The following is a 72,089-nucleotide window of genomic DNA, read 5'->3' as shown; positions in this document are numbered from 1 at the left end:
GTCTCACGCCGCATCCGCTTGTCTGTTTTGGCAGCCTCTCGCCGGCGCGTTGAAATGTTGCGGGTGATATCAGAAGGAGATTCTAATCACAGGGGTGTTGTGTTAGCACCGGCATTGAAAAAAAAAGCAAGAACAAGAGTTCCCGCCTGTCAGCCCTGGTGCACGCCAGCCTCTGTCAGCCGGCAATACGCCTCCAGACACGTCTGCCGCCGCACGGCAAAGTGCGGCAAACTTAACAGCGGCCTGGGAACAAAGAGAATGAGCAAGTGACGGGGAAAATAAGATGGGATGCAATGTTTCCTAGAGTCAAATACAGTATGTTGAAGCAAAGCCTTGAGAGGAAGCCTTCAATGTGTGTCTGCGTGTTCGCGCGTGCACGTGAAGGTAAACACAACCATTAAGTTGCTAACTGGGAGGCATCACGCGGGGAATTTGTCCTTTTGTTTTTCGTCCCAGCACACCTTTTGTTTAGTTTTCCCGCTCGCGTGCCTGCCGCCGAAGTTACACATCCCTCAGCCGAGCGTTTAATTGGAGCGTCAGCTGACAAAATGCAGCCCAAAGCGCGTCAACATCAACCCACCAATCGCATCAAACGCCGTCGAGAGAACGTCAAATCGATGATTTTAATACTGTAACCAAAGTCAAATTGTTCCCTTGTTGAAATTCAACAATGGCTCGCGAGCCAGGTGTGGCTCTTTCGGTGATTACCTGTAGCTAAGAGAATAAAGTATATATTACGATAACTCTTCTAGGATGGGAAGGCAATACTTAGTCTCTACCGCTGTGTTGTTTTTCTACCTTATAGGACAGCAAGCAGATTTTTAAGTTTATAGAGTTTATCGGAGACTGAGGGTAAGGAAAGAAAACATCAATGAATTTTGGATTTGCAAGGAGAACAGGAGACGACCCAATCTTCATAAAATAAACACCACCGCAGTTCTAAAAGCACTTCCCTGAGCCCTTTATTTTTTTTATATCTACTAGGTTAAAAAAGCACATCCACCCGAAAGGATGTGGTAATCAGAAAACATCAACATCATTGGCAGATAGTGACAATGATGTAAACATTGCATAATAGTCAAAATAGCAAACAACAGTGAGATATAATAGTGATGATAATGAACTGGTATCCCATGCGATTTTCACTTGTCGATAATAATCGATAATTGGTTATGAATCAAGCCAAAACCTCAGCACCAGAGGAAATATTTTTTTTGTAATTAGTCATCTTATTATTAATACTAGAAAACAAATTAAACTTATCGGGGATACATTATTTAGATACAAAATGGCAAAGTGAAAGTTAGAGGGCTGAATGTGGCCCATGAGAAGTTTTTCAAAGGCCGCTGATATCCTAAAACATTGTTGTATCATACACCAGGAAACATTCCTGGTTTATAAATTTTTTTGCACTTTGTTGTACTTGTACGGAATCAGGACCCAATTGCGTAACGTTTGCCACAAGTTTTATTGAAAGAAAGAGGAAGGGCTGGATCCGGTGCTCGCTGGACGCAGGAAGAAAGTCGCTCTCGCAATTTGGATTGTGATCCGAAAACGGAAGTGGATCTTCCGTAGCGGGCGATGGCGGTGTCAGGGACGGAAAAACAGGTTGAGGGCCAGAACAGGAGAGCAAAAACGTGGTCGGGTTCAGAAACGGGTCGTAAGCCAGGACGGGAGAGCAGACGTGGTCGGGATCAAAAAACAGGTCATAGAGACAGACGGGGAGATCAGGAACGGACAGGAGGAAAAACGGGAGCAAATACGAGACAGGCGGGAGTCCGGGTTCGAAAAAGCTTGCCTTGTATCAACAGAGGTTCGTAGACAGACTGACAACAGAAGAGTGACAGGACAAGGTTTTAATTGGGACAGGGAGCCAATCAGATGGCGCCAAATGAGCGGGCAAAGGTGATTCCAATCGGTAATCATGAAATTATTTCGATCCAATACCATTAAAAAAATCTTTCAGTTTGGCTGGATGATAAACATTTTTATGATTACTTCTTTGTTGCGGTAGATTTTGCCCAATTTTGCTAAAATAGAAACTTTTGGATATTGTGGGTGCCTGCATAATTCTGGATTTTTCATTTATCATTTTTAGTACCCTATTTTTATTACAGTGTGTATTTTATGTAGCACTATTACTATCTATCTATCTATCTATCTATCTATCTATCTATCTATCTATCTATCTATCTATCTATCTATCTATCTATCTATCTATCTATCTATCTATCTATCTATCTATCTATCTATCTATCTATCTATCTATCTATCTATCTATCTATCTATCTATCTATCTATCTATCTATCTATCTATCTATTGTTCATGTTATGGACATTTTTTACCAAGAATATATGTCTCTTTCGCCTTTCGAAAATGTAACCGAATCGGAATACAATTGTTGTTTTCGGTTGGTTCAATTATGTTTGCTTTAAATAGTTTTCTTACTTTACTGTATACAGTACTCTCATTTGAGTATGTTTAACTTATTTTGCAGTGATGTACAACACACATCATGATACCAAAGTTACATCCATCCATCCACCCATTATCTGCACCGCTTATCCTCAGTAGGGTCGCGGGGGTGCTGGAGCCCATCCCAGCCATTTTCGGGCAGTGGGCAGGGGACACCCTCAACCGGTTGCCAGCCAGTCGCAGGGCAGATAGAGACAGACTTGCTCATTCACACCTAGGGACAATTTGGACCGGCCAATTAACCTGACATGCATATTTTTGGAATGTGGGAGGAAACCGGAGTGCCCGGAGGAAACCCACGCAAGCATGGGGAGAACATGCAAACTCTGCACAGCAAGGTTGGTAGCTGGATTTGAACCCATCACCTCAGAACTGTGCCGCACACGCGCTAACCATCGCGCCGCCGTGCTGCCCTACCAAGGTTACACATGAAATTAATTATCAAAAGAGGAAAATAAGTAAAATATTCTTCCAACCGTCAATTTTCTTTTCGCATTCTATCTACATTTATACTTGGTTCTTTTCAGTTTTAAATAAATTCAGTGAGCTATTTAATCTTTAAGCAAAAAAAAAGGCAAGAAAAACATTTTTTTTTCTAAATGAAATTGAATCAGATCCATCAACATTAGAAGTCGGTTATGCCAACGTCCTTCATTTTCATCGTCGTAAAGACACTATCAGCAAAAGCTGAGGCGTGTCTGTGATAAATAAATCAGCGCGCAAATAAAACCAGTGGTGAGTGGATTAAAACCAAAGTCAGTCGCGTCCAATTAGACGGCGAAGAACCAATGTTCCTTCTAAAGTCAGATAATTCCAAAGTCCCTCATGTTCCCTCCCCCTTGCCCCTCACTCATCTCCACATGAAAAGAAATTGTCCCAAAGTAAGTTCTTAAAAGAGCTCGATATCATTAAGCGGGACTTTTCAAAGCCCTGCTGATGGAAAGCCAATGGGAAAGTCCTGCCGCTTTAATGTGTAGAAGAAGACGAATAAGAAGAAGAAGGAGAAGATGTGGGCCCTTTCACACCAAGTGAATATATTGAATGTTTGAAAGAATCACAGAGTGCTTGGCGTCTTTGGTCCTCGTGCCCACTGGGAGACCAGCGCATACCAGTCAAAGTTTCAACAGCATCCCTTCAAGCCAGAAAACCCACCCCCCGCCCGATCCTCGCACCTCCTCGCCAAAGCAACACCAATGGGCCCTCCAACCTAAGTTGATTTATTTAGCAGGTCCACTCGGCTCCCCAACGATGTGGTGGAGCCCTCCATACCCCCTCCCACTGGACCCCGACTCATTCCTTCATCCATTCTTCTCAATTGCATTACAGATGATCCACGCCACTGTTTCATAGGTCAGTGAGTTAAGAAACCTGATGCCGACTTATGAAAATTGTATACAAACTGCAAGAAAAAAAGACCTTGCCCCATTGGCAGAAAGTTTTGATCATTTTATATCACATATGTCAAAGTCAAGACCCCCGAGAAGATTTTCTTTGGCCCTTAAGATGATCCTGATTGATATTTGTATCGTACAACCAAGAATTGTTGTCTATTTGTTTTCACTGTACGTTACTTCTTTATTCTTTTGTGGTTTAGCGAATATAAATATATTAACCAAAAACACTTACTTCAAGAGGTGGTTCTTCATACAACAATGAATCAGGATCATCTTATGGACCTTATCAAACCTTCTTGAGGGCCACATCTATATATATTAGAGCAGATTTGAATTTCTTATTTAGGTGTTTGGTCCTTTCAATTTCTCCTTGCAAGCTCAAAATTCGTTGATGTCTTCTCCCGTTATGTTGAGTGTCTACTAAACCAAACTCTTATCAATACTGATAATATATTGCTATTATTTTCTTCTTGAAAGTCGTTAAGCACATTTTTGATAACACGTACAATACAGGCTATTTGCAATTGTTCCTGTTGAAAATGGCAGAGCCACAAGAAAATATTGCTCATGTATTTGTTAATTTTGTAATATATTTGATCGCTCTTTAGTAGCTTCAATTCGGTTACCTAGACTATATGCGTTATTTGAAAAATGTTCAACATTCAATCAGTTTATCAGAATTTTTAATGTAACCCTTCCATTTGTTTGACCTTGTATTCAATTGGATTGTCTTTGTCATTCACAAAAACTTAATGACCGTTGTTTGCAAATGAAACTTGAAACGGCACCCCAGGATTAACATGTAATGAATAAATAAAAGATTCAAAAAGAGATAAAAGAATGTCAGGATAAAAAGGCAAAAATATTTACAAGCTAGAGCTTGGAGACTGGCCCAAGTGGTAATAATAGAGCAAATAAAATGAAATGAAATGATCTCCATTTCTATAGTGCTTTTCAAGTCAATATATCCCAAAGCGCTTTACAGTGTGCTACACATTTCCCAATAGCGGCCGTGCAGCCATGTAAGGCGCTAACCTGCTTATTGGGGGTATTGGGGGTTCAGTGTCTTACCCAAGGACACTTCGACATGTAACACGGAGGAGCCGGGATTCGAACTAGGATCTCTTGATCCCAAGACGAGCGCTCTACTTCCCGAGCCAATGCCGCTCCCAAATGAAATGATCTGCATTTATATAGCGCTTTTCAAGTCAAGACTTCCCAAAGCGCTTTACAGTGTGCTTCACATTTCCCAATAGCGGCCATGCAGCCATGTAAGGCGCTAACCTGCTTATTGGGGGCATTAGGGGTTCAGTGTCTTACCCAAGAACACTTCGACATGTAACACAGAGGGGAATCGAACTGCAATCTCTTGATCCCAAGACGAGCACTCTATCTCCTGAGCTAGCCCTGCAAAGAAAAATAGTGCATATTAATTATAGTGCGATTAAAAATAGTGCAATAACCTTTAGCATTCACAAATATCCTAAAAATGTCACGGATCAGACAGACGAGGACCACATTAAGAAAGTTTATTTAAGGATGGGGGAAAAGGCGGAGAGTGTCCTGAAGTGGAGATATGGGACTACCTTTAAGGAAGATGGCTTGAAAGATGGAACAAAGAGGAATCTGAGCAACAAGGTTGGTGAGCGCAGACACACAGGTTCTGGGTGTAGGCTCTGCAGACGATCTGACAAAGGTAGGCTGCAAGGCAGGGCTTTAGATACACAGCTTGATTGGCAGGGAATTCAGAACCGCTGGTGGTAAACGAGAACAGACAGGTGGAACTGATCGGGGTGCAGTGACAGAGCAGGGAGATGAGAGATGATTGGTGCAGGTTACCGGTAGAGAGAGAGCTCATGACAAATAGATCCTTAAATAAGATATAAGTACGCTACCCGTTTTTCACTGCAACCGTTAAGATATATATTTAATACAGTTTTGCATGCTTGTTTACGTTGGTGATAGCGTTCAGGAAGAAAGTGTCCCGAGGTGTTAGTCATTGTTTTGAGGGAACTGGAGAGCACCTACCGGAGGGCAACGGCTCAAAGTTGTGGTAAAAAGAATAATTTATAATGTTGATGGCTCTGCTGCAGTACCGCAAGCTGGCAATGGCCTCTAGACTGGACAGAGAGCAGCTGCCGTGTGGATTACTCTTTTTATTTTTTTTCTGTCCGCTGCTGTGCTCCTAGCATGTCACACTGAAACCCTTTGCTAAAATGAAAGCTGTCTGCTAATTACTATGTATTTTTTTACTGTTATAAACAAATGATGACCAACATTTTTAGCTAATGACAATTTTTTCAGTTCGAGAAAAAATGTTTTTTAAATATCTTGGATAATTTGTGTGAAAAAAATGGTCGCTGTTATGGGAAAAGGGTATAATTTATAGACAGTATTTTAGGTTTTCCCATTATGGAATATTTGCAATGTAAATTGGTTCTGGCTCAGGCCCCGATTACGATTTTCACATTGGAGTAAAACACCATTGGGCTGGCTGACGTCCCAAGTCGAGTGTTTTCTTCATCCCCTTCAACGCCCCTTAAACTATTGGGACAAGGTTGGACCTTGCAGGCTGGTCCGGGTGGGCGGCATTGTCGGGTTCAAAGGTGAAAGGTACAGCCTCCAGGATGCGGCGGGTCCTGCTTGTCACCTCTGTAACCCTGACAGGCTGCCTTACACCTTCCAAGCTGCCGCAGGGTCAGGTAGGGGGGCATCGGTTGGGCGGGGGTCGGCAGGTCCCCGCTTGACAGCCGAGGACTCGTTGACCTTGCCACTGGCTGCCAGTGTCGCTAACAGAACCGTCAGTGGCGAACTGTCGTCACATTAGCGCTTCAAAGCGTGGCGTTAGCGCCACTTCAATGATGTTTGGACATTGTCCGTTCGGGTTAGTATCAAATATATACAAGAATCACATGCACGCTAACGTTTCTATGCTTAGCTAAATGAGAACTAAACTCCTCTGTCTCTTTTGTATTGGTAACAGAACGACTGATCTTCTGTCAGTTTTGACCATTTTTGGGCGCATTGCTTTAAAAAAGTAATTAGGTTGTCAATAGTTTCCCTAAATTAAGGAACGATCATGCATTTTTAGGAGAATGAAGTTTGTGTTTGGTTAATGGAGTCGGATAACTAATTCGAACAATTTGGTAAACGCTACATTTTTAATAGTTTTTCCCTAACAGCGCATATAAGCATACTCCCTGATTTCAGTATTAATTCTATCGTTGTAAACACAGCTTAGATGCAAAGATATTTGATAGGGACGATATCTACATGAGGATCAATTCAGTGTCCTCTTACTATGCTTAGGATGCTGCCACCATAACTGTAACTGAAATTTTTAGGGATAGATATATAAACACCTTAAATAGATTAAACTAAACAGATTAAGGGATGTATGTGACAATGTAAGTGAAGCAAGTGTAATTGACAATCACAGGACACATATATCATAATTATCTGCATTCATAGAGTAGAAGCATCTTGTAGTAATCTCCGAATAGGAACAACAGTAGTGTTACAAATTGTACTGACAAAAGTAATTGCATTACAGGTCCAGACACAGGTTTTGACGCCCGTAAAAATCGAGATCTCTTGTTTTTTTTGGAAGAGTGAAACATTTTTGGGGAAAAAAAAAAACTCTAAAAACCTGAGGCTGAAACCTGCAACCAATAAAGTCTCTGACATGATGCCAATTGGTGCACATGAGCCAATCGCCGAAAGGCCTGTGCCACATCAGATGCTGCTCTACCCGAGCATAGCTAATGGTGAAGAGGGCGTGAGCAGACTAGGGAGGAGGTGTGGGATCTTTGGAAAAGATCATTATTTTTCGGATTAAAAAGCGCAGGACACAACTAATTGGATAAATATTAAAGGATCTGTATGTAATTTAGAACATTTTTTTACTTGCTGCCGCCATCTCTTGGCTTTGATGCGCATGCAAGTATGTGCATTTCTGAGACGTGCTTGAATAAACTCTTGTTTTTTCATCTTCCTTAGAGTTGGGTGATTGGATTGTACTAAAAGAAGGCCTATTATTTTCACCACTTTCACGCTACACAAAAAATAGAACCCCCCAAAAACGCTGGGATGAAAATGACATAACTCTCCATGTCATTGAGATGTGTTTTTTTCACAGGCAAACTGTCATGATTACTGATGCGAGGAACCTGTGCCGGATCCTTTGACACCAACTGCCTCGGACTCTGATTGGCTCCCTGTCACTATTTAAACCCCTGTCTTTCTGTCACCTGTTGTCTGTCCGTCTGTGAACCTCAGTTTACGCCAGGCAAGCTTTTCGAGCCTGACTCACTCCTGCTTTGGCTCCCGTCTGTTTTCTGATGTTGACCACGTTTTTTGCGCTCCTGTCCCGGCTACTGACCTGTTTTTTCCTGCTCCCGATACCACCATCGCTCGCCACAGATGTACCACTTCCACGTCCAGAGCAACCTGCTCTCTGCGAGAAGCGATCACCAGGCCGTGTAGGCAATCCTTTCCCTTCTTCCCAATAAAACTTAGAGAAACGTAAGCAAGTGGGTCCTGTCTCTGTTCTGGTCCTGACACAAACAATGCCATACTTTTTATATTTTATTGAAAAATAAAATGTTAAACCGTTGAATCTAAAAGTATAAAAGAACTTTAGATAAAGAAAAAAGTATACAGACTCTTTGAATTATGCCAAACATTTTTGTTTAAAATATTTTCTTAGCCCTGTAAAAATAATATCACATAATCCTCTTTTATGGCGGGGTTACGTTTCAAAAAGAACCTGTGATAGGCGAAATCCTTGAAGTAGAAACCTTTATTATTTTACAATTATTATACAATTAAATACTCTGTTATGCACTGAAACCAAAGACCAAACCTTTTTACAGGCTCAAGCATTGTTAAACAAAAAAAAGTTTTTGTCTTTTTATGTACAAATAAGTACTATACCATCCCCCTCATTTGGCATCAACCGCTGCGGGCTCTGATTGGCTCCCTGTCCCTATTTAAACCCAGTCCTGGCAAGCCTTTTTGACCGTGACTCCTGCCTGTCCTGTTTTTGCTCCCTTTTTTCCACCTGTCCATTCCTGATCTCCCCGTCTGTCTCCGGCTACGACCTGTTTTTTGTTCCCGACCCGCTTTTGTTCCCAACCATGTCTGCTCTCCTATCCCGGGTATGTACCTGTTTTTTGTCCCTGAGACCGCCATCGCCCGCTACGCAAGATCCGATTGCGAGAGCGACTTGCTACCTGCGTCCAGCGAGCATCGGATTCCGGGCGCTGCTCTTCTTCTTCATATATCTCAATACAATTGTGAGAAAACGTTACACGATTGGGTCTACCCTATGTGCTGGTCGTGACATGGAGGCACTGTTTAGCCCATCACAGTGCAGAAAACAATGCTTGATGCAAATCCGTTAAGTAATGAAACTATGAAACATAAACTACGTTATAGTGAGGGATTACTGTTTAAGCAATTACATTATTTGCCAAAACACAAGAGCTCTACTGAATTCTGGCTGAAACCATCGTTGCATCTTCTTCTGTTGCACGTGCAAGTATGTGAAATTCTTAGACACGCTCAAAAATACTCTTCCTTTTTCATCTTTTTGAGGGTTTGGGATGGCATCTGGACTGTGTTACTTTCACCATTTAGATCATAGCTTAAAAGTAAATGCATGTGAAATCACTCTTCACCCAAGCCTCCTACCTCCTTTCCTCCAATGTAATGCGCTCCGTGGCCGGAAGACTGAGGGTAAAAGTAAGATACAAGCAAGATAATAGACACAGTGTAAATCAAATTCATAGGCTCTTTGAGTTTAGTTGGGCATTGTTACCTTATATAAAATATTCAATATTAAACTTTTAGGGGCGCTTCAAACGTCGCATCCCACCTCTAACAAGCACTAAAATAAACTTGACTGGATTAAATGTACATAAGATCCCAATCTCCCAAAAATCTATAGACGAGACGAGTGGAGGCATTCTTCTCGGAGGCTTCTTGTACTGAGTTCGTTTTTCAATGAGACGGAAAAAAAAGATGCTATCACGGTGCGGGCTGCCAGCTCATCCGTCATTTGTGGAAAAGGTCAAAATTTTGCAGGTGGAAGGCGGCCGTCGCCAGGATTTTTCCGCTGCCGTGAGCAGCTAAGAAGCACTGGCTTAAAACGCATCTGCCAGTAAACATTTGGGCCTGACTGCAGGTCATCTGCGGCCTGAGTATTCGGCCGAGCGGAAACGCGTACCTGCTGCGGAAAGAGAAAAAAAATACAGCTCGCCGACTTCCAACTTTCCCTTTTAGCCTCAGCGGCTTCTTGCTAAATGCTCGTCCACGCGGACACGACCGCTTTATTTCCCTCCGGAGTTTCCACTGACATTCCCAGTTAAGGGTGCCGGGATTAGGATGTGGTTTCACTATATAGTCAGATGACTTCCTGCCTTTCGTAGACCTTTACCATACGTAGCAATTACAATTGGGATATTGTTGAACATGTGCTTAAAGGATTTGACCATTACATGTCACTGTATGGTGTAGTAAAAAGGTTGGCATCCTATTTGAACCTGAGTGTTACTTTTTCTTTTTACTATTTAGCGCAAAGGCTGTATGTTCAAAGTTCAGGATTATGACTGAGTATTTGATTTTGTGAACAGGACAAAGTCATCCCTAAAACAAGCCTCTAAAAAAATGGCTGGTCACTGTTTTCATAAAAAAGGGGCGTAAAGTAATAGAGGACAAGAGAACTTAGTTAGGTTTGGACCTCGCTGGATTTTGCAGGTGGTATTATAAGATTACAGCAGATTTTTTAAAACACCACTTAGAAACATTGATGGGTAAGTACTAAATGAACGGACACACTGAGACAACAAATGAGTACAGAAAGTAGATACTTTATCTAACTATATGAGTAAATATATAGTGCAATTATAAGAACGCAAGTGAATAATGTGATTAGCAAAGTAATGATGCCATGATATAAAATTATACTTGGTCCGCCCATTAGAAGTCCACCTGCACTCCATCTATCATCCTGAATCAGATGCACCTATTTGAGGTTGTTAGCTGCATAAAGACACATGTCCACCTCCTACAATCAGTAAGATTTTAACCTGTAACATGGAAAGAGCTGTCCAAAGACACCAGAGATAAAATTGTACACATCCACAAGGCTGGAAAAGGCTACAGAGCAATTCCCAAGCATCTTGGTGAAAGAAGTCCACTGTTGGAGCAATCATTAGAAAATGGAAGAGGCTAATGATTGTCAATCTCAGTTGGAGTGGAGCCCCATGCAAGATATCACCTCGTGGGGTCTCAATGATGCTAAGAAAGGTGAGGAATCAGCCCAGAACAACACGACAGGAGTTGGTCAATGACCTGAAAAGAGCTGGGACCACCATTTTCAAGGTAGGTAATACACCAAGATGTCACGGTTTGAAAGTATGCATGGCACAAAAGGTTCCCCTGCTTAAACCAGCATATGTCAAGGCCAGTCTTAAGTCTGCATATGACCATTTGGATCATAAAGAAGAGTCATGGGAGAACATGTTGTGGTCAGATGATACCAAAATGGAACTTTTTGGTCATCATTACGCTAGGCATGTTTGGAGGAAGAAGAATGAAGAGTACAATCCGAAGAACACCATCCCTACTCTAAAGCATGGTGGTGGGTGCATCATGCTTTGGGGGTGTTTTTCTGCACATGGGAGAGGACAAGTGCACTGCATTAAAGATAGAATGACTGGGGTCATGTATTGTGAGATTTTACGGAACAACCTCCTTCGCTCAGTCAGAGCATTGAAGATGGGTCGTGGCTGGGTCTTCCAACATGACAACGACCCGAAGCACACAGCCAGGAAAACCAAGGAGTGACACGTAAGAAGCATACCAAGGTTCGAGCTTGGCCCAGCCAGTCTCCAGACCTGAACCCAATCGAAAATCTTTGGAGGAAGCCTAAACCCTGCGTTTCTCAGCGACAGCCCAGAAACCTGACTGATCTAGAACAAATATTAACATTCCTTTTCCCAGGTGTTCAAATACTTATTTGCAGCTGTATCACACAAAGTAATTGTTAAAAAATCATGCATTGTGATTTCAGGATGTTTCCTTTTAGTTTATTTCTCTCACAGTGAACATGCTCCTATGATGAACATCTCAGACCCTTCCATGATTTCTATGTGGGATATATAGCAAAATAGCAGGGTGTTGAAATACTTATTTCCTTCACTGTATATATTAATATAGCTGAACAAATCATGCAATCATGACTACATATTCAGTGACACATTTTACAATCCAACAAAAATTGTTTTTATCTCTAGGTTGCTGCAATATTAAAATTATTTTGTAATTTTTTTGTAATTATTAGAAGTAAAGTTAAAATAAGCAGTCATTCACCAAAACATTGTTTTAAAGATACAGTTAATGTCAATGATTTCTCATGCCAGCTCGAAATGACATATCCTAGAAAATTACTATGATCCGTGAGTTATTTTCAGAACCAGTCCGTGGGCTACTCAGGTGCTCTTAGGGGGATACCCGCTGTGCGCAGTTGCCACGTTAGAGACCCCTGGTGTTGAGCAACCAAAAACTAATGTTACAAAGCACAAAGAAGAACAACAACTCAAAAAGACTCGAAATAACCAAACCGCATCATCATTCTTCTATCTTTTTTTTTTTGCCCAACCTTTCACAAGGTTTTATATTTTTGGGGATACCTGTAGCAACATAATGGTAGCTCCCTCTTGCTGAGCTCCATGTTTTGCAAAACAAATACTAATTTTTTGACCTATGAGTATTCAAAAATACAAGTTTATATGCTAAACATAAATCAATGTTCTTTTTTAAAATGCATTAAGTTGTTTTAACACTAGGTGGCGCTAAAAAAGACACACTGTCCCTTTACATTGCTTAAATACTAAAAGCCCTTGTATCTGCGTTTATTTTCAAGATGAACAATTTCAGATTCAAAGTAAACTGACATAAAACGACCATAAAACTTGTGAATTAGTGTATAATATTTGAACACTAGATGGCGCTGTATTGTGTAGTTTTACCGAAATCGAGCATGACACAAGGAAAAGTACAAAATATGGAGGCTCAAAGTGACTAAACCGCACCGTGTTTTTTCCATTTTGCGGGACTTTTTGAGGTTTTTGGGTACCCATACTGACAGGGTGAAAGACAATTATGACTGCTCCTAATAAGTAAGGCTCTTATTAATGTAAAATAAAAGCATATTTTTGACCTATGAATATTTTAAAATTGAGGAACGGTGGTTAGCACGCAGCCCCACGGTGCAGAGGTTCAGGGTTGAAGTCCAGCTACTGCTGCCTCCCTGTGTGGAGTTTGCATGGTCTCCCCGTTCCTGCCTGGATTTCCTCCCATATTCCCAGAAAGCATGCATGTCACGTTAATTGGCCAGTCCAAATTGTCCCTAGGTGTGAATGAGCGAGTGTGTTGACTGTTTCTTTGTACCCTGCGACTGTCTAGCAACGAGCTTGGGGTGTTCCCTGACCACTGCCTGAAGATAGCTGGAATGGACTCGAGCACCCCGTTAGTAATGAGGATAAGGGGTGCAGATAATGAATGGATGGATACAAATATATGTTTATATGATTGTAATGATAATTTTGGACCTTTAATAAAAATATAATTCTGTTGTTCGAGAATGAACACAGAATCAATGGCATTTGGGATTTTTTTCAAATTGGATTAAATAAAAATAAAATAACTTCTTTATCATATTCAAAAGTATATATTTTGAGTTTTGAATTGTTTCTGTTTATATTATTTTACTGGAACAATGATTATTATTATTTTTTACATTATTCTATTGCATATTTAATGGCGGTATTGCAGTGCCCCTGAATTGTTAATGACAATTCTTTCAATGGGTAAACTCAATTTGTGCCAAGTGACAATGGGAAACAGATTGCATCTCCAAGTTGAGCTACAATTGTAGTCATGATTACAACCACGCCAATTACTGTAAACATATCCTTCCAAAAGGGGCGAAAGAACGGGCGGTGAATAATCCAGGACCTGCCAAAACATATTTAAGAAATGCAGAGAAAAGTTGCGAGTGGTGCAAATGTCATCCCAAATGACACGTCATTATCCAACTTGAGCAACATTTGGGAAAATGGAGAGGAACTGGGGCAGAGCAATCACTGCTGAAGCCTCGTGACGTGTGGCTAAGTGCCTCTTTACCTCCTTCAAGGCCACCTTATGCCATTATGGATGGATTGGGTAGGGGCGGGGAGCAGACGGGGGAGAAAAGTGTCACTCAAAAGTCAGAGAGCACTTTACGTGTTCCGGAGCAGGAACTCGCGTTGAGGAAGATCATTTCGATGAGGAGGAAGACATTTTCCCAAAGGAAGGAGGGGGAGGGCCTGGATTTGGATGATGGCAGGTGGGACAGATGTTGATGTCCCCTCCCTCTGTCCCCTCGGGGTGGCACACCCAAACATCTGGAGAATCCCCACTTGGGAAAGATCGGGTGCTTCCGAGTGATGAAAAATGAATCCTCCTGCCGAGATGTAAACAACAAATGACCTCAGCCAAACATACACAAATAGAGAACCAAAACAATGGCCTCCTTTAACAAAGGGGTGGGCAAACTTGCTGTGTCGCAGGCCACATTAAGTAAAGAAATGTTGGACGTGGGCCGGGCGAAAATGGGGAAAGGAAATGGCTGATTGAAGTGTTTGATTGTTTGTATATGCCGATACGGAATCTTGAATACGATGCCTCAGCAATATATAAGGGAAAAGGACAACATAAACCCATCCAATTTTTCTTGTTTACATTTATATGTGCGAATAATATTTTATGATAGACAGCACATGTGTCAAATTCATGGAAACATGATGGACGAATCTGGCCTGTCACATCTTATGTGGCCCGCGAAACAATGCTGAGAGATCAACGGGAGCACAATTAGCTTGCTTTGCGTCAAACAGTGGCTCGCAGTTTTAAATATGTCCACTGGATGTCCCCAAAGTGGGGCGCCAATCCCAAAGCACCCACTGTAGCTATTTTTGCTGGCTACCATTCATCAAACAGAGATCATTGAGGACACCCATCTAAATGTTATTTAACTTAAATAAAAGTCATGGGCGCACTGTTTATGTCACAGTTGCGCATGGCGCCCAATTGGCCCCGCCCGTTTGGTGCCAGCTGTGTATCGTTGACTGATTGGCTTCCCTCCCATTTATGCTCAGTGCTCTCACTCACCCTCTGTCCGTCTGACAACGAACCTCTGCACCCGCAAGACGTGGGTTTTGACTCTGTCCGGTTTCCTGTCTTTCCTGTCCGGTATCGTTCCCGCCTATTTTGCCCAGCTATTTTGTAATATCGATCCCCAGTTTTGTTTTCTGTTTGATATCGATCTCCAGTGTCTCGTCGTGTTCCCGTCTAGTTTGTCCTGTTTATTTTCGATTTCCAGTGTCTGGTATCGTTTCCGTCTATCTCGTCCTGCTTGTTATCCGACTCCAATCTCCAGTGCCTGATATCAAACCTGTTTGTCCCGTCCTGTCCGGTATCGACCCCATCTGTCCGATATCTGCTCGTCGATCTCTGGCTCCCTGTCATTCTTTCGCCCAATGATCGCCAAATCACTGGCATTTGGGTTATCGTGCATGACTGCCCCATTTCCTGTAAAATAAAGCTTGTGTGAGAAACTTCACGCACCTGGGTCCTCCTCCTGTTTCGGTTCTTGACAATTGAAAGCAATTAAAAAAATATAAACTTAAAAATATTCAGGTTAACTTTAAACAGATAATAAAACTACAAATTCAAAGCAGAAAGACTTTTGACTCATTAAACCAACCTTTTAAAGTAGTGTTTGTATGCTATTTTTGTCTCTTTTCAGTCTGTGTGTGTGTGCAATAAATAAATAAACTGTGGTGGAAATTAATTCAAGACTTCTGCTTTTTTTCCCTTCTAAATGCACAGTTGTTCAACACTACAACAGATCAAACCTTAGTGAAGTAAAATTATACTGAGGAAAAAGACACCTCAATATTAGTTTTATAATCAAATCTTACATACCTGAGTCATAATTTATTGTGAACCTCTGAAAAGACCCCCAGCCATCAAGCTAAGGCACAATTGTTAATTGCTGTTGTTACAATTATTTACTTATGTGAGAATGTTTTTTTCATACTCAAAACTTTTAAATGAATATGTTCGTTTAAAAATAAAAACTTTAATTACAAGTAATCAAAGCAAAGTAATATGACATCTCACTTTTTGAAGGAGCAATTTGATCATTAAAAAAGTTGAAGTTCACTAGTCTTCTTTATTGCATCATTTTAATAAATATCTTGATAAATAAAGTGAATATATGATTTATAAAATAGCAAAAAACAAACAAACCAACAAATAAACCAACTATTTGCATGTCTGCCATGAGCGTAATAAAAAATATAAATTCTAAGGGACAATGAGCATAGGAAAAGACAGCATAACAACAATTAAATTGTATTTGTACTTTTTTTAATTTTAGACATATATGTCAGCGTTATATTTTTACTGTTTTCATTTGGTGAGCCCAATTATAATGCCTGAATGGCCTTAGGTTGTCTTTGGGCCGTATTTTGCCCCCTCCTACTTTAACAGCTCTTAAAGGAAACATTTTTGAACCATAAACTTGGACATGTCTTGAAGCATTTTGTCGAAAATATTTTATTGTTATTCCGACAGGTTTTTTTATACAGACGCTGCCCTACTTATGATCGAGAGAGATTTTGTTCATAAGCTGCTTCAGTGCTATATTTTGTATGTTTGAGGTTTATTTAAGTATGTTTAAGGCTTGTATAGGTAACCTGTATTGTTTTATACTAAAAAAATAAACTTTTCATTAAATAAAATGCTTTATAAAGATAAATAAAGTTGAGTTCAAACTACTATCAGGAGGTCCTCCTATGTGTTAGAGAATGGCCGAAAAAAAGTGTTCCGACCATTTTCTCAATCGCATCAAGCTTTCTTATTCCACTTTTGTTTCAAAAGAAGTGGCTTGCCTCTTTTTTACACTTTACACCAACCATATTGAATGGATGCACGAGATATTAAACAATACAAATGTTAACATTTTTAGCGCGCTGGAGACACAATACATTATGTTTACACACAAAATAGGAAGAGGAAGCGGATTTCTTTTTCGGGGTGGATGCTGGGTGACCTCTCACAGTGCCACACGCAGGTAGCAGTGGAAACAAGCACTACAGTGTACTCGGAAAATGGTGAAAAAAATGTTCATATCTACCGTTTATCGTAAGTCGAATGGTCGTAGGTAGGGGAGCGTCTGTATCTTATTTTTTTTTCTTTAACATCTTTATTTCATGTTTACCGTGTCTAATCTTCTTGCATATAATGTTACTCCACGTTGATATCAATGACAATAACGGCAATTTTATTTTATTCCAAACAAACACATTTGCTACTAATTGAGTAATTTTCCTCACAAAGTTGTGAATCTTGGTTGGTTGTTTGGAACCATTAAACGATGGGGTTGTAGGGGCACTGTATCTTGTGGTGTGTTTTAGGCCAGTAGAGCCTGGTGGCACTCATCCCTCTCCGGGCCAACAAATGTTTCCACCCGGTCTCAAAACGAGGACCTTTCGCAGGCTACGCACGTGTGCTGACCACTGCACTACAAAAACACTCGATGGCTTAAAATTGTTTTATTTGTATCTTTATTACCGGTACATTAATCTTTATCACCAAGATGTTAAGTATTAATTGTTGTTTAGGAACATATTTTATCAATATTTTGGGTAAGCATTTATTTTACTATATGTGATGGAGGCTTATATGCAGGTATATACTGCACCTAAATCATCTGTCTTTTGGGGGGGTCCGCTTATATGTGATGTTGGTTTACACACGATTATATACAGCATTGGTTGGGAACCTTTGGCTCACCAGTTTTGATACTACAGTTTTAAGATTTCGCTGAAGCGGCGTTATTGTGTTGCCACGGCGATGCATTAAACATGACTGGCCGGGAAGGGCAGCAGACACTGTAAAAGCATAGGGCGGCGGTGAGGGAACCGATCTGCGGTTTGTTTGGAACGCTGTGATTTTCTATATTTTTTTTTCGAGATTGCCACCCCTGGGGGCCTTGCGGTGGGGGCAGCCTGAGGGCATCTGCTGTATACTATGAGCTTGCCATTATATCTTCAACTCCATTTAACATCAAATTTCAGGCTTAGCGACCACGCAAGCATGTTTACTAACTTAAGTGGAAAAGAAGGAGCAGATTTGGGAAATGTTTTTGGATGAAAATTTAGTAAATGCTCCCTCAAGAGACATAATTATACATCACTTTGCACTACTACATATGTGAGATCCTCTGCTCATGATCAGAAAAACTGCATTGATCAAGTAGCATTCCATCTGTTTAGCAAGAAAAAAAACATATATACATTTCATTATTTTTATGACACCAAAACAAATAAACATGACTTAAATTGACACTCATCACACAAAAATAACCATTCAGAAATCAGTAGATGGCTAAAAAAAATGAGAGACGACATTATTGAATTTGGAACTTGCAAAAAGAACAGGAAAGGACTTAACAATGATCCTCAAGATAATAACTTTCCAAGCTGTTCTGAAGGGCCTTCATCGATCCCTTTTTCGTAGAACTAAAATTGAATATTGTAAATAACAATACACTGTAAAAAAACAATAAACCACTATACTAGAACTGTTGATATTTTGGGGTATACAGTGGGACCTCGCTACTTCGCGGTTCCACGTTCGCGGGTTCAGTGCTTCGCGGGTCTAAAAAATAATAATAGAATAAAATAATAAGCATTTATGAAGGGGCGTCGCTACTTTGCGGATTTTCACTTTTCGCAGGTGGTTTTGGTCCCCATTACCCGGGTCTAAAAAATAATAATAAAACAAAATAAAAATTTTAAAAAAATACATATATATATTTATTTTTTCAAGCATTTTTGAAGGGGCGTCGCTACTTTGCAGATTTTTACTTTTCGCGGGTGGTTTTGGTCCCCATTAACCGTGATAACCGAGGGATTACTGTATGTCTATCCATCCATCCATTATCTGCACCGCTTATCCACAGTAGGGTCGCGGGGGTGCTGGAGCCCATCCCAGCTATCTTCTGGCAGTGGGCAGGGGACACCCTGAACTGGTTGCCATCCAGTCGAAGGCCACACAGAGACAGACAACTCACTTGCTCATTCACAACTAGGGACAATTTGGACGGGCCAATCAACACGACATGCATGTTTTTAGAGTGTGGGAGGAAACTGGAGTGCTTGGAGGAAACCCACGCAAGCACAGGGAGAACATGCAAACTCCACACAGGAGGTTAGACCTCATGACCTCAGAACGGTGCCGCACACGCTCTAACCACTGCGCCGCCGTGCTTCATATACATATATATATATATATATATATATATATATATATATATATATATATATATATATATATATATATATATATCTCATCTCATCAGCTGCACCGCTTATCCTCAGTAGGGTCGTGGGGATGCTGGAGCCCATCCCAGCAATCATCGGGCAGTGGGCAGGGGACACCCTGGACTGGTTGCCAGCCAATCGCAGGGCATATATATATATATATATATATATATATATATATATATATATATATATATATATATATATATATATATATATATATATATATATATATATATATATATATATATATATATATATATATATATATATATATATATATACAAAAAAACAATAACAACAAAAAAAATACTTTAAATCATAATATTCCCTTACAAGGGACACTGTCTAATTTTTAATGACTCAAAGTGATTAAAAAAAAAATCTTAATCGAGAAAGTGAAAAACCAAAACAATATGTATTTAAAAGATAAGCAAAAATACACAAATACAAATAAACATGCATTATCCGAAACACTCGTACGTTGAAAATGTTGTTTTTATTTGACATAAAATGAGCTTCAACAAATTTGCCGGCCATCCTGTACCCAAAATACCAAAAAGCTTGTGAAAGGCTTTGCAAATAAAATACGAGAAAAAATTGTGCAGTTTGTTTACTTCCAAACTCCATATTTTGTTATAGTTCCTTTTTAGCCAACTTTTCGGTTGTTCGACACAATACAGGGACATATAGTAGTGAATTCATTTATGCTTAATTTACTGCATTTTTAATGAAATCTAAACTCCTGACCCTCAGTTGCTTTGTCTCCAATAAAAATCAATATCCAATATTCACTGCTTTAGCAATGCTCATCATGTGGTCTTTTTCTTTTGTTGGAAATTTCGGCTATTAACTGGTATTGGCAAAACATTAACACTTTCGACAGTTAGGGAGTTTATTTGACCCTCTGTTATTTTTTTCTTAGCATTATTTTACCAAGTTAAAGGACTGTGACCCATTGAAAACGGCCCGCAACCCACCACTTGTCAAGCAGTGCCCTAAAACCCCTTGTCTGTGTGTCAGGCAAAAACCTCTTTAAGAGAATGCACAACAATGACAAAGGTTTTTCTCTGTAAATTGGGTAGTCCAACTGTATTTTTGGGTATTTTCATTTGATTTGGGATCATTTTCATCATTCACCATGTTCAAACGTTTTACTTCGAAAGTAATACAACTTTAAAAAATCCATTAAAACTAGAATTAAAAAAAATATTTACAATTGATTAAATCATATTAAATATTGCCATCTTACTTCGATGCAAATTTGAGGTTTTGACATAAATGAACCTCAATGACACTTAATATGTTCAAAAACTCTACCTTCCAAATCCTGCCAAGGAAGAAACAATAAATTTATAGAAATAAATTAAACAAAATGTGATCATTTATTTAAAAAAAATAAAAATTGACACCATAGTCTTGCATGGCTATGAGAATGGGAAAAATGTGAATTGCATTGTAAAGCGCTTTCAATGTTTTCAGTGAGTGTTTAAAGCGCTATATAAATGCAGTCCATTTACCAGCATAAGAAATTTAATTGGATGTCAGTATGTTATTTTGACTATTAATGCTTACTGGGTTTTTTTGTCTTTTTTTTTTTTTTTTACTATTACTTCAATGTCGCTATCGACCAATCATGTTTCTGTTCTTTGATTTCTACACCCTTTGGTGTGGATCTGCTTTTCTAACCAAGGATATGTCATAAAAAGAAAGAACTCATGTAAGGGAATGGAATTTTATATTTTAAGAATAATTTCCCCTGTCACTATTTGAACCCAGTCCTGTCAGTCCCCTGTTGTCAGTCCGTCTGCGAACATCTGTTTTTAAAAGGCAAACCCTTTTCGACCCTGACTCCCGTTTGTCTCCTGCTACAACCCGTTTTGATCTCGACCACGTCTGCTCTCCCGCCCTGACTTACGACCCGCTTCTGACCCCAACCACATTTTTGCTCTCCTGTCCCGGCTATCAATCTGTTTTTCCGTTCCTGACACCGCCATCCCCCGCGACGAAAGGTCCACTTCCGTATTCGGATCACAATCCGATTGCGAGAGCGACTGGCTTCCCGCGTCCAGCGAGCATCGGATCGCGCGCGTTGCTCTTCCTCTTTCTTTCAATAAAATTGGGAGAAAACGTTACGCCATTGGGTCTACCGTGCGTGCAGATTTTGAGTGTTTATAGTTTCAACTTATCACTGTGATACTGAATAATACCTCATTTGATTAAATTGGCATTGTGAATTCAAGATTGATTGTGGCCAAACTCCATTTGTATCTGTGGTAAACGGTCAGGCCACAAAAACACAATAAAAACCCCACCCTTTCCTGCCCTCTAGCCAGACCACCTCCCCTTCTTCCCAGAGGACTTCCTTATTATGTGTCATTAAATGTTTTTAAGTTTGCATAATTGATCGTCTCCAATCACTCCTCATTGATTAACGGAGGTCTGGCATGAAGAAGGATTAAAAATTCATAACCTTTTTTTCCGTGTGTCTTCACAATCCATTAGGCTCTCCGCTGCCGCCATTGATTGACCTTGCGCGTCTTCTGAACGTCCGACTTTGATTTATTTTTATTTTTTTGCTTGGACCGTCACCTCGACTCGCGCCCACTCACCAAGGGGACGGCGGATAAATAAATGAAGCGCGTCCCCGTAAACATCTTTCCGCTATTATTTAAGCTCGCAGGAGATGACAGCCTCAAAGACGAGCGTGTAAATTTTCTAAAAGGCTCTGAATGTTTCATGATCATTTCAGCCAATGAGGGCTAACCGAGCTCTTACTTGTAATATTTATACGCCGCACCCTCAATCATTCATGCGACAGAATGTCAAACCAGAGCTGTGGGATGTTGTCAACATCTTTGATGAAAAATATTTGTTTGTGCTAGATTTATCTTTAATCTGAAAACGTTCATCTTGAAAATAATTTGATTTAAAGAACTGTATGTATCATTTGACCACTAGATGTCACAGTATGGCAATGTTGTCAAAGTCCAAATGACGGAGGGCCTAATCGAAAATGTGACTGCAAGCCGAGTGCCAGACTGATTGTTGAAAATGAAAGAAACTGCTAATGCTAGTTGCTATTGCTGTACATTCCTCTAACTCGTGAAAGGTCCCCAGTTCGAGACCAGGTGGATATAGATATTGGCCTGGAGAGGGATGGCCGCCAGCAGGCTGTACTTGCCCAAGACATACCACAGGTAATTGTGTCCCATGACCCAAGTGGTTAAGGGATCCAACCAAAAAATGACCCACCTAGAGGGAGCTGACATGATTGCCTGCCATCTTGTTGCAGAAACATTGGGCACTGAGAAGTTTTTGCAAACTTCATGCATGGTTCATGCATCAGTTCAGTCTTCTTGCAATAAAACAATATTTTGCAACCAAAGCGCCCTTAGAAACGAGTATTTTCAAGAAACTTCTGATATTAAATGAGTTATTGTCACGGTTGCCATGGCGCCCAATTGGCCCTGCCCGTGTGGCGTTGAGAGATTGGCTTTCCTTCTATTTAAGCTCAGTGGTCTCACTCTTCCTTTGTCAGTCCATCAACGAACCTTTGCCCTGCAAGATGTGGGTTTTTGACTCGGTCCTGTTTCCTGTTGGTATTTCCTGTCAAGTATTGTTCCTGTTTATTTTGTCCTCTTTAATATTGGTTTCCAGTTTCGTTCCCGTCTAGTTTGTCCAGTTTATTTTTGATATCCTGTTTTGATATCAATCCTGTCCGTCCCGTCCTGTCCGGTATCGACCCCATCCGTCCGATACCTGCTCGCGCAATTGGTATCGATCTCGTCGGCCTCTGGCTTCCTATCATTCCACACCAGACTGCTGTTTAACGTGCATGACTCCCCATTTCCCGTAAAATGAAAAGCTTGTGTGAGCAACGTCATGCACTAGGGTCCTGATCCGGTTCCGGTTCTTGACAGTTAATAGTTATGTTATGTGTTTCCAAATACATTTCGAGCCCATTAGGACGAATACGAATGCAATTTTGCTGCAGCCAATCAAGAAATAGAACTGGCAAAACCCTTGACCTTTTAATATTGGTGTATATCCAGTTGTATAGCAAAGGTGAGAGTTGACTTTAGAGGCCTGTTTCTCCTTTTATAAGGCACGGGTAGCATCCACATTACTGACCCGGGGGAGCACGGCCCTCTTTCATGCCCACTTAGTGCACTTGTGTCTGTTCGAGATGGAAAAGGCTTGTTTAGAAGAAGTCTAGCGAGATTCAAAGCAGACGCTCGGACATTGTTCAAAACCGGGCTCAAATGTCACAGCCTTTGCTACCAAACTAGCACTTCTATTACAAAACCATTACCTTTAGCACTAATACTACATTCAGAGCAACACATTTTCAATAACACTCTAAATATCACCAAAAACAATTGGACTATTACATAAGCTATCACCACAAAATGAATAATAAAACTGTGTTAATGTTGTACAATGTGATTGTTCCATACATGACCTATTCTATCAAAGTGTGTTTGGAATACCTGTAAAAATATACACTATGAATTTTCGTGTTGCTTGAAAAAACAAGGATAGTTACAACAAAACCATTTAGATATTTGAATAATCAATTATTCCCTCAAGTAAACATGTTTATGTTTTATGAATTAGTAATTCATACTATTTTGCAAGTTGAGTGAAAGCCACAAAATAACATTTTGTAAGTTGATATCCATAAAGGAATAGCAAGTGAGAAAAAACTTAAAGGGACTGACGTTTTCAAAAAAGCTGATATTCACAACTAAGATGAAGGAATGTTGTGTTCCTGTACAATAAATCAGTTTTTGGGACCATTTGATTAAAAAAAAAAAAAAAAGTTTCCCTAGCTGGGATGGGCTCCAGCACCCCTGCGACCCTACTGAGGATAAGCAGTGCAGATAATGGATGGATGGATGGATGGATGGATGGATGGATGACTTTTTGCACATTGGAGCAAATAACTAAATGTATTGTATATAATTCAAGGAGGGCAGTTTTAAGGTCATGAGATAGAACCTCCTGTGTGGAGTTTGCTTGTTCTCTCCGTGCTTGCTTGGGTTTCCTCCTGCCACTCCGGTTTCCTCCCACGTTCCAAAAAGATGCATGTCATGTTAATTGGCCGGTTTCAATTGTCCCTAGGTGTAAATGAGTGAGTGAGTTGTCTGTCCCTGTGTACCCTGCAACTGGCTGGCAACCAGTTCAGCTGCCTGAAGATAGCTGCGATGGGCTCCAGCACCCCCGCGACCCTAATGAGGATTAGCGGTGCAGATAATGGATGGATGGATTGTTAAAGGAATATATACAGTAGATCAATGTTTCCTGATTATTAAGCCATTGTCATCTTTTTGTGAAAATATGTCAACTGACAGTACAACATGCTGAATAATATTTCTATGTGTTTTTTTCTGTTTGGATAATTCTTAATAATGTTTATGTATTGCAGTATTTTGTAATTAAGTTATCGAGGAAAATGGGCAAGATAAATTAAGGATGGCCTTATATCTGCTCATGTTTCTTTGTTTTATTGAGGAAAGTTTCAAAATCAAAAATCACTACGACGACATACATGATAGTAATAAGATATGCAGTTATAATAAGAATATGTTTTGATATCACTTTTTATTAGACAAATACTGATTTGAGTACTCATCTCAATGATAATCGTACCGAAAACTTTGTTACTGCCATTTTTTATAAAAACGTTCAATTAGTACTCACAATACAGTATGAGTTATGGTATACTGTATGTACTCTACTTCTGTTTTTACCATTGGGCACCTGCAAAGGAGATTGCATGGGACGCAAGGGTTTCTTGTAGTTCTGACTATCATGCACTGTTTACATCATTGTCACTATTTATCAATGTAGCTGTTTTTTGATAAGCACACCCTGCTTTTGGTTAGGGCCCGGTCACACAGCTGTTTGCGTCTGTATCACGGGTAAAATTTTACGAATTTTTTTTTGCCCGTGGTTGCCCGCGATGGAAAATGCGCAAATTTGGCCAACCCGCTGTTCATCGGTGGTATGCCCGCAAAACAGACGCTGGCGACTGTTCCGCTTCCTCATCGCGTCATTTCCGCGTCATTCCTGCGTCATTTCCGCGTAAGGACCATGGGTATAAAAGCTGCCGAGCCGGGCTGTAGAAATCATAACCGCTCAAGACACAGTCCCGTGAAGATCAAGATTTCAAGCTATGGCACCGAAGAAGCCAATATGTTATTATTGTAATAGTTTTTCATTTTTATTTTATTATCTTGTTATGAAATGAAAAGAAATGTCAAGAAATAAAAATGGATTAAGACAAGGTCACTACGGTGACGGGGATCCATGATTCTCGAGCACAACTGACGTGTGCTCGGCAAATCGCACTGTATATACGCGGAGAAAGGCGTTTGACCGTCGGAAATTCACGCGCGGTTGGCCGCGCATGAATTTCCGACCACGTGTAAAGCACGGCTGTATCTCGTCTGTATGGCGATCTCAAAGCGTCCAACAGCGTCTGCTTCACAGGCAGAAATTTCTGGCCGTGATTCAGCCTCGATACGCCCGTGAAAGGCTGTGTGACCGGGCCCTTACTGAGGTGATTTAAGTATATGAAAGAGCTACGGAGAGGACCTTTAGAAAAGTTTGACATTTCTCTCCGCTCTCTCTGTAAGTTCAAAATTAATTTAAGTCTTCTCTGCTTATTTTGAGTTTCCACTTAACTATAAACTCATCAGATTATTTGTTAGAATTTTTGTAGATTGTATTTTTTGTTCAGACATGAATCACAATGCAATAGTTAATGCCAATGTCTTAGCTGGCACATTTCAAATTAATTTGCCATCAATACATCCGTTCATCCTACGCTTACTCGCTCTCTAGGTGGCGTCATTGTGGGGGCGGGTTTTTTCGGGGGTGGGGGTTGAGCATAGGGGAGGTGGCGGTCCACTTTAGCCGGCGGCGTGATTGACAGGCTGCTGCATCTCCTCAGAAGTGTGCGAAGCAGTCAAGCTGCTTAATAAAACATTAGAAGCAGGCATCGGGCCCGTCGGGTCCTCTGGGGCCCTGCAATGAGGAGGAGGATGACTATGAGGAGGACGATGGCTTCGCAGCCAATGCTACGGGATGCAGGGGGTTGTTAGTCGGCAGGGTAGGACGGGGTCATGGCTCTTCAAACCTGGCCCCGCTGCATCACAGGGGTCCGCGTGGCCTCATTAAAAGTAGAAGGATCACAGGGAAGGACCGCCAGAAGACGGGACAGGCCGCTCTGGGCGTCAAAGACGCCGACCGCCTCCGACCTCAATCTTGTTCTTATTCGTTGAGGACGCATACCGGGCCACACGGCGAACGCTTGTACAGCTTGAATATTCTGACCCCCTCGAAGTACTCAATGAAGAAAGACAGTAACAACCTTGCCTGGAATTTTGTATCTAATAAAGTATTCGTACTACTTTTATTGGTCCTGCTGCATTATTTTACCACTACCACCATTCCCACAGTACTTTCACAACTAAAGTGGTACCTCGACATAAGAACTTAATTCGTTCCAGGATCCTGCTCTTCTCGTATATCAAAATTGTCTTTTCTAGAGGTGCTCATATACAGAGGTACTGTATCAATTTATTTAATGCTATACACTTGTTGTTATTCACTCCCTCTGCCAGGAAAAAAAGATCTTCAGTGTGTATATGTCACAGACCAGAAACGGACACAGGACCCAATAGCGCTCGTTTTCTCAGTTTTTGTTGATAAAGAGGGAGAGTAGGGCTTGCTTCCAAGATCCGATGGCTGACGGACAAGAGGAGCGGGCCGTGCGGAAGTGGCACTTCCGTGTCTGGAGAGGAGGATCGGAGACAGGCAGGAATAGCAAGTCTTTGGCCGGGACTGGAAATCAAAGGCGGTGTCGAGTTCGTAAACGAGGTCGGTAACAGGAGGCAGGCAGGTAACGGGGCAAAACAGGTCAGGTAACAGGCAGGCAGAACGGGGCAAGTCAGGTCCGGAAATAGGTTGGCAACGAAGGTCAGCCAGAGAAAAGCAGGGCAGGAACAGAGTCGAACAAAAAGGCTTACTGAGCTGGTAGCAACAGTTCGCCTAACGATCTGACGGCTTCCTCTTGGAAGCCGGGGGTTTAAAAAGAGGGCAACAGCCAATCAGATGTCCGGGCTGTTGGCACCAATTAAGCCGTCGCAGCTGCGCTCAATTGGCAATCATGACAGTATAATTGTCAATGGTTGTGATGAGTATTGTGATGCTACTTATACTCCAAAGTCAGGAGTCACCAACCTTTTTGAAGCTGAAAGTATTTGTTACTGATTGGCATGAACGGTAATCACTATGTTGTTGCAATATTATTACCAAGTTGTAATTATTAGAAATTGAGTTAAAATGGCCTCAGTCAACCACAAGAATAGCAGTTAGAAAACAAATTTCCTGAAAAAACAGAATGAGCCATCGTTTGTGAGCTATTTTCAGAACATGCCCGTGGGATATGTTGATGATTTACGGGGAGCTATGTGGTGCCCGCGGAAACCCAGTTGGGGACCTTTGATCCAAAGGCCGCAGAGATAAAGGTCCACACACCATTTTACTGCTACGTATACCTTCAGAAACCAAAACTCTTGTAAAACCCTAATGAGGAAAAGTAGTGCAAATAATGTATACACTTTAATAAGCATTACAGTAGAATGTTACATTCCCCAAAAAACAAGTACGGCAATTAATTACGTATTTTATCATTTTTTTTAACTTGACATGAGCAAAAAGATGATTTATTGCATATTGATAGATTAACATTTGACACGACAGTGATGCCATCATAAGAAGACATTGTTCCCAATGTTTGAAATGTGAGAAACAACACACCCATCCAGTATCTGAGTGTACGTGGGTGATATTTGTTTTTGTTTACGGATCTGCGATAAGGTGAAAATTGTTGGCGGGTCGGTCGGGGTGTCCTTAGGTTGTTGGCGGCAAGAAACAGGTAATTAAGCTTCACCCTGCCTACGGAAGCTAGAATGCTTGCCGAAAAAGTGACACGGGGCCCGGAAGCGCCATGACAAATGTCGGGTGGCAGACGTGTGGTGACGTTGGTAAACACACGGACGCCCTCCATGTGCTTGTATTGTGCTCATGCAATTGTGTATGTGCTTGTGCTATGGGTGCAGACTGACTAATGAGGATTTGGATGCAGACTTTTCCACTCTCTCGTGAGAGTCACTTCCTCCGTCCTGTTTCCTTCCTGTCAGCGTACCTGAGATGGCCTGAAATTGTGACAAGTTTACCTGCTACTTATATGTGTGTTTGTGTGTATATTGGAAAGTGTGTTTGTGGATGTTTTTTGCAACTCTACTGTAACACGGCCAAGCTTACAGTAACTGTAGATGGTCGAAAATGATTAGTATGAGTACACTGCTATGGCTTAGGCTAGTAGTACTACTACCGTAATTACTAATGCTGCCACTGCTTCCACTTCAATTACTAAAACATCCGACGGTTAAATTTGTCTATCTGTCATCAATTTATTATCTGTACCGCCTACCGTCAGTAGTGTCACTGGGATGCTGGAGCCTATCCCAGTCATCTTCAGGCAGTGGGCAGGGGACACCCTGTACTGGTTGCCAGCAAGGCACACAGAGACGTTCATTCATACTCGGTATCATTCATACTCGGTACAATTAGGAAACCCGGAGGAAACCCATGCAGGTACGGGGAGACCATGCAATCTCCCCACGGTGTAGCTGGACTCGAACCCTGAACCTCCGCACCGTGGGGCTGCGCACTAACCACTCAGCCGCCGTGCTGCCTGGTTACAATTGTAATACATGATTTCTCTATACCTCTCTTTGTGCTCTACTCCCCAAGAGCCTTTATCACTTTTGCTATTTTTTCAATTTGTTTTACTTGCGCTGGAAGGAGAAGCCCTCACATTTTGTTATACTGTCTTATAATGAATAAAAAGGCAATTCATCCATACTGCAAATACTATTACCCACGACTTCAACACTGCTACTGTATACTTATTGCTCTTACACTACTATGATTTAGATAATTCTATTAAGGGGACACTGTGTAATGTTTGACCAGTAGATGTTGCTGTATTGTGTCGTGCGACCAAAAACTATTGTTAGAAATTACAAAGAAGAATGCAAACTAAAGGTACTCAAAGTGAGTTTTTCTTCTCATTTTTTGCCCTGGGTACCTGTTGCAGATAGATGGCTATATGGCTGTACGTCAGCTCCCTTTGGGTGTGATTCATATTCTTGACCTTAAGAGTATTTAAAAAAAAAAGTTTATATGATAGTTAATGTAATATAACACTATTACAGACGCCTACCGACTTACGTACATTAGACTAACGGATTCCGGCAGATACGATAATTTTTTTCGGGATAAGGAAAAATATCCTAACTTCCAACCCCTAACCCTTAACCCCCAACCCCTAACCCCTAACCCCTAACTCTAACCCTGATCCTAACCCAAACCCAAACCCAAACCCAAACCCAAACCCTAACCCTAATCTTAAACCTTAAACCTCAAAACCCCAAACTCTAAGCCCTGGCCCAAGCCCCAAATTACTATTCTTAATATGTTACTTTTGCAATAATTATTTTATGAGCTTAATTTGCTACTTCATGATTACCACTTTTAAAGTACATATACTACTATTTGACCTGTTTTTTTATTTTCCCTTTTAAATGTTGTCCAAGCTCTTTGTACTCTAGGCTTGAAAGTCTTCTTAGAGGTGATCTTGTGTGGACATGCCGCTCAGTAATTGTGTGTCAGACGTGTCAAAACAGGCGCGAGGAGGGCACCTCACACTTCCAAGTAAGAAGCAGTGTTTAGATGCGCCTCGGCTTGCGGACAGTGAGGGCCTGGCAATGGTGAGGGGGTGCCATGAGCTAATTGTGTGTACTATCACACCTTGTTGGCCCGGGTGTTGCTCAAGCGCCACCAAACAAGCCGGGACGCCTTTCATCGCCATTTATTGGCATGTGTGAAAAGCTGCCACCTTTGCGCATGTCATTTTTTCTCTCCGTCCCGCCGCTGTCCTCACCAAGATGGTGAAATATGGACCACCTGATGTGGACCACCTGCCATTCCTTGAGGCAGCACGTGAGCACTGTTGCAAGCCAGGAAAATGCCAGGCTGGTGACTAATCAATACTTTGATTCGTCTAGCTTGTTTGAAAAAATGAAACTTACAGCAAAACAAATTTGTACCTTTTACCAGCTAACATGCTCATAAAGGTTTGATGCTAGCATATTTCAGAATAGCAAAATCTGGCTGCGGTTGGATACAATTTAATGTCCTCTTCAAGCAAACTACTAGGGCAGGGGTCAGGAATCCTTTTGAACAGCATAAAAAGCAAACTATTTTGATGTTTTTTTCAGAGAGAATCTAACCCTATATTTTAAGACAAAATTATGCAAAACCGCCAAGCCTGCTCTCCGGACAAAAGCTAATTATTCAGCACATTTTATTTCACTGTGTAACGTTAAATGATTTAATAAAATTTAAGAAATAATGACAAAGCCCTATCTCCCATCTCGACCAATAGACCACTTTAAACTTGTCTCCCTCCAGCAGTTACTCTAAAATTCACACTAGAAGCCGTACCTGACTATAAGCCGCATGTGCTCATATTGAAACATGATATATTTACAAATAAAGAAGGTACGCAGAAAGAGCTTTAATGATAAATGGTAGCTTAACCCCTCAACGTTTCAACGGCCCATCGATGGGCCGCCAGACTTTTGATAAACATTTACGTTTCTATACAATGTCACCAGTCATGCCGCACATCATTGGACAGCTTAATTTCAAAATATACTCCACAGAGAAACATCACGATTAGTCTGAAACAAGATACCCAAAAACTATAAAGCCTGCATAACTCACCATTCTGTCCGGTGGTCGTCTTTTACTTCTTTGAATGTCTGTGTAAATACATTTATTTCATCAAGGACAATTCATAGAATCCAACCGTGTAAAATATTTACACCAAAACACACAATAATGTCGACAGATAAATAAGTATCCGCCTTAAATATTTCTGGTTCTTCTTGTAATCTGATCGTTCCGCCACATTATTTCCATTTACAAACAAACAAAATTATTCCCAATATGGTAGTTAGCGCTCCTCTTTCAATTGAAAGATTTTCCATGATGAGGGTCTGTTCAAGCTAGTTTTAATCATCCACAAAGCTGAAGTAACATCAAACTTGTTTTCCATGTATGTCACTCTTATCTTTACTGCTCAGGTGCCACTTGCGGCCATCAGAAAGAATTCATAAATTAACCGCATCATTGCATAAGCCGCAGGGTTGAATGCTTGAGAACAAGATTGCAGCTTATTGTCCAAATTTTAGGGTACCTAGGATCGTCAAGGCTCATTTTGACCTTCAATGACTGGTAAATAGTGCTTTCAGACTATGGTGCAAAATGTAAAAAAAAAATCACAAAATACTGCAAACTAAAAGTTTACATATTTGTTCCCTTCAGCGCATTGGGTGCGTGCGAGAGAGAAGGAATTGTACTCTGTGTGTAGAGCTCTAACCACCCTGCCCACCCAAGGCTCACCTAATCAATTCTGTCCACTCCTACTTACCACCCAATCAAATTGCTTGTGTGCTTGGCTAGTGTTTTTGGTATTATGTTCTGTGGGTTTCCATCATAAAGTGTCTCAACAGTGAATATGAATTATTTAATCAGCTTTGGTGTAGAGGATTCCTTAGCGACGTATAACCTAAACGGGGTGTGTTGATGTGACACCTTGACTTTGAACTGTAGTTGAAATTGTGCCATTTACATACTGGACCAAACCTCATCTCATGCTCATGCCAACAAGATGCAGAACAATATTGAAGCGACACAGAGAAATGCTTTTCTCCAAGGTATGTCTACTGATGAAAAGTTCCCGACCCCTGTTCAGCAGTATTTTGATTACCTTCCGGTTCACAGTCTAGTCAGAAAATAAATAAATATTTATGGTAACAGATAGCAACCCAAAATGAAAATGTCCCAAAATAGATCCATTGGCTGTATTAGACCTTGTAAGTAAAGGAAGTCAAAATGCTAACAAGGGCTAAGATTTCGTACTAAATTACCAAGACGCTTCTAGGTTTAAAAAAAAACTGCACTGCACGTTGATACTGCACGTGAACGCACCGCACCGCACCGTGAGTGAAGCTAGCGTAGCCGCTAATGTGCTATGGCCAGTTGAATGCCACGATTTTGGCGTCTGTGGGTTTCGAAAAGAAAATAAAGCACGGAGTCGACGTTGTTGTTGACTCGGCGGATTTCTTTCGAAAACCATTGCAGGAAGGAGGCTGATTCGCCTGCTTTCCGAGATCGGCCATTGTTGACGCTGGCAAACATGGCGGCGCTGCTATGTAAAGCGACCAAAAGCCGGGAAAACTAAGTCCGGCGAAATAAAAGCTTGAGAGTCAGAGGGCAATCGGGTGAGGCAAACAGCGGACGGTGCTGTAAGAGAAGTGTGAAGTTTTCAAAATGCCGAGCAGAGATAAAGAACTCGAGGAAATTAAAAAGTCACTCGGCTTTTTAATGGACAAAATGGATATAGTCACTAAACAACAAGACACAATCTTGAGTTTAATGGCTGAAATCAAATACCTGAAAAACGAAAACATGGAGAAAGACAAGAGTATTATTGCGCTAGAAGGACGCGTAGCAGATCTGGAACAGTGCTCCAGGATAAATGACATTATTATCACCGGTCTGGACATCAAACCCCGGACCTATGCCAAGGCTGTGGCAAATAAAAATATTGCAACGGATGCTGATGAAGATTCTGCTGAGCAACAGGTCATTGCTTTTATGAGCAAAAAAGGCATATCCATCAATGCTGAGGACATAGAAACATGCCATCAATTAACAAGAAGTGAGAACCGACCTAAGGCGACCATCGTGAGATTTGTAAACAGAAAACTGAAACATGAAATCCTTAAGCAAGGAAAAAAGCTAAAAGGGACAAATGTTTATTTAAATGAACATTTAAGCAAAAAAAACTCTGACATTGCAAGACAGGTTCGATTTTTGAGGAAAACGAACAAGATACAAGGAACTTGGACTTCAAACTGTAGAGTCTGCATAAAGTTAAACGGCACTCCAGAAGAAGCAAAAATACTTTGGGTCCGAGAAATGCAGGAGCTGGACAGATTTGCCTGAAGTGTAACAATGGCATTCTGGACTGACAATATGGACACTTTTATTACAGATCACAATAAAAAAATCCATCATGATATATTACGCTATGATCTACCGGAACTGAGCATTGTTGATCACACTGACTCCAATAATTCAAGATTAGATGACTTCGATCCTGACCACAAATTCCTATCAGCTAGCTCAGACAATTGCAAATATTATACTGGAAATGAATATAATAATTTTGTTAAATCTGAAGGCAAATTCTCAATAATACACTTTAACAGTAGAAGCATGTATGTATACAAATGTTGATGACATCACTGAATACTTACAGCAATTTGAGAACCCGTTGAGTGTTATTGCAGTTTCTGAAACGTGGTTCAGTGAGGAAAGGGGTGTAAATTTTGAATTAAACAACTACAATTTGAACTATGTAAATAGAACAAACAAAATAGGAGGTGGAGTAGCTATATATGTGCACAAAAGATTAAAATCGAAAATATTACAAAACATGTCATTTGTCATTGACGATTTACTTGAATGTATTACAATAGAAATTATAAATGAAAAAAGGAAAATATTATAGTCAGTTGTGTATATAGATTACCGGGCTCAAATCTGGAAACCTTCACAAACTGGGCTGAAAAAACATTTTCAACAATAAGCGGCAAACACTATTCATTTGTGGAGATTTCAACATAGATCTAATGAATCCAAACAAACATAAAAACATTGATGACTATATTAATATGATGTACAGTATGAGTTTGTACCCAACTATATTAAGGTCTAGTAGATTCACTTCACACAGTGCAACACTCATTGACAATATATTTACAAATAATATGGAATTTACAAACGTCAGCGGATTACTGGTTTGTGATATTTCTGATCACATACCAGTATTTACAGTGTATGATGAAAAGGTTACTAGACAAGAATCAATTAAGGATTATGTTTACAAACGAGTTAGAACTGAAGAGACTATTATATCACTCTATGATGACTTAGTTAAACAAAACTGGAATGCATATATGGCACAGATGATGTGGATCGTGCGTTTGACATATTTTTGGAAATATTCACCAACAAGTATAACAAAAATTGCCCAATGAGACAAACTAATATTAAGAATAAAACTGTAAACCATCCATGGATAACTAAGGGTTTACATAATGTTTGTAAGAAAAAAAACACCTTATATAGAAAATTTATTAAACTAAGAACTGAGGAAGCCGAATCCCGATATAAAACGTATAAAAACAAATTGAAAGGAATATTAAGAGCAAGCAAGAAATTATACTATACCAATTTATTACATCATAACAAAAGTAATATCAAAGGTATTTGGGATATATCAAATGGTATAATAAAAGGAAAGAAAGTAAGCAATGCATATCCAAACTATTTTATTGATAAGAACAGTGAAAATTATAATTTAAATCAGGTTGTGGAGAATTTCAATAGTGATTTTGTAAATGTTGGACCAGAGCTTGCTGCAAATATCCGAGAGTGCAGTGGTAAACAATTTGAGTCACTGATAAAAATGAACTCCAAGACCATGTTTTTATCTAGGGTTACGGAATCAGAAATCTTAGACGTGGTTAAGAACTGTAAAAACAAAACGTCTATGGATTGTTTTGACATCGATATGGTACTAATTAATCAAATTATAAATAGCATTATGAAACCATTGACCTACATCTGTAATCTATCATTTCTAACAGGCAAATTTCCAAATCAAATGAAAATAGCAAAAGTTATACCAATATACAAAAATGGAAACAAGCACATTTTTACAAACTATAGACCGGTATCTCTGCTTCATCAGTTCTCTAAAATATTAGAGAGACTTTACAATAATAGACTAGAACAATTTGTAGATAAACATAAATTGATTAATGAAAGTCAATATGGTTTTAGAGCAAACAGATCAGCAACAATGCCAATTATTGATGCAGTAGAAGAAATCACCCATAGTATAGAAAAGAAGAGATACGCAGTCGGGGTATTTATTGACCTAAAAAAAGCATTTGATACCATTAATCATAATATACTATCAAAAAAACTGGAAAGATATGGCATCAGGGGAGTGGCTTTGCAATGGATTCAAAGTTATTTGACGGGGAGGAAGCAATATGTAGAAATGGGAGAGTTTTCATCTGAATATTTCGGCATCTGTTGTGGAGTACCACAGGGTTCTATCCTGGGACCAAAGTTATTTAATTTATACATTAACGATATTTTCAATGTTTCAAAACTATTGAAAATAGTAATATTTGCAGACGACACTAACATTTTCTATTCAAATGATAACTATATTGATTTGGTAACCTGTATTAATCGTGAACTAATTAACCTAAAAGTATGGATGGATATAAATAAATTATCTTTAAATTTAGATAAAACCAAAGTAATATTCTTTGGTAATCGTAAGGCAAATCAAGATTTAGAAGTAAAAATGGATGGTGTCGCAATAGACATTGTATCAGAAATTAAGTTTTTAGGGGTCATAATAGACAATAAATTAAGTTGGAAAACACACATCAGACACATACAAACTAAGGTATCTAAAAGCATTTCAATAATTAATAAAGCCAAATTTATTTTAAACTATAATGCATTGTATTTATTTTATTGTTCTCTCGTTCTGCCATATTTAACATATTGTGCAGAAGTCTGGGGCAATATGTACAAAAGTTCACTACAGCCCCTTTTTATCTTTCAAAAACGTGCAATAAGAACCATACACAGGGTAGGATATCGGGATCATACCAGTATTTTATTCATGCAGTCCAAATTATTAAAAATGGATGATTTAATAAAATGTTTCACTTCACAACCAGAAAACATACAAAAATTATTCACTCGGCGGCGCATACAATGGATGCTGCGGCTCGATGCTCTCCAGCAAATCTTCTATTTACTACCGTTCTCTTGTCTTTTTTTGCTTTCTTTCATTGACAAATGTCACATCACACAGAGTGACCCAGTTAAAAATTTAGGTGACATATTGACCCTGAATTATCCTTTGAAACGCATGTAAAGAAATTTACTAGAACCGCTTTCTTCCATCTTCGTAACATTGCTAAAATTCGTTCTATACTGTCTCAGTCGGATGCGGAAATCATAATTCATGCGTTTGTTACCTCCCGTCTCGATTACTGTAATGCACTACTCTCTGGTCTCCCGAAGTCAAGAATCAAGTCTCTTCAGCTGGTACAAAATGCCGCAGCGAGGCTTTTAACTAGGACAAAAAAGTCCGATCACATCACACCGATTTTGGCTAACCTGCATTGGCGCCCAGTTAGCCTTAGATGTGATTTCAAGGTTCTCTTAGTATTATACAAAATCATACATGGACTTGCACCCTCTTATCTTTCAAATCTGATTTCCCCCTATGTCCTGGTCCGAAGCCTACGATCTGGGAGTGCCGGTCTTCTGGTGATCCCAAGAGCCAAGAAGTGTTCCGCTGGCTCGAGAGCGTTCTCCATCCGGGCACCGGTGCTGTGGAATGCTCTTTCCCTGAGATCCGTTCTGCAACCTCAGTGGAAATGTTTAAATCTAAGCTTAAAACTCACTTCTACTCTATAGCATATGAATAACCTACTCTACTCGTCGGCTCCAGAGCAGGGGAATGTATAATAATATTCTGAGAAATAGTTTTGTGTAATTTAGTTTAATAATCTTTAGTTTAATAAGCCCTTTGAGACTCATCGTGATTTAGGGCTATACAAATAAAAATGACTTGACTTGACTTGACGTGACTCGGAAAGAGGGAAATTATAACTTGAGGGGCTGTGGTGAATTCAATATCCCAAAGGTGAGAACCACCAGGAAAAGTATGTGTGTGTCTGTGTGTGGAGTGAGACTTTGGAATAATTTGCAAAATGAGATCAAACAATGTCCAACTATCCATGTGTTCAAATTTAAATACAAAAAAACATTACTGGCAAAATACAGGGATGAAGAAAATGGGTTATGCGGGAGATTAGAAATACTGCATTTCAAACAATGGTTAACTTGTTATTGTTGTTATTATTACATCAGAACTGTTATAATAAGTATTGTGTTTATTTTTATTGTTATTATCACTGGTGCCGCAGTGACATTATGCGCATTATGACGTTGAGGGATGGGTATTGCGAAGATTAGTGTATAAAATATGTGATTATTGTAACTATTATAATTATTGATATCTGACCTATGTAATAAGTATATCCATGAGATTTTGTTGTATTGGACACAAGAGGAGCTATCTATAAAATGTACTTAATAGGGAAGATAAAGGGGTAGGAAAAATAAGCATCTGCTCCTGACTACCCCTTTTCGAACATGTTATGAGACATTATTTTGTTGATGACTCATTGTTTTTATCCTGTTTTTATTTTTATGTTCGAAATAAAAGTTTTCATTCATTCATTCATTCATTCAGGTTTATAGTTTAGTAGAGACTCAAAACAAGGTAAGACAACATCAGTGAATTTTGAACTTGCAAGGAGAACAGGAGAGGACAGTGCAAAAAACCCTCAAAATGCAAACAATTCCAAAAAGTTCTGAAGGTCCTCCCCTGAGCCCTTTCCATCTTTTAGGCTACAAAAAGCAAATCCACCCTAAAATGTGTCAAAATTAAAGAACAGCAGTATTATTGGGAATTAGTAACAATGATAAAATCAGTCCATAATAGGCAAAATAACAAACAACAGCGAGTAAATGTAGTTATAATGACAAACAACCCAGATGCTAAACCTCAGCATTGATGGGCAGCAGCATGTGACAATACCGATACCGGCAAAAACTACCTATAAGTCTCAAAAAGTCAACTTAGTACTCAAATACTAAAAACATTGACTCATGAGTCATTTAAAAGGAAAATTACTCAAATTCTGGCACACTCACAGCCCTAACATTATTGTACAACTAACATGCAAAGAGAACATTCTAAATTGTCTGTGTAACTGCTTTGCATATTGTACTATGTGCTTGTTATTTTTCCAACTGAAACAAATGAATTAGGTACTATTTAAAATAATAATTGGTGAAATCCTTACATGCTAAGTTGTTCTGCAAGCTGGCAAGAGACAGAGCTTGGCATGTCAATGGAGCATGTCTGACTCTTGCTGACAGTGGAGACGTGGAGCATGTGCTGATACTTCCTGGCAGCTTTCATCTCTTTCAAAATCCATCAGTGGAGCTTATATTTTCCTTTTAGAGTTAAAACTTCGATTTTAAATAATCTACGTTAGCGGCGTCGCTAGATTATTTAATGTCCAAGAGTTTTAGAAGGGAAATGGGCGGCGTGTTGATGAATCGCGGTGGCGACGGCAAAAGCTTTTTTCATGCTTTATTTAGTAAAGCGTCACTCTGATTAGCACTACACGTTAACGTCGCGCCAGACCCGTCAGACGTCGGCCGAGCAGCTGCCCAGGCACCCTTAATTAAGACTCATTTGCTGCCTAAACGAGCCATAGAAGAAAAAAAAACTGGAGACAACAGCAAGCGTTGTTGCAGACTCCTTGGCATCTGTTGCTATTCCTATGCATGTACGAGAGCAGAGAACATTACAGTGTTCATACTTGTGCTTGAAATCCTTGAAAGTACTTGCATTTTAATGGTACCGTGTACTACCGTTTTCTAGGTTTGAAAAGTGCTTGAATTTGGGGTGTAGTGCTTGTAAATACTTGAAATGTTTGCCATGTTTTTCAGCTGTATGACCACACATTAAAAAAAAATCATTAAACAAGTCAACTTAAAAATTATGCCAACATGCCTGCTTTGGTGGCCATTAAATTCCATCGAGCCATCCATTTTCTTATCCGCTTATCAGGGTTCAGGTCGTGGGGGCAGCAGCCTCAGCAGTGAAGCCCAGGAATCCCTATCCCCAGCCACTACATCCAGCTCATTCAGCGGGATCCTGAGGTGTTCCCAGGCCAGTCAAGAGACATTGACTCTCCAGTGTGTCCTGGGTCGTCCCCTGGGCCACCTGCTTGTGGGACATGCCCGAAACACCTCCTGAGGGAGGCTTCCATGAGGCATCCTTATCAGATGTCCGAGCCACCTCAACAGGCTCCTCTCAATGTGAAGAAGCAGCGGCTCTACACTGAGTTTCTCCCGAAAATCTGAGCTTTTAACCTTATCTCTATGGAGAGTCCAGCCACCCTGTGCAGGAAACTAATTTCAGCCGCTTGTATCTAGGATCTTGAACATAGTTTAACCGGTAAATCGAGATTTTATTTTTTGGTTCAGCTCTTTCTTCACCACAACGGACCCGTACAGGGTCCGCATGATGGCAGACACAGTATTGATCCGTCTGCCGATTTCTCGTTCCATCCTACCCGCACTCGTGAAAAAGACCCCGAATTACTTAAATGCCTCCACTTAAGGCAGGATCTCACACCCAACCCAGAAGGAGCATGCCAGCCTTTACAGGCAGGAAACCATTGTCTCGGACCTGGAAGTCCTGATATTCATCCCGGCTGCTTCAGACTTGGCTGCGAACCAACCCAGTGAAAGCTAAAGATCACGGCTTGAGGAAGCCAACAGCACCACATCATCTGCTGAAAGCAGTAAAGAAATGCTGAGGCTTCTAAGCTGGATCCCAATCTCGCAACATACTTCGGTCTGCTGGGTTGGACCGGCATCTTCCCCCACCACTAAAGCCAACTCACCACCAGGTGATTATCGATTGACCACTCAGCCCCTCTTTTCACCCGAATCTCCAAAACATTCAGCCGCAGGTCTGATGAAACAACAACAGAATTGATCATCAATCTGCGACTTAGGGTGTCCTGGTGCCAGGTGCACGTATGGAAACCCTTGTGTTTGAACATGGTGTTTGTTTTGCACAAGATATGATGCCTACAGAAGTCCAATAACCAAACACTACTCGGGTTTAGATCAGGGGGGGCCGTTCCTCCCAATCACGCCCCTCCAGGCACGAAGGAGTCCCTAGGTATGCTCTCAAGCACACCTTCCAAGGACTCCATGATGGATGGGTACTCTGAGCTGCTGTTTGTTGAGCACATACAACAGTCGGAACCCGTCTCCCCTCCCGAAGGCGGCGGGAGACTATATTTTCGTCTAACAGGGTAACCCCACACATACAGGCGCTAAGCTGTGGAGGTACTAATATGCCCAAACCAGCTCTGCGCCCCTGCTACAGGCAAATCCAGAGTGAAAAAGAGCACAAGTCCTCACGACAGGTGTGGTACCAGAGCCCAAGATGTGTGTGGAGGTGAGTCAGATTATATCCACTCTAATCTCTCAACCTCACAAGCTAGTTTAGCATCCTCCCCTTGCCTGAGAGGTTTCATGTCCCCAAAAACTGTTTTTGTGCACCAAGGACCCCTCCTTTGGTTGTATCCGTCTCCCATTGCACCCTACCCTTTTGACCCCTCTCACAGGTGGTGAGACCATGAGAAAGGGGACCCATGTTGTCCCTTCGGGCTGTACCCGGCCGGACCCAGTCAGCAAAAACCCGGCCACCAGGCACTTGCCAGCGGACCCCACCTCCAGGCCTGGCTCCAGAGGGGTGGGGGTGGGGGTTCGGCTGACCACCGTCCAGGCAAGGGAAATCTTCCCAACATTTTGTCTCGTCAGAAAGGTTTTGTGAGCTGCACTCTGTCTGGCCCCTCACCTCGAACCCGTTTGTCATGGGTGATCCTACGAGGGGCTTGAAGCCTCGAACAACATAGCTCATAGGATCATCGGGATACACAAACCCCTCCACCATGATAAGGTAGCAGCTCATGGAGGAGGCTATTGAATTTCTTCAAAAATGCCAGACTTTTTCCTTATTCAGTTCAACCACCAGGAGCACAGCTCCCCTCTGGTATTGATCGTCATCGTCAAGTATACCTAATGAAGTGTCCAGTGAGTGTATTTACGCAGCCGGCGACCAATCAATCAATCAACCATGTTGACGTCTGGTGCTCATCCAGACGTCTTGAGCGGTCGATCCTCTGCCGTGAGCCTCAAATGTCAATATTGAGACCTCTTTGGGGGCTTTTGCCATGCCGCCTGTAAAAAAAAGAAAAACACAGATAAAAATAATTGATCAGTTTGGTCTGAGAGCACCTCATCTGGACAAATTAGACATTTGCAGTAGAAGAGATGCTCACATTGTGCTTCGTTAGATCCATCAATCTCTCACGACATATAGTCAGTTATTCTACTTGCTATGTAATTATTAGCTTACCATTAGCGTTTAAACCCCAAATTATCTCATGATTGGTTAGTTAGATCCATCGGTCAATCTGTCACGACATGTAGTTAGTTATACTATTAGCTATGTAATTATTAGCCTATCAATAGCGTTAAAACCCCAAATTATCTCATGATTGATACTTGCACAATACTTAGATAATAGTTGCAATGAGAAATAAATCATTACTCAACTAATCAATCAAAAAATCAAATTCTATGTATTGAGTATACAGTAGTCTCTCGCTATAACACTTTTCACGTATCATGGTCACGCTGCTCCACAGATTTGCATTTTGATTGACTAAACACTTCCTAAGACTGTGTTTTGTTAAAAAATTAATACATCTTGTTTACAGATACAGCATGGATGTTCTATTTATTTCAAACATATGGACCTGTAAAACTATTTATTTTTCAGCTTCAATGTATTGTATTTCATTGTATAATAATTTTATAAAGGATGAAGGTTTCTACTACACAGATTTTGTGTGTAATCAATTGTTTCATAATGTTTTCTTGGGAAATTATCATTTATTGAAGAACATTTCGAATATGTAAACCCCTTTGTACACCTGGCCAATTGCGTGCAAGGGTACATTCGGACAGAATTTGGTGGGAGGTGTACGGAAGAAATTTTTGGAGGCAAACGCCACAATTCAATAAAAAATGGATATTAGACATTTCAGAAAATGTTGGCACTGGGAAAACGGCATGCTTCTTTTTTCCACAACGCAGGAGATTTACATACAAAATACAGCAATGACATCTGAGACTATTACAGACACCCTTTGGGTCGATTAATACGTGAAGTTTTCCATAACACTAATCATTTAATATTTTACAGGATAAAAAAGAGAAGGGTACACGGTACTTGCTACAATATTCACAGCATTTGCAATGTACCGGTATTCAGCATAATTTTAGTTTTTCACCCACATATCCAAGCAAAGTCCTAAATTTATACATCCAAATGGAACTGCAGGGAAAGTTACACGCCAGTTTCCTTTGGGTATAATCGGAGTCATTGTCCAATCACTGGATTTCCCTTTTATCCTCAAGGAACAATGACAAGTGAATGCAATTTGGTCCAAAACCATAGCAACCAATAAGGACATCAACACAGAAAGAGGATTTTGCAATTCTGTGTTGCAAAGTGTCCCTGTTCTCTTTAGTATAGTTTATGATAGGAATATTAAAAATTGCTTGACATTTTATCTAAAAATAGAGGGCTTGCACCACATTTTATATGACAAAGTCTTTATTCGTGTTTACCGACGGCACGCGCATACATATATGCTCATCTTTGTAAACGCTATCTGACTCTGTGGTCGTCGCCATCTTAAATGGTTACATCATTCAAAAGCACGAGACCTTGGAGTAGAGCTGAAAACGCCACAGCTGAAACAGCTTCAGGTGTGCAGGAAACTACTCCATTGGAGTGTGCGCGGGGCTTAAGATTCACATCAAAAGGAACACTTAACTAAAGTTAACTTCAAAAGTCCCTAAAAGTTCATTTATTCATTTTCATTTATCGATTCCACAACGAGCATTTTAAATCATAATAATGTCAATTGTGCTGCCTCGATTGTGTTTGTGGGGGACCACATCTCATATTCACTTCATTGCGATTAAGTGTGTTTTATTGCCTTTTTTTCGCCATAATAATTTGTCCAAAGAACGTTTGTAAAAGTAAAACAGTGGCAACGATGATTAAATTGAAGAAGAAAATGATGGTACGACAATGGTGTATGAGTGACTGCCATTGAATCACTTCTTAAAAGTACAGTTGGTTGGTTGTTTGTTTGGTTGGTTGGATCTCTTAACCACTAAGGTCATAGGGGCACTATTTCCTGTGGTGAGTCTTGGGCAGGTACAGCCTGGTGGCGCCCATCCCTCTCCAGGCCAACATAAGTTTCAACCCGTTCTCGAACCGAAATGGTTTAAAATGGTTTCGTTTTTATATTTGCAAACACACAACTAGTGTTGTTTAGGTAGACATTTTATCGAGATTTTGGAGATGTCTTTCATTTAGTGTGTGGCTACTTTAAAGCAGTTTTAGGAAGTGGGCTTATACGCGATGTAGGCTTATATGCACTCCCGAAGTCAACAGAATTTTCGAATATCCGAATCATGTTTTGTTACAGGATTGCTTCCTAAATAAAGACTGATGTGGTGTTAAAAAGGTTAGCTTATTGTCAAAACTAGCTCGCAGAAAAAGTTAAATAAATGATCCCTATCCGTCACAAAATGTCCGTCGTCTCATCGCTTATTTCTTTTTTTTTAAATTCCGGCGACAAAGAAACCATTGTGATCAAGCGAAGTGCATCGCCACCCTTTACTGCGCCCATCCCCTTCTTACCGCACGTCGTTCTCCTGCCAATGTGCCTTTGAAGCGTCTGTCGTCTCGTCTCATTAAGACATAAAAGCGCTAGCAAAGAAATAAGAATTTTGAATCAACTGTTTACGGCGCAGCTTATAAAAAAAAAAGCAATTTAACTGTGACGCCTTCTTGCAATTACACCGGGTTGCCTCTCCCACGTCCATTTAGCGTGCGTTTCCCGAACAAACCCCTCGCTAATCATCTGGCACATCAAAAAAAAAAAAAAGAAGAAGCTGCTGCGTACGCCAACTTTTAAATATTCAAATGCATGCTGCTCAAAAATCATATGCCACATCAAAGAGTTTTGCTTTAATTTTTCCACACCCGCCAACTCCGCAACGTGCAAATGCCAATTAAATATCACTCACCCGTGGATATTTACTGCACTAATATGGAAATACATATCATTATCATATTATATTTACCCCAAAGTTATTTTTTTATGTTTGCCCGCATTAGAATGATTGGCCCCTCAACTCCTTTCACGTCAACATGACAACAAAGAAGTCGTTCGGGGTTAGCATAACTTTAGCACTGTTGGCTAACAACAGCTTTAGATTAACGTAATACATTGGAGGGAAAATAACAGCTTGAAACAGTGAGGTTCATGTCTCTCTGGGCACAGTCAGATTTACAAAGAAATAAACCTACATCTTATTCATCATTTGACTGGCAGAGCAAGAATGCATTATATAAACTGTAGAATAGAAAAAAATAATGTTTTATTGTCTTACTTTAACTTGGCAAAAAAAAGTAGCAAAAAACACGCACAGAAAATTTTGGACCATGGCCAACCCAAATGCCCATACACCCAAACAAGTTAAGCACCTCGGCACCCAAGTTGGTCATGGTTTCATCCCTAAAGATGAAACGGGACACGAGAAAGCGACCATGTTACTCGGGTCAGGGTGACACAACACGCTCTTCTGTTCAACAGCAGGGCCCGACAGCTTTCACTGGTTTACCCCTGCCGCATTATATGGGCAGGGTAGATATGTGTGTGTGTTTTTGCTACACTTTCCCTTTTTATTTTCTTTGTTTTTTTTTGTGTTTGTCTTGCTGTCGGTCACCCCTATCGAGGGATGTGACCAGGGTAGATAGATAGATAGACATTAACTTAGAAATAAAGTTTATGCGCTGAGTTATGCAAAGAGAAAAAAAACATTTATTGATGGTTTTACTTGCTGTTAACTTATACATACTATCTTACTGTTACAGTTGCCCCAAGAAACCCCAAAACGTGTCAAAGGCTAGCCCAAAAAACTAAAGAAAAGAAGTGTGGTTTGGTCACTTTAAGTGTTTGTAGCTTGTATTCTTCTTTGGGCTTGGTATCACTGATTTTTGGTTGCAGTTTACAATACAATGACATCTGGTGGTCGAATATTACTGTTTTCTTTTAGCAAAAGATGCTTACAGAATGTCATTATAAGAACAGAATGAAGTGAAAAGACTGTACGCTGAAATATATTTGAAAACTTCAAAATGTCATGTTATAATGTAAACTGTGGAAATTTGGAGGCCTGCCTCATTGAGATAAAAGAGTGGATGTCACTCAATTTCTTGCGTCTTAACTCTGAAAAGACCGAAATGTTAGTCATTGGTCCATCTAAATGCCGTGACTTATTCTCAAAAACTGCTGTGAACATTGACAAATGTCACATCACACAGAGTGACTCAGTTAAAAATTTAGGTGTCATATTTGACCCTGATCTATCCTTTGAAATGCATGTCAAGAAAATTACTAGAACCGCTTTCTTCCATCTTCGTAACATTGCTAAAATCCGTTCTATACTGTCTCAGTCCGATGCGGAAATTATAATTCATGCATTTGTTACCTCCCTTCTCGATTACTGTAATGCACTACTCTCTGGTCTCCCGAAGTCTAGAATCAAGTCTCTTCAGCTGGTACAAAATGCCGCAGTGAGGCTTTCAACTAGGACAAAAAAGTACGATCACATAACACCGATTTTGGCTAACCTGCAATGGCTCCCAGTTAGCCATAGATGTGATTTCAAGGTTCTCTTAGTATTATACAAAATCATACATGGACTTGCTCCCTCTTATCTTTCAGTTCTGATTTGCCCCTACGTCCCGGTCCGAAGCCTACGATCTGAGAGTGCCGGTCTTCTGGTGATCCCAAGAGCAAAGAAGTGTTCTGCTGGTTCGAGAGCGTTCTCCATCCGGGCACCGGTGCTGTGGAATGCTCTTCCCCCTGAGATCCGATCTGCAACCTCAGTGGAAATGTTTAAATCTAAACTTAAAACTCACTTCTACTCCATAGCATATGAATAACCTACTCTTCTCGTTGGCTGAAAAATAGTCTGTGTAATATAGTGTAATAATCTGTGAAGCCCTTTGAGACTCTTCGTGATTTAGGGCTATACAAATAAAAATGACTTGACTTGACTTGACTACCTTATTTACTAGACTATAAGGTGCACCTAAAAAACACATTGTTTCCAGAAATTCTAAACTGCGCCTAATAATCCTGTGTGCCTTATAGACCGGAAAATCATATGTTGAATAAAATCAGAACATTACTAAACTATGCTTAATCAAATGGTAACCGTTTACTGTATATATGTGGAAACCCTTGTTGGCTGTACCGGTTGGTGTGAAGTGAATCAGTACAGAGGTCGAGACGCGACTGGGACATTTACTTATAATTCCTTATCAATCCAAAAGAAACACTGATTAATTTTTTTTACAAATAATAATAATAAACAATAATAAAACATTTAATGTTCTAGACTTAATTTATACAACAAAATGGTTGAACGTATCTTAACAGTACTAAATTACTCACGTAAATATCATACACAGCATGTTAAGATAATATTTTACAACAACAACAAATGAAAACATCCACACCTTGTCAAACCACTGACACAAGAATGGCGCGAAGGGAAGACCCATATAAAATACGGGGTCTCCAAACGCACAAAATAAAACCACCTGCTTACTAAATCAATAGACAGTGAACGCACGCTCCCTAGGGACACTTTTCACTAACTGCCCTATATTCGAATCAATTAATTTTATTTGTGAAAACATGACTTCCTAATGTTAATGTTCTATGAAAGATTTTGTTTTCATTTTCTGATTTTTTTTTCAATGCAAACTTTTCTCTTATTGTATTTTTTGTATTACGGTAAATTCCGGACTATAAGCCGCTACTTTTTTCCCAAACGTTCAACCCTGCAGCTTATTCAGTGATGCGGCCAATTAATGTAATTTTTCTAACGGCCGCCAGCGGCGCTCGAGTACAAAAGGTAAGATTTAGACCGCTGGAATATATGCGCCGAGGAAGACTGCAACTTCTTAGCTTGTGCACGAATGAAATTAGCATAAACCGACCCTCATCATGCAAATTGCAAAAAGAAAGGCACATGACGCAGCTTTCAAGCTAAAAGCAATCGAGCAATCCGATAAATAAGGAAACAGCTGTTGCACTTAAACTTTACTTTGCGAGCATATCGCTAGCGTGTTTCGGAATAGGGGAACGTGGGACGACGTCTATATGACAAAGTTTCTTTCTGATACTGAGGAAGATGACTTTGATAGCATCAGTTATAATTAGGAAAATGAGGATGGTTTACCATGATTTTTACAAGTACGGTATATTTTTTTAACAGACCCATTTAATGTTTTGCGAGTATTGCTAGTAGCGTGTTGCTACCTGTGACAGTCACGGTTTGGGATTAAAGTTATATTATTATTATTATTTAAAGCTTTGAAAACTCTCGGTGTACCGTCTTTTTTTGTAAATATGTGTAACCATGTATAGTATGTATTTGCAACTGTATATTTTTGTAATGTATTTATTTTAGAGACTCATTCTTATGTTTTCCATGGGCGAATCAAAAAGAAGGGGCGAAAACAACGGAAGTGGAATAAAGGTGAGACGTGTTTTTGGACGCAGCGGACAATAGTGGATATGTTTTTCCCACCCTTACCTTTGGAAATATAAACTTTTTTTCCTTGGATTACGTTCAACGGGACCCGGACTCTGCAGGTCTGCATCAAACCTTAAGTACCGGTATCATTTTCTGTTCATTTTGCCGGATGTGGTTTTTGGACTGTGTACTTTATATTCAGTTACAATCGCGGGACTTAAAGTCGGGTTTGGGTTACTTTTGTGATTGTGTTACATGTTTTAATGTGGGCGCATGCGGCTTATATACAGGTGCGGCTTGTGTAAGTACAAAAGCGGTTATCCTCTTAAAATGTGGTGGGTGCGGCTTATAATTAGGTGCGCTCTATAGTCCGTAATTTCCGGTACTTGCCTCCTAAACACAGAAACTACTTTTCACCACAAAAAAAGGAAGGTGCGCCTTATAATCAGGTACGCCTTTTTTCTCTTTTTCGGGGTATGTAGGTAGACGTATCTAATCTGAGATCAAACATCTTAGCATCATTGATCCTTTTTTACATGTAAGTAGGTGTGTGTGTGTGTGTGTGTGTGTCTGTGTGTGCGCTTTAGTATAACTCCTCATAATACTCCGGCCATTCCTGCAGATCCTTTACTCCTAGCTGATTCAAGCAGACAGTAAATCCACAGTAGTGAATAGTAGATTAGCAGTGTGATACCTGACTTCATCCTTAACACCTCAACATTTTTTTACTAAAAGCGCAAAATAATAACTGCGGTGGTGGTTCTGACAAGCATGTAATTTTCTCCTGATTTGCCAGCTCATTTTCCTTCACCGGACGCAGTTTCATCGAGGTCAGTGCCCAGCCTCAAGAGTAAACTAAAAGAGGAATAAGGATGGAATTACCAAAGGCAGGTTGTTAGCTAGAAACAGCAGCATCCATCATCTGAAAAATCATGGTAGGTGCTGTTGTGTTGGTGGAGCTAACCATGCATATGGTTGGTTATATCCCTTAACCACACGGGTCTTAGGGGCACCATTTCCTGTGGTGTGTCTTGGGCAAGTGCAGCCTGGTGTCACCCATCCCTCTCCAGGCCAACATATGCTCCCACCCGGTCTTGAACCTTGGGCCTTTTGCATTTAAGGCGAATGTGCTAACCACTAAACTACGGAAACATATACCCCACATATTGATAAAAACTGTTGTAGGGCCGTACCGGGCAGTATTTTCTTACATCACCCCACCCAAAAAACTCCCGAGGTATAGGGGCAGGGCAACCGGACACTGGACGGTGGTGTCACCCACCCGCCTAGGAGGCTAAACTCCCAGATGTGCAGCTTTCTCCGCCGTGTGTCAGGGTAAAGGGGTAACCCAATCGGCTGACCCAAATACTGGAGACAGTTACCCCACCCGTCGGATAGAGTGAGGATCAGGTGCACCTTTGGGTCAACTAAAAACCACAATTCCATAAAACAATATGAAATAAATATTTCAAATTAAAATCCATCACTACTTGAACATTTTATATTAAAAAAAAAAACTTTTGTGAAGGAAAATGAAACTGACACTAACATTCTCTGACACCATTTGCTGCACGTCACACTCCATTTTCCTCGTTTGAGATGTTGGCGAGCTAAATCGTCTCCGATAGGGGAAAAAAGGAGCAAAGCAAAAGCGCCGCACGTACACACACCATAATTTTTTTGAAAGAAAGAACAAAATAAAAAAAGTGGCGGAAGTTTTGCATGTTTGTGCTAACGCATGGTGACAAGTCATCCTCCCAGAGCGGCGGGAAGAAATGGTGACAGTTTATCCCGTACACGGTGCCGCTATTGACACGTTTCCGTCTGCTGAAAAGACGACAAAGCGAACGGCGGCTTCAGTCGAGAGACATTTTTTAAATCTGACAAGCACTCGCTTTCATCTCAGCTTTGTGTCGCGGAATGAAAATAAATAATAAGGAATCTTCCGCGATCAGGGTGATGATGACGACTACGACGTGATGGTTAATGTGTTCGCAGTATCACTTTCAGGATGCAATGTCTTTTGAGAAAAACGAATGAATTTACTGGTCATTCAAAACAAAAAGCATATCGGGATAAACTTTGTAATAATGGTAATGAAACTTTCATGTATTTTCGATTCTTCGCACATTAACTTAAATCTTTCATTTTTTTTATTGTTTGAATCAGTGGTGGGCATGTTAAAAATGTAAGTAGTTATAGCGACTCACTACTTCTTCCAAAAAGTAACAGTTACTATTTATTAAAAGTACCTAGTTACTGAGGAAAGTAACCATTTCTGTTACTTTAACAAGTTAAGTTGTATGTCAAAATGCCTAAAGTCTATGGTCAATTACCCACAGTAAGGGATGGTCTGTGGCGCCATGTCAAATGATGATGTTGGTGCACTGGGTTTTATCAAGGGCAGGGTCAATGCAGCTTGCTATCAGGAGATTCTGGAGCATTCCATACTTCTATCTGCTGAAAAGCTTTATGGAGATAAAAATGTTATTTTTCAGCACGACCTGGCATCTGCTCACAGTTCCAAAACAACTGGTAAATGGTTTACTGACCACAGTGTTACTGTGCTCAATTGGGCTTCCATATCTCCCGACCTGAACCTGATAGAGAACCTGTGGGATAATGTGAAGAGGAAGTTCAGAGACACCAGACCCAACACTGTGGATGAGCTTAAGGCCGCTATCTAAGGATTTTGGGCAGTGGTGTTTTGGGTATGTCGTTGTGGAACAGCGTTGGGCAACAGCTGTTGTTTAGAACTTTCAACTCCCTCCATAGATTTTCTATGGGCTTGAGATCTGGAGACTGGCTAGGCCACTCCAGGACCTTGATTTGCTTCTGACAAATCCACTTCTTTGTTGCCCTGGCTGTGTGTCTGGGATCATTGTTATGCCGAAAGACCTAACCACGTCCCATCTTCAATGTCCTTGCCAATGGAAGGAGATTTTCACTCAAAGTATTTTGAGACATGGCCCTGTTCATTCTTTCCTATACACATATCCATTGCCCTTTGCAGAAGTATCCCCAAAGCATGATGTTCCCTTCACCATGATTCAAAGTAGGTATAGTGTTATTTGGATGCAATTCAGTATTCTTTCTCCTCCAAGCACGAGTACATGTGTCTCTACCAACAATTTCTATTTTGGATTCATCTGACTGTAACACATTCTCCCAGTCCTCAACAATTTCCAATGTTGTGATTCGGTCACTTTGAATCTCCATAGTTTGTAATCACCCTTATGCCATGTTGCACTTGTTTTTGATTGCACTACACAATACATTGAAACTTAGTGGCCAAATATTAAACTGTGTCCCTTTAAATTACTCTCTTCCAAAGTATAATGTGAAAGAAATTTCCAGAATTATAATTTTTTTCTCTTAAAGAGGGACAAAAGACACAATTGTTCCCCCAAAGTTTAATATGTACGAGTCTTTATTTAACCATGACGAAACATATTGACTAATGAACAAGCATATCATATACATTGGAAATACGTTTTTTTTCACATGACAGTGACGATATGGTACATTAGTGTGTAAATCCTCTCATGGTGAGTAAAAGACAAGCTCGGAGCTGATTGATCCCTGAGGAATCTTCCCCTGAAGTCTCGGGCGGGAGTTGGAATCAATGAACGGGTTGGCCCTTCGTTGCGGCATCTTTGCCCTGACGGCAGGACAAAATCGTTGGGTTGAAAGTGCGCAGGTGAAGGTCTCATCTGCTTGTTAACACAGCCGGGACGTTAGCTTGAACGTTGGCCGGTTCCCAGGAACTTTCAGGTCTGAACCCTAACCTCCTACCGAGCTGGGGTCAGGCGGCCAAATCCTGCTCGCTCGGTAAACATAAGCGACGTTTGTCAGCGATTTTCATTACTTTTTGCCCAGGAATCTTATCTAGGTCACAGGGGAGTGGGAGTTCATCCAGAATTATATAGAGCGGGCTTCTCCAAACTACAGTCTCCAAGCCGTATAAGGCCACCTTCCACATTTGGTACAGCCCTATTGATATTACCAGAGCATTTGGATTTTTGTTTTGATTATAACCTAACATGCATTTTATTTCATCTAAAAGGGACGGTTTTGGGGGCAGATTGGCGGTGCGGTGGTAAGCGCGTGTGCAACACAGTTCTGAGGTCATGGGTTCAATATTTTTTGCAACATTTAAAGGGACAGTGTGTAATATTTAGCACATTCTAATATCAAAAAGGCATTTGTTCAAGAAAAAACAACAACATTATTTTTTAGTATTGGACACCTACAAAGGAGATAGCATAGAATGCTAGTTATTAATTTTGACTTTTATTGCTCACTGTTGTTCATTTTTTTGGACTTTTATGCATTCTTTACATCATAGTCACTATCGGCAATGTTCTTTGATTCTTACAACCCTAGGGCTGATATGCTTTTGTAACCTAGAAGATTTATTAAAAAGAAAGGGCTTTTGGGAGGGCTTTTAGAACAGGTTCAACCTTTTTATTTGAGTTTTGGGTCCTACTGTTCTCCTTGCAAGTTCAAAATCCATTGATGTCTTCTCTTTTTGTGAGTATCTACTAAACTATAAATGTATTAACTATCGTATTAATGTGCATTTTATTTTAATACTCTTAGGTCGAGGAATGTGCATTTATTTTACACAACACAAGGCTTACCCAGAAGGAGCTGACATTATTATCCACCATCTTTATATGGGTACCCGAAAAACAAAAACCTTGCAAAGTACGCTTACCTGGGAAAAAATGTATAAACAAAACAACATGTTCTTTGAGTATTCCTAGTTTGTTTTCTTCTTTGTGCTTTTTGGCATTAGTTTTTAGTTGTGATGTCCTGTAATCAAAACATACACACAGTCCTTTTAGTTGAAAGTAGCTTCTTAAACAGTGTTATCACTTAAAAGATAATTGAAAATAGCAAAATCGCTGTCACTAATAACTTTATTGTACAACTTTGGTATAAAAATCAAGGTATTTCCAATACAAACATTGCTATTTTTTTCAACATTTTTTTTGAGTTTTCCTAAAAAAATGCGTATTTAGGCATTGCAATAAACTGGTAGGGTAAACTATGAAAGATTCTTATTATTTGGTTGCTCTGGGATTAGATAAATGAGTCGTCTATGAACGGAGCAACCCAATCTTCTCAGTCGAATTATAAGCAATACAAATAAATGTACACTTTGATCGATGTACGCAATTACTTGGGTTTACAAGATCCAAAGATCGGTGATATTCTTGTCTTAGTTTGACTACTGCCTGTGTGTAAATCTACTTGACTCAAGAATGGGCGCTTGTCTAGTACTGACAGATCTCGAGCTGGTCCCTGGTTAATCTGTTATCTTTATTACCAATCAGCTGGGAAACCAACTCGTTATAAGCAATGAGTTCCTCGAATGACTAAAAACTGTGCTTGCAAAAAAGGCTTATCTGCTTATCATTCACAGAGCACAGTATTGATTGGTCACCTGTCAATCAACAGTAGGTTGTTTGCTTTTTTTTCAGAAATATTTTAATGTAGTTATAGTTTGTTTTCAAAACACTTTTGCAAGTTAATATTTGAAATTTCAAAAATCCTTCTTTTAAACTTATTATTATTTCTTAGGGGCAGCACGGCGGCGCAGTGGTTAGCGCTTGTGCGGCACAGTTCATGTCATGGGAACCTATCGTGGGTTCAAATCCAGCTCCAGACTTTCTGTGCGGAGTTTGTATGTTCTCCCCGTGCTTGCGTGGGTTTCCTCCGGGCACTCCTGTCCCCTCCCACATTCCAAAAACATGCATTTCAGGTGAATTGGCCGGTCCAAATTGTCCCTAGGTGGGAATGAGCGAATGACTTGTCTGTCCCTGTGTGCCCTGCGATTGGCTGGCAACCAGTTCAGGGTGTCCCCTGCCCACTGCCCGATGATTGCTGGGATGGGCTCCAGCCCCCCGCGACCCTACTGAGGATAAGCGGTACGGCTAATGAGATGAGATGAGATTATTTCTTAGCATCGGTTTGGTATTTTCTGATTCTAAATGTGGTTTTCATGTATTTATCAGAGCAGTAGAAAAACCCTCAGAACCTGATTTAAGATATTGCATTTGTAATTTTCATAAACGTTTTAGTTTAATTTTGAAAAAAAAAAAGAAAACAAAAAAAAAAACATGTGAGATTTAATTATTTCTCACACAGGATTGTTCAATTGAAATTACAACCTCTGATCCAGGAATCAAAGCAATAAACATGTGTCATATTGGATTTTTATTGACAAAAATGTTTGGGTTTTGGGTAAATTTTGAGCGACTAAGACTTACAGTTGCAGTTAACTTTCTGCCCGGCATTTTGAGCCACATAGAATTGTGTTCGCAGGAAACGTTGGCCAAAATAATTAAACACTTTGTTAGCGACCAGGAGCGGGTCCCAAAGAATTCGCTGGTGCTTCTCTGTAATGTGTCATTCTCACATTAGGCAACGTCTGTGGGCAGGGGGACTTGTTACATTAATGGAATTAGCATTAGCGAGGCTAATCATGCATAAAGTGAGGAACACACTCAGGAGAACGATGTGCGAGCGCGGCCCGAGCTAGCTGACACGTCGTTCGTCTTTGGTGTCGCTTCCCTTTAGCGGTGCCTTCGTCAGCGTTAGCGTCTTCCACGTGATTTAGCGTCATTAGCGTGCGCTCTTATAACACGCCGAGAGGGATCATTGAACATGACGCTCGTTTAATTCGCTTGCTGCGTTAATGAAGTCACCAGCAGCAAGATGTTCATTAGCCAAGCTTGTTTTTAGGTTTGATTGCTCATCCAAAGACAAAACTGTATTTACACCCTGAAAGTTTTGATAATTTGGTCCCTGAGGTCAGATTCACTTAGCAAAACTATATTTTGGTATCCATGTCTGTTGTTTATCCTTTGAAATTAAGCACAACCACATTTTAAACACATTTTCGGAGATAGTTCAAGAAATTACATTGCATCGTCACGTTCATTTTAAGTTAGCGAACAGCTGACATTGTTGGATACAGTAAGTTGTCTCCACTTTCCGACTTTCTGAAGCCAAACAGGAAAGGACAAATGAATTAGTTCATCTTAAATACTCTTGTACATTTGGTCATACCTTTTCCAAAACATTACATAGTATCAACGCTCAGATTCACATGCATTTTGGGTAAGTGTAGCGCTTTCCGTCTTAGCTTTCCGTCTTCACTTTCTGTCTTTCTGAAGGAAAACAGCGAAGGCCAAAATAATTTGTTTCTTTCCAATGCTTCTGTACATCTTGCAACGCTTTTTCCAAGAAACATAGCATAATAGTGCAAATCCACATGTATTTTGGGTAAGTATAGCACTAAAATTATGAAATTCTGTGCGTACATCTCAATTTTCTATTTTACTGAAGCCAAACAGGCAAAATGATTCAGAAATATAATGTTAAAGACAGTACATAGCCTAATAGTGCAAATTCGCTTGTGTTTGGGGTTAGCGCAGTTCTAACGTTTCTAGATACCATGCATCTCCACTTTCCGTCTTTCTGAAGCCAAACAGCCAAGGCCAAAATAATTTGTTTCACTTCAATAAAACATTAAAGCACGCCAAGCCTCGTCCTGAGCTCTCTAGTGCCCCACGGGCCGCCTTTTCACCCCGTACCCCAAACCCCCTCGTTCGCCGACCCGCTCTCAAAGGTCTTGTTAATGTTTCAAAAGTGCACATAAGACGCGGCAGGCAGACGATTAATGTGAAATATACCCACAGGCTACCTGCAGGATTTATCATTATGGCTGCCGCCTGCTTCTGTGGTGTAGCACTAACACCTAGCGTAACGCTAACGAGAGTGCTGGGAGTGCAGAGGATTTGGGGTGTGGGGTGACGGCGGTGCGTTAAAAAGGCTACAAAGCGCCGCCTGCAGATATGAAGCTTCTTCAAAAAACGAGACGTTTGGCGGCAGAGAGAAGTGGGTTAAATGTTTTAAACGCGCTGGCGTAACGTCGAAGAAGATGCCCCGGCCCGGCAGCGTCTTACCGGGTAATCGGCACCAAAAACCTTCTCTTGTTTTCAACATCAAATGAGTAATGGTTCCAAAGTATTTGTCAATCGAAGACAAAGTGGGATGGTGGGATTTGGATTATTTCTCGGAATGGAAGAAGTTTTCTGAGACGGCACCCGTCATCTCTTTCAAATTTTGAAATGATCTCTTAACAACTGTATTTGTCTGAGTGAAAGGGACATTTGTTGATATTTCATACATCCTAAGGGGTTAGAAAACTCCATTCTTTAAAAACATAATACAGACTCTCCTCTACTTCTGAACGAGATATGTTCTGGACGAATGTTCGTAAGTGGAATTTGTTGCTTCAGTGCTATATTTTGTATGGAATGTATGTTTAAGGTTTATATAAGTATGTGTAAGGCTTATATAATTATGTTTAAAGCTTGTATAAGTAACCTGTATAGTTTTGTAGTGAAAAATGAACATTCAATAAAATAATGTGCTCTACTGTATAAAGATACATAAAGCAAAGTGTAACTTACTTTTGGAAGATGGGCTTCAATAGTTAGGCTACTTCCTCTTCCGTGGTAAAAAGTGTCCGAAAAAAAAAGATCCAACCATTTTCTCAACCGTATCAAGCTTTCTTAGTCCACTTTCATTTCAGTAGAAACAGCTTGCCTCTTCTTTACATGTTACACCAACCATATTGAATGGCTGCACGAGATATTAAACGATAAAAATGTCCAAGTTCTTACAGTTCAGTTCAGTATGTTTGCACACACACTGGGACTGTGACAGGTAGAGGAGATGGATTTCTTCTTTTGGTTGGATGTTGGGCGAGTTCTCACAGCTCTACATGCCAGTAACTGCGCAAAGAAGCACTACAGTAATGTCCTGTAATCGGAAAAAGTTGCACGATACGAAATCTAACTTGTATGTCCGTATATTTTACGATGTCCCAAGAAAAATGTTTGTACGTACCGTTGTTAACTTGAATGTCTGTAGGTAGGGGAGCATCTGTATTAATTAGAACAAGCAAAAATACATGAACGAATTGTAGAATAATAAGAAAAATGGGGACTTTTGGTCACTTTGAGTCCGTAGATGGTTTTCCTTCCTGTGCTTTGAAGCACTCGTTTTTAGTTCCACTACACACTACAGCGGCATGCAACATCTCGTGGTCAAATAGTGCACAGTGTCCATTTAAGCAAGTTTGAATACAAAACTCATTGATGTTTGTTTATTCATTTTTAGTTTGACACAAAAAATGCTTTGAATAATAAAAAAGTAAAAAAATAAATAACGTCAAACCATAACTATCTTCTCAAAATTTATGAAATCAAGTCACAATAATAGTTATAATTATTCAATATTGACTGATTCATTTATCAATTGAATCAGCTGATACAGTATTCACTTAATTTAGAATACATAGATGAAAACATATCATATTTTACAATGTAACACTTCATAACCTTAAAAATAAAATTGTCATGTAGTCATATTCCCTTCAACAAAATTGTTAAAGGGACATTGTGTATTATTTAGCACCTCCTAGTGGTAATACAACCTCATTCCTTTAAAAAAACATTATTGATTCGAGTAATAAGCATTAATACATGCACCTTTAACACCAGAAAGCCTAGGTAATTATAGGCCAGTGTCAAATCTGCCATTTTTTTCAAAATTACTTGAAAAGGTCGCTGCACAACAGTTAAATGACTTCATGTCAGAAAGTAACCTCTTTGAATCTGTCCAGTCAGCATTTATGGCAAATCACTCTTCTGAGACAGCCCTGGCTAAAGTAACCAATTATCTCCTTTTAGCAATAGATTCCGGTGCCCCATCAATGTTACTGCTGCTGGATCTCAGTGCTTTTTTTGATACTGTCGACCACAACATATTACTTGTTCGTCTGGAATGCATTGGTATCTCAGGAACTGTACTCTCATGGTTTAGGTCCTACCTGTCAGACAGGATGCAATGAGTTAACTATGGCAATCTTACCTCTAAACAATCTAATATCCCCTCTGGTGTTCCACAGGCCTCTGTACTTGGCCCCCTTCTTTTTAGTATTTATATCATCCCGCTTGGTGACATGATCCAGAAGTATAATATTAGTTTCCATTGCAATGCAGATGACACTCAACTGTATGTGCCACTGAAGAAAACTGGACAGTTAAGTTCTATAAATCTGTAGGCTAGCCTTACTGAGATACAAAGATGGCTGTCACTTAATTTTTTTGCGCCTTAACCCAGCTGAAATGTTGATTATTGGTCCACCTCACTGTCGTGAGTTGTTTTCAAACACTACCCTGAACCTAGACAAATGTAATATCACCCAGAGTAAATCGGTCAAAAAGTTATATTTCATCCTAATCTGTCGTTTCAGTCACACGTGAAAAATATTACTAGAATAGCTTTCTACCATGTCAGTAATATTGCGAAGATTCGTTCAATGCTGTCCCAATCAGATGCAGAGGTTTTAATTCATGCGTTTAATACTTCTCGGCTTGATTGCTGTAATGTATTGGTGTCTGGTCTCCCGATGTCTAGCATCAAAAGTTTGCAGCTGGTTCAGAATGCAGCAGCTAGACTTTTGACTAAGACCAAAAAATTTGAGCATATTACTCCTGTATTGGCCAACTTGCACTGGCTCCCAGTCCACCAAAGATATGACTTTAAGGTTCTCTTACTAAGGGGCCGGTCACACAGCCGTTTGCGGCTGAATCACGGCCAGAAACTTCTGCCTGTGAGGCGGACGCTATTGGACACTCTGAGATCGCCATACAGACGAGATACAGCAGTGCTTAACACGCGGTCGGAAATTCGCGCGCGGGTGGTAGCGCGAAAAAGTTTTGCGCTGCTCAATTCTTTAGAGCGCGGGTACACAGCCATTCACGGGCGTATCGAGGCTGAACCACGGCCAGAATTTTCTGGCCGTGAAGTAGACGCTGTTGGGCGCTGTTGGGCGCTGTTTGGCGCTGTTGGACGCTTTGAGATCGCCATATAGACGAGATACAGCAGTGCTTTACTCGCAATCGGAAATTCACACGCGGTTGGCCGCGCGAAAAAGTTTTGAGCTGCTCAAAACTTTGAGCACGTGTTAACCGCGGGCGGCACACGAGGTAATGACGCGGAAATGACGGGGAACGACGTGCTCTGGCCGCGGCCAGGGCGTGGTTACACATGGGTAGGGCGGGAAATTTCAGCGGGTAATCGTGGGTGGAGCATGGTAATAGCATGTTCTGCGCCTGTATCGCGGTGTTATTACGTGAAATTAGCGTGTTACGCGTGTAACGGTCAAACGCCTTACTCCGCGTATATATAGCGCGATTTGCCAGGCACACGTCAGTTGTGCTCGAGACGTCAAGGGGGTGACCTCGTCTTAATCCATTTTTATTTCTTGACATTTCTCTTCAACATGCGTAGGAGTCGGATTTGGGCACAGCACCGGCTCGGGAGCTTTTATACACGTGGTCCACACGAGAAAATGACGCGGAAATGACGCGATGAGGAAGCGGAATAGTCGCCGGCGTCTGTTTTGCGGGCATACCACCGATGAACAGCAGGTTGGCCAATTTTGCGCATTTTCCATCGCGGGCAACCACGGGCAAAAAAAAAAAGCAAAATTTTAGCCGTGATTCAGCCGCAAACGGCTGTGTGACCGGCCCCTAAGATATAAATGTTTGCATGGACTTGCACCCTCTTATCTCTCTGATTTGATTTCCCCCTATGTTCCTGTACGGAGTCTGTGCTCAGAAGATGCCAGTCTACTTGTGACTCCGAGAGCCAAGAAGTCTGCAGGCTTGAGAGCGTTCTCCATCCAGGCCCCGGTGATATGGAATACCCTGCTTCCGGAGATAAGATCTGCAACCTCAATGGAAGTTTTTAAATCAACCCTTAAGACACACTTCTATTCCAAAGCTTATGATTAATGCCCACCTCATATTCTGTATTGTCCTGTCTTTTTACGACTGCCTGCCTGGTGGTGATACTAAGGAGAAGGACGATTTGAGATGAGTCAGCGGACCAGCGTTTGACCTGGAGCATGTGAACGCCTGCATTGACCAGCTAGCAGAGATGGGAAGCTCCATCGTGGCAGTCATAGATTTTCTGGACTAGTTTACAGGCTGGGGGCGTCGTTGCTGTCATGCACTTTCCGGACAAACTTTCAACATGTTACCTAGTGTTTACTATGTTTGTGTACTGTAATGCTAAATGTAATTCACCCTGGTCATCCTGGAAGGGGGATATCACTTGTGAGGTCCCTTCTCAAGGTTTCTCTTTTTCCTCACGCTGAGTTGTTCCTTGCCCGCATGTTGGTTTAAGATCAGGTAATCGTGTCAATGTAATCCTGGGCAGTCCTTTGAGACATTTTTGTGATCAAGGACTATATAAATAAATTTGACTTGACTTGACTTGACTATATAAAGGTGCATTTATTTAAATACTCGTAGATGGAGATATTTGTATTTATTTGACATGAGACACGCTTAACTAGAGGGAGTAATGATTGAGGCCATCTTGCTGTTACGGGTACCCTAAAAACCTTGTTAAGGCTTGCCCAATAAAATGAAAAGAAAAATGTTTGGTCATTTTGAAATGCCGTAGTTTGTTTTCTTCCTTGTCCTTTGTAGCACTCGTTTTCGGTTGCACAACTCAAGGTCATCTGTGTTCAAATAACAGTGTCCCTTTAAAGTTTATATGATTTGCTCATTCATTTCGGGACAACAAGTTCTTAATAACTGAATTATTGCAGAAGAGCAATGCTTGTGTTTGTTTTGTAATGTATTGTAATTTACCAATATCCTCTCTATTTCTTACATTTTTATAGAGGTGATATGTTCATTCGTTCATTCGTTCATTCATTCATCCATTCCTTCATTCATTCATTCATTCAGGGGGCACCTTAAACTGCTTATCAGCCAATCGCAAAAACAATATGTTAATCGTTCCAAATTCTTAAGTTATTGAAATCTGATGCACCCTTTAAAATAGTTAGAAATAGATAAAATCCTACAATAATTAATTGAATATCCATCAAACTAATAATCACCAAAAAAAGTTCCCCAAAAACAACAATGTGATTTTTTTTTTAATTTTTTTTTTGCATTCTTTTTTTTTACTTTGATTGAAAATATATATTTTGATTGAAAAAACAGTGATTTAATTGAAAAATAAAGACCAGAATGGAAACAGGACCCACTTGTGTGACTTTTACCACAAGTTTTATTGAAGGAAAGAGGAAGGGCTGCGCCCACGATCCAGTGTTCGCTGGAGGCGGGAAGAGAGTCGCTCTCCTACTCGGATTGTGATCCAAACACAAAAGTGGATCTTCCGTGGCGAGTGATGGCGGTGTCAGGGACGGAAAACCAGTCGATGGCCGGGACAGGAGAGCAAAAACGTGGTCGGGATCAAAACTGGTGGTAGCCGGAGACAAACGGGACAGGCGGGAGTCAGGGGGCGAAAAAGGCTTGCCTTGAAAAACAGAAGTTCACGGACGGACTGACAACAGGGGATTGACAGGATAGGGTTAAAATAGTTACAGTGGGCCAATCAGAATCCGCGGCGGTTGGCGCCAAATGAGCGGGCACAGGTGAATTGCATCGATAATCATGACACAAATGTCATACCCAAAACATGAACTGAACACAAAAAAGATGACTTCAATCAAAAAAAAAAAACATTTTCAAGTATTCATCTGCAATTTCTTTGCATTAAAACACTTTTTTTTGATTGAAACGTTTTTTGGTTTTAACAAAGACACAAATCTACCTCAATATATCACTGAGGGTGATTTGTGTTTATTTTGTTATAATCATAAGTCGATGTTAATCCGAATAAAGACAGTTTAAAAAAAGGTTAATTCACTTGTATAATTTTGAAACTACCCTCTTTTATCTAAAAGCATTGAACCACACTCCCCCAAAAAAACATAGCGCCATTCAACACAATCTTGTTTACTCCATTTTACAAACGATTATTCAGCCAATTCAATCCTGCAGCGTTAAATCATGAATTTTGCTCGCCGGCGGTAGTGAAATCCATTAATAATTGAGTAAATATTGATGCTAAATGTTCCAAACAAGCTGTTGCAGATTTATTTTGGAATACATTTTTTTAACGCAGAGCGAAAGACCCGAGAGGTGGTCCGCCGAAGCCTTAAAAGCAGAGTCTTACGTATGTAAAAAGCAGAGAAAAATGAACATAGATATGCTAATATCGGGAGCCATGCTTTAACTGGCCTCCTCTAATGGCCGACGCCGGATAAATACTTGAAGCTGTTCCGAAATAAATGATTTATCGCTGCTCATAAATTATTGGCGCTAAATATCCCAGAGCACTTTTTGCCTCATTGTATATTTTTTTTTCTTTCTTGAATCTGCGCTTGGGTTTATCTCCCGATATCGCACATGGCAAACGTCTCGTGTAAATATGTATACGGCTCCTCTACTTATTTATTTTACACGCCTCATTTGAATATTTCATCCTCAGCATAAACTGCTATTTGTTTCCCACAGCGTGACGGCGTCAAAGACGGACAAAATTCACACTTGTATGAATCATTTACGGACAGCTAGATTTTCACTGCTGTGCCGAGCCCGGGCTTCGCTTAACGCTTGGCAAACGAACGTTTTGGATTAGGAAAAACAAAAAAAGCCTTGTTAGTGAGCAGGGCTGCGAGAAGGGTGAGGTGTGGTGGCAAACCATCTGGTGACAAACGTGTATTCATTCCCACAAGCTACACAAATCAATTCCATTTTCTATACCGCTTACCCTCTTTATGTGACCAGAAACCATCAACCAATGGTGAGAAGTTTAAAGTAAGGTTTCAAAATTGTTTTAGCTTTTCAAACAAAGTTTGGGGATTTAAAAGTGGGTTTAGTGCCCAGCGTACGGTTTAAGGTGACTTTCAAAATAGGTTTGTAATCACCGAAATTCATAACTGAGCTAGGGTTTTAAGCCTGACCGTTCAACACAGAGTAGGTCTCTTAATTAAGTGTCCAAGAAAACGTTTGGTTTTGTAAGTAGTGCGTCACGCTCGGTTCAAGGTTTCAATTTAGTCATTTTATTAATTGTATACATTTCAAGTTAAAGTTGAAAAGCGGGATTACATTTTGAAGTAGCAGTTTAAGGGTATGGCTTCAAAGTCCATGTACCTTTCGGCCTGTTGTTTTTCCTTTTCAGTATGGTAGGTTTAAAGTTTATTATACACTCAAAATAAAAAGTGAAGATACCAATGATTTTGAATTTGTGATGAGAACAGGAGACAGCTCAAACTTTGGATAAGATATTCCAACCTGTTCAAAAGGCAGACCTTTGGGCTCTTTTTATTAAATCCAAGAGGTCACAAAAATCATCCCTAAAGGGTGTGCTAATCAAAGAAGAGCAAGATGATTGGCCGATGGTGACAAAAATGTGAACAGTGCATAATGGTCAACAATAGATTATTTCAAGACGTATTTAAAGTTACGGATCTAAAGTAGGATTATAAACCAGTGTTAATGTTTGAGGTTTAATGTGGGGGAAATTATGGTCTAGGTATGCGTTTTATATTATATTCTATATTTTACACCCAGTGTATACTTTATGTGTTTATATCTTTGTGCATTTGTGTTTCTGTAGACCTCAATGAGTGTGTGGTTTTACGATTTCACTTGGTGTTCGGAGACAACCGCCTCCATTCTTTTTATCAGGTCTTGGTTTTGGGTGAGTTTGACTCCCAAATTCCAAGCCGAGGGCTTGGTTTTTTCCTCACAGAAACGCATTGAGTTTACAAAGTTCACTATCCCTATTGCTCATGTATTATACTCACACGCTATCTAGCAACCAACATTATACACTGCATTTAGATATGTGATTCCTGTCTAAAACAATCAGATTCATTTCCTGTGTTCATATAAACCAATCAGATGTGTAGTTTCCTTCTTCTGTTTTACAATAAATGAGCTTCCTGGAAAAAGCTGTGCGTGTTGTTATTCTCTGAGTTTATTCTGGAAGCACGTACCTCTGATGGAAGGGGCTATCAAAAACCTAAAGTGTGTTCTTTTCTTCTTTCTACTACGATCTCAAATTTTAACATTGACATTTTCAGTCAGACTTACAAATAAACAAAACTTCATCTTTTTTTTCATTTGATTGGCAGAGCAAAACATTTACAAACTAGCATAGAGGAAAAAAAGGTGTTATTTTCTTACCTTAATTTATAAATAAAGTCTATGTCCTGCTCCTTTTTAATAAAAACATCAATAGATAGGTGATTCTCCACTATGAAAAAAAAGTAAATGCAACACGAAAAAAAAAAAATACTGGAGGGCTTGGCTTGCTTTTAGCTCGCTCATACTATCATCAATTCTATTGTTTGGCACTAAAACAAAATCTTTGGTCTCAGTATCGCCCTCTGCCATGAAGCAAGAAAATGCCTCACTTTATATCTTATATCTGCAGATGCTCAGTAAAGGAATAATCACACACAAACTATTATAATATAATACAATGTGAAGATTCAGCTATTTTTGAAAATAAAATCTCAAAGTATTGAAGTTAAATAATACCCATCCATCCACTACCTGAACCGCTGATCCTCAGTAGGGTCGCCCATCCAAGCTATCTTTGGGCAGTGGGCAGGGGACACCCTGAACCAGTTGCCAGCCAGTCGCGGGGCACACAGAGACAGACAACTCACTCGCTCATTCACACCTTGAGAAAATTTGGACCGACCAATTAACCTGACATGCATGTTTTTGGAATGTGGCAGGACACAGGAGTGCCCGGAGTAAACCAACGCAAGTACGGGGAGCACATGCAAACTCCACACAGGAAGGTTTGATCCCATGACCTCAGAACTGTGCTGCACATTCACTAACCACTGTGCTGCCGTGCTGCCGGAGCTAAATAATGAATCACTTAAAATATATTTGTTTTAATATTTAACATAAGTCAAATTTTATATTTCTGTGACGACAGGTAAGGCACAGGCTCCCCTGGCTCGCCTGACTGCATATCACTGGTATTGACCTAGGATAGTTCTCAAAACTAAATTGACCTTTGAACTGTATTTTTCCACAACTTTGACTAAGTCTAATTTCTGATCAAAACCTAATCCTAGCTATGGCTAGCTTTAACCCGAGCTAACGATCCAACCGTCTTATTTGATTGGCTTGCTCTCGAGTGAGTTGCGCTCAGTCGTCTTTAAGCGACACATTAAAGATGTGAAAAGAGCTTTCATTTGGCGAGCAAATTGACGACAAAACATGGCGTCATCTGCTCCCTGAGGAGCTTGTCGCCCCGTTTGTCCCGCCTGGCAGCTCTCAAATTCAATAATAAGCCGACAAGGCATCATGTGATCCAAGCGCGGCCCGAGTCGGTTTTGATGCACGACGGCATCAAATGTCCGGATGTTGCGTCCCGTTTCCACTTTGCTCAAACGCGAGTGTCACTTTTATCTCCCGCCGCGTCGCAACCGACATTATCGCCGCAACAAGATGGTTTGCAAACTAGGATGCTCACATCTTAAGCAACACACTAACGGCCTAATCATTATTATAAGCTAATAATACCTATTTATTTGTATCTTAAATTCCGATTTACTCATATAAGTATACTTACTGAACGTTTACCAGCAGGCTTAAACTTGGCGAGTGTAAATGGAAGTAGTAAAAGGGCCGGCTTTCAACATTGACGTTTCATTTGAACTCAAAAATTGTACATGCAATTAGTGATTGATACGTTTATGGTAAAAAGGTTATTTTGCTGCACAGAGAATCTAACATTGGGTGTTATTTAGCATCTGTTAGTTTGCAGCTATGCCAATAATGTGAAATTCTTCATGCTTTTTGCTTCCCTGCTCCGTTCCTTCCTTCGTTCCTTTGTTTGTTCCTTCCTTCCTTCCTTCCTACCAACCTTCCTTTCCTTCTTCTTTCCTTCCTTTCTCCTCGTACTTCTTTCTTTCTTTTTATCTATCTTTCTTTCTGTCTATCTTTCTTTCTATCTTTGTTTATTTGTTTGTTTCTTTCTTTATTTCTGTCTTTCTATCTTTGTTTCTTTTCCTCTTTCTTTCCTCTCTTCTTTCCTCTCTTCCTTCCTTCCTTTCTTCCTTCCTTCCTTCCTTCCTTCCCTCCTTCCTTCCTTCCTTCCTTCCTTCCTCCCTTCCTTCCTTCCTTCCTTTTTTCCTTCCTTCTTTCCTTCCTTCCTTCCTTCCTTCCTTCCTTCCTTCCTTCCTTCCTTCCTTCCTTCCTTCCTTCCTTCTTTCCTTCCTTCCTTCCTTCCTTCCTTCCTTCCTTCCTTCCTCCTTTTTCTTATCATATCACTCATTATTCTGTTTTGATCTTCTTTGTCTTTTTCTGTTTTTTTTTTTTTTACATTTCCCTAAGGACTTTTGCTTAGTAATAAACCCGATCTTACAGGTCAATCTAACAGAGAAAATAAGAGCCGCAAGGAGATAAACAAACTATTTTAGACTATTTCATCACGATTATTACAGTGGGCAATTTTATCAAGAGTGTCAACCCTGCAAGGAAGTTCCAGGTGGTTAAATATGTGTGGCAAAATAATTCCGAATTAGTGTAGTGACAATAAACGCGAGCGGCTATGTTGTTTTGAGGAAGCATTAGCTGTTACTAACAGGAGATGTAAAGTATGCCAATTTTTCATATGGAATCATTTGTATACAATTAAGACTTAAAATTGCTTCACTGTGAGCATACCATTCTTGGCTCTTGTTTTTTAAAGGTAATAGTAATGTATTATTTGTATTAATTTATTCTCCTAGATGTTTTAAACAAAATTCAGTTTACATTATTTTCAACTAATTTCAAAGTATTTTCTCAAGTTTTATTTTTAAAGCATATGAACTTCAAAATATATACAATTGTTCATAATTAAATGAGGTGCTGTGCCACTTCCAACCACGACAGAACAGAAAACAATCAAATATCCCCCAAAAATAAGCACAGTTCGTATTCGAGGATAATTCTGTTAGCCCTTGAAAGAATAATCAATTTCTCCATAATTCAAAAAGGCCAAACTAATATGAGTGTATATAAGAAGTGAAGGAAGAGGAGGTTGTGGGGAAACAGCGCAGCGGCTCCCCCGGAGGAGACTTGGTGTCCCGTCCTAATTAAACATGCATGACCGTGTTGTTGTCGTTGTTTTTTTGACAAAACGCCAAAACAAGCCCAGGTGGAGGCGGGCGTGCAAACATCTTGTGACTACATGCTTAAAACATGGAGATTAGCAACGTACACATGTGGGGAAGAGTTGTTTGTGATGCCATTGCACACATATTCTAATAAAAAAAAAGGCCCAAAAAAATGTAAACTTACAATTATTATGCTTTTATACAACATATAACAGGTACCGTATTTTTCGGACCATATATCGCTGTCTATTATAAATTCCACCAGCCAAAAGATGTATTATTAAAAAGGGGAAAACATATAAAAGTTGCACCTGGAGTATACATCTCATTTTGCGGGGAAATCTATATGAACAAATCCAACACCAGGTATTTTACCTGAGACAGCGACAATATGTATATATACATAGGAAATGATCACATATAACATTTGTGCCAAATATTATATAAAATATCAGTACTTTCAACATATATGAGAAGCCTGATTTCAATGTACCTAGCAGCTCACTGAACAATCCTGGTATTGGTTTATTGCTAGCACTGACAAGTTAGAATACCTACCTAATGGTTTTGTAGCATCTTTAATTTGCTCAAATGAAAAACAGTTCTGTTAGAAATGGAATTTGAAATGAACCTCACCCTACCTTAAAGAGGCGGACATTTTAGATCACGTCCATCTCGAATAAACAACCAAATATCCTTGAAAGATAAATTAGCTCTCGCTCATTATAATATTGAGTCTTATAGTGTTCTGTGACAGGGAATCTATGTGTTCTTAAACGAACGATTATCGAAACAGTTATACTATTGCATACGAGTAATTAAGCATTTTAGGAGGAGATCAAGGTTCTGACAGACAAGCTGAAAGAGGGTGTCGCCATATGCAGGCAATACACAAAGAGGTAAGTATTAGTTTCAGGAGCGAGCAGCAGCAAGTCAACTGCAGGAGAGAGAGTGGGAAAGGTGAGATGGCACAACATTCATTTGGACAGGTAACTTAAAATTAGTTTTATCTGGTTATATCAGTATCAGAAATATTTTATTAACACTCCACTTATTGAAACATGAATATTTTGTTTGTTTGTTTGTACATGATTCAATTGTTTGTTTGTTTGTAAATGATTCAAATTGAATCTTTTCTTCCGGCGCCGTCACGAATGGCAGCCACTCCAGCAGCTCCCGTGTTATTTTCGATTGTTCTCGATTGTTCTCAGCTCAGGGATGCTGCTGGAAATGTGAATTTCCCTTCGGGGATGAACAAAGTATCTATCTATCTATCTATCTATCTATCTATCTATCTATCTATCTATCTATCTATCTATCTATCTATGTCGGTTGCTATTCAGAAAAGTTTTCCAGTTTTAGTGTTTTGTCTTTTGATAGTCTTACACTGATGGTAGGTTAGGCCAAACAAACTACTTGAAAATATAAGCCAGTGTCAATTCTACAATTTCTCGAAAAGGTTGTTGCACAGCAGCTGAATGACTTTATGTCTAAAAATAACCTATTTGAATCTGTCCAGTCAGCATTCAGAGCTAATCACTCTACTGAGACAGTCTTGGCTAAAGTAAACAATGATCTACTCTAAGCAATGGTTTTCGGTGCCTCGTCGATGCTACTGCTGCTGGATCTCAGTGCTGCTTCTGATACTGTGGACCACAACATATTACTTGTTTGTCTGGAAAAATTGGTATCTCAGTAGCCATACTCTCGTTGTTTAGGTCCCATCTGTCGGACAGGACGTGTGTTAACCACGTCAATCAGACCTATGGACATATTGATGTCCCCTGTGGCGTTCCACAGGGCTCTGTACTTGGCCTCCCTCTTTCTAGTATTATATGCTTATGCTTGGTGATATTATCCGCAAGTATACCAAAAGTTTACATGGTTATCCAGACACTCATCTGCCACTGGAGGCAACTGCTCAGTTAAATTGTAGGAATTTGGAGGCCTGCCTTACTGCTCAGATTTTTTAGTTATTCCTTGCCCTCGTGTTGGTTCAAGATCAGGGGATGGTATAATTGTAACCTGTGCAGTCCTTTGCAATATTTTGTGATTAGAGTCTATAGAAATAAATTTGACTTGACTTATGTCAACAAATTTTCACAGGTTGATAAAGCCTGTTATATTTTAAAAGGTAAACAAAATGGAAAGAGCCATTAGTTGCTAGTACTGGCTGGTTGCTATTTCTATCCTTAGGTCAATGAACAACATCAGCATTAGTATCACAGAGACTGCAATCTATTATCGCTAGTTGCTAATCATGGCAGCCACACAAAAAATGCTTTTCACATTAGCTTTAGCGACATATGCTAAAGCTGTCTTTGATGCAAACATATGACAGTGAAGCTCTAAAATGTTACTCCCAAAAAAAAAATCTAATTTTCCGATTTTCAATATTTGGTAGCTCTGTTATCATCAAACAAATGATGAAACTAATGTATTACTTGTAGTAGTACCTAAGCATAACTGCATGGGGCAGCAATGAGGAATATACATCCATTATCTGCACCGCTTATCCTCAGTAAGGTCGCGGGGGTCCTGGAGCCCATCCCAGCTATCTTTCGGCAGTGGGCAGGGCAAACCCTGAACCGGTTACCAGCCAGTCGCAGGGCACACCGAGACTGACAACTCACTCGCTTAGTCACAAATAGGGACAATTTGGACCAGCCAATTAACCTGACATGCGTGTTTTTGAAATGTGGAAGGAAACCGGAGTGCCCAGATGAAACATATGCAAGCACGGGGAGAACATGTGAACTCTGCACAGGTGGGTTTGATCCCATGACCTCAGAATTGTGCTGCGGACGGGCTAACCACTCAGCTGCCGTGCCACCCTTAATGAGAAATAGTTGCAGAATAAAAAAAAAATATGCTTTTGTCTGACTACACTACATTTCATTCTACACTGATATAAAAAAAAATACCTGGGACTCTTGAAATGAAAAAAAAAGAAAAACTCTGGGCATACTTTTTGCTAAAAGGGAATCTGTCTATTTGGAGCACCTTAGTTTTAAAAAGACCTTAGCAAACAACAAATGAAACAATAATGGTTTGAAAAATAAACAAAAATTAGTGAACTTCAATATAAATGCGTATCTAGAATAGATAATACTTGTAAGTCAAGAAATTGGCATTTATTTGAAATAACATAAGCCTCACTTAGAGGGAGTTGACATAATTGTCTCCCATTGTGTTGCTACGGGTAGCTGAAAAAAACGAAACTTTGGTGAAACGCTTGGCAAAAATGATAAGAAACATTTTTTTTTTCCTTCAGAATTTGTATTCTCCTTTGCATTTTGTAGCACTTGTTTTCAGTTGCACTATACATTACAATGACATCTAGTGGTCAAATATTATCCACTGTGCCTTTTCCCCTTTGTAGACCCAGATATAGAAACACATAAAAGAACAATGTTTTTGTCGTGAATGCCTAAGTGAAGTCACCTGGGGCAATCGTTTGGCGCGCTGGAGCGCACTTCCTGATTGGCTGACGTTCTCCTCTTAAGCGGTCTGCGTCCAGAGATGGACGTCTGATCGTACTTTTTGTACCCCTGTGTGTTTCTCCAGACTAAAAGGTACCCACGACTCCTCTTGCCTGATCCATGCCTGCTTTCCGTTTTTTGCCTGTTTTCCGTTCGACGTTTTGCGTCCTACTCTCCCGTCCCGGCCATCGACTTACCGCTCAGCTGTACTTTCTGTCCACCCGTCACAGAGCTGCCATTCCGCCCGAAGAGGCTGAAGACCGACAAGCGTCGACGTCCCAAGCCAGCTCCAACAACTCTTTCAAATAAAAGCACTTTTGAAACTGACGCTGTTGGATCCGAGAGTCCGTTCTGGTTCATGACAGTTTTAACCACTTAGATGGTGCTATAAGAGGGCTTTGTAGATGAAAATGAAATGTTTGCAAAAATATATATATGTATACCTTTTTTGGTAAATTCTCATGAGAGCATTGTTATAGTTAAAATTTGCCACCTGTAAGCCAGGCCTCTATACAAATTTCTCACCGAAAATAATTGTGAGTCTGAAACCAACGACTATATTAATGTCCAAAATAGTCCATCCATCCATCCATTGTGGTGGAATGTGGGTAATAACTAATTATAAGTATGTAGGCATCTGCTAAAGGTCATGGGATGACGTTGTTGCAGGAGGTCACAAGCTGATGTGCTGGGGGAGCCGGGGCAGACAACCTTCACAAGATATCTTAACTTTATTTGAGAACACTATAAAGGCCAATGTTTAACGTGTCCTGATTCCAATAAAGAGTGTTTCCTATTTGCCATATTTCCTCTCTGCGTATATTTTGGGGCACCGCCCAACGACGTTCTCTCCAAAACCATCCATCTGTTGTCCGTACCGCTTATCCTCAGTCGGGTCGCGGTGGTGCTGGAGCCCATCTCAGCTATCTTCAGGCAGTGGGCAGGGGACACCTTCAACTGGTTGCCAGCCAGTCGCAGGGCACACAGAGACAGACAACATACTTTCTCATTCATGCCTAGGGACAATTTGGACTGGTCAATTAACCTGAGATGCATTTTTTCGGAATGTGGGAGGAAACCAAAGTGCCTGGAGGAAACCCACCTAAGCATGGGGAGAACATGCAAACTTCACACAGTAGGGTTTGATCCCTTGACCTCAGAACTGTGCCGCATAGGCACTAACCACTGCCCTGCTGTGCTGTCCTGCAAAATAGTCAACGAAAAAAACCTAATTTCTACCACGTTTTGGAAAAAACAAAATTGTTGGAATTTTATAATGCTGGGTCTTACAGGGTTAAACTAAATGGGGTTTTGTTTGTTGCTAAAATACTACATTTAAACAATAAAAGGAAGACTAAGGGAGCGAATGAACATGGTCCCCTTTGCCTTATTAAATGGAGCATCAGACAGATGTACGGATGGGTCGGCTGCCAATACTGGGATTTCAGAAAAAAAAGTCAGCAACATTTTTTATCCTGAGGTTTTCAGGTGTGAGTAATTGTTACCAGAGGGTCTTCTGTGATTTGAAGGCTGCCAGCAGCAGGTGAAAAACAACAACAGCGAGGCAGGATGAGCTGGGCAAACGAC

The sequence above is a fragment of the Urocampus carinirostris genome, chromosome 12 (assembly GCF_059441175.1).
Source record: "Urocampus carinirostris isolate Australia breed hairy pipefish chromosome 12, RoL_Ucar_1.0, whole genome shotgun sequence".
NCBI classification, from domain to species: Eukaryota; Metazoa; Chordata; class Actinopteri; order Syngnathiformes; family Syngnathidae; genus Urocampus; species Urocampus carinirostris.
Note: the sequence above shows the minus strand (reverse complement) of the source record.